Here is a 72,089-nt window from a genome sequence, read left to right on the forward strand (position 1 = left end):
CAGCAGAGTATCTTTCTCCTATGCGATTGGAGTTCCAACAAGCTCTCTGAAAGTGGTCGCTGCGTCCGCAGACGAAGCATGTGGGACCACAAGCGACACATGGGCTACCAATTTGTAGGGCTGTAATTTCTGCAGAGATTTGCCTGTACAGCGGCGGCTGCATTAATGTCGTCTGCGGTTGCGGTGTGCGCACTTGACGAGCTGAGGCGGTCGTGGCTCGAGATGCATGTGCCGATTTCGCGGTGTTGCTCTCGTCGACCGTCTGACTGGGCTATCCGCAGCTGCTGAATACGGTGGACTGTATTAGTGAAAGCTTCGCATAAGCGCAGGGTCTGCTCCCGAAGCAGTGCTGTCTCGGCAGCATGGTCGAACATCAGTTTGTGGTCCAGCAGTTTGAAGACAACAAACTGATGTTCGCAAGCTTCAGGCTCAATGATGGCTTCCACACGTATGCTCCATGAAGGAAGAAATAATGTGCAGTACTGCAAAAGAAGCGCAGGGGCTTTTTTATAAGGCGTGACTAATTGAAAGGCGTGACTAGCTCTAATTATTACGCGAGACCTTCTCTCGTTCAAAGGCGTGACATGGTCTACATATTGAAGGGCTGACTAGCTCCTCTTTCTTCTGATTGGGGGGAGGGGAGGACACTCGGCAGAGCCTACGTCTTTGCATGACGTAGGACAGAGATGTAGAATGTCTGGATTCGGAACGACGTTTGCCTAATACTGGCTTACCGGAGAGTTTTACGGCAGCAATAACTCTGGTAGCGACATCTTGTGACTCTTCGTCTAACCACAATGCCTTACAGACACGTTTGCGTGTTACCTTAGTTTTTTTTCCCCGAGAGATGAAAACAATACCATTTAAAAGGCCAACGCGTTCACGATAGCGGCGCTGCCGGAAATTTGCTCCAGCAGCTACGCTTAGCTCCTGCAGCAATTGCTCTGTGTTTGTCTGGTCGAGCCCTGTGTCATTAGGTGGCACCACCAACCAAGCCGCCCATGTTTACGGCACCGGTAATCCGGTAATCCGCCAGTGATAACAGACCCTTTCCGTGGATCAGTTTGCTCTAGAGGAACGAGATGGCGCTTTCGGCGACACACCGAACGTTGCGTGAGCGACAGCGCAGCGAATGCGAAACCATTACTGTTTATGCCCTCCTACAATGCAGTTAGTATACTAACTCTATACAGACGAACGCACCGATTTCTTGGCGTCATCATTGATAGAGACTTGTTTTGGAGCCCGCACGTCTCGTACATGGCAAAGCTTTTGGCCACCATTGTGGACATTCTTGCGTTTCTTGGCGGGAAGCCCCTAGGTGCAACAGTACCATCAATGTTGCAACTATATAAATCACTGCTTTTGGGCTTCCTGCAGTACAGCTTACCTGTGCTAGGTAAGCTGTACTAGGTACCTGTACTAGGTACCTGTTCTTGCAATACAGATATACGCAAACTCAAGAGTGTGCAAGCACAAGCACTCAGAACTTGTCTCGGTGTCCCAAAAGCTACGTCATCGATTGTGAGAGTGGCCATTGCCAGAGGCGCTCCTTTGACGGTCTACATTGATACAGATGTCCTGAGAGCACACATCCGACGCCTGATTCGGATTCCCTCACACCATCTTGCTTGCCAGCAAAGAGTCGACATTCAACTTTTGCCAAAAGTATTGCAAGACATTAGTCCTACTTGCCATCACAATTTACGCCTGGCAGACGATTATCGGACCCATTGTGGTGTCTGCAGTGCCACAAGTGCAACTGACAATTCCAGGCATCAGTAACAAAGCTGGAGCACCGTTGCAAGCTTTGAAGCAAGCAACTTTGAAACACACTCTCAACGTGTACAGGTTCCGGCAACATGTCTACACAGATCGTTCGGTAAAACAAAACAGCTGTGCTGCTGCACTCATCATCCCGACAAAATCTGAAGAAATCAAATTAAACACTTCATGTGTGACCACATCGACGGGTGCAGAACTTGCAGCACTCCATGCTGCACTTGATTTCATTAATCAGGAACCACCGCAACAATGGACAGTCTTTAGTGACCCAAAGCCAGCCCTTCAGCGCATACAAAGCCCAATGCGCCACGGACCCAATGAACAACTGGCCTCAGAAGTTCAACACATATATTGACACGTGTACTTGTCTTTATCGGGCGACACGTTTTGCCGCCTAAGAAATGTTATCGCACAGCGCGGGACGCGCCTGCATGTATCCGAGGTTTCTGGAAAGTTATCGATGCTTTTATCCGCTGTCTGTCGCCGCCGAACCTTGTGTTATCTGATTTCATCGCTTGACACGAATGGTGTAGAACTTTGTAGAAGGCATGCGGGTCCCAACGATTAGTCTGGAACATTCAATGACTGCTGTATAAAAGCCGACGCGCTTGACCCGCTGATCAGATTTTCGAAGATCGCCGAGCGTGTTCGCCGCTATCGTTGTGCTAAAGTGTAGCCTGTTTTGTGGGCACAGGTTCGCCCAATAAAAGTTCTTTTTGTCGTTCACAGTATTGCTACTGTGTTATTCAACGTCACCACCACGTGAAAATATAATCGCAGCCATGACAAAGGACACGACATATTCCAACGGCTTCCAGGAAATTATAACATCAGCAGGAATGACCACGCCGGCGAAGCCGCCTGATCTGCTCATGAAAGTAATTAAAGGGACCACTAAAGGTTACTTTGAAGTCAAGTTCAAGTGATAAAGCAATGCTCTAGAACGTCTAAGGCTCAATATAATCGCGAACAGAGCTTTAGTAACCGAGAAATTGAAGTAAATGCATGACACGATTTGAGACCCCCAGCGACATACCGGTACTAGCCCGATGACGAAGGCGCTCCTCATCATAATTTATGTCAGTAGTACTCAACTACTCGTGTTAAAAAGTTCATTTCATTAGGTTAGAAGACGGAAGAAAATGCTACTTGTCTACTTCTATTCGATTCTAAGAAAAAAGAACATTTTGACTTTACCGTTCAGTAGTATGGGTGGTAGAAAGGTTTCGTTTTCGCTCGATTCTGCTCTGCGTGCGCTTTGGAATTTCAGTTGTTTCGTTATCGCGTCGTGCTGCGCTGGTCCTGCTGGTTCGCGAAACTTGCATTTGGAACAAGAAAGCGAGAATACCATGTCCATGTGATGTCGTGGGATGTGCGAACGGTCTGCGGAACTTGGCCAAGGGCAGTCGCAGCGGCGAATCCAATGTTACTTATCACTCTGTGCCAACGAGTGAACCTCTCCGTTCGAAGTGGTTAAGTGCCGTACCTCTGCCACAGCGCGTTGGCAAAGAGCCAAAAATCGCATAGTGTGCTCGCTGCACTTTCGTCCAGAGGATTACGAGTTCAACGCCGACTTACTGAAGTCGTGTGGAGTGCCTTTCAAACCAATGCTTTCCCGTAGCGCTGTTCCGTCGGTCTTGCCTGCATTCGCCAAAGCGCAAGAACAACTGCATGTCGAAGACAGGTGAGTGCGGCATTTGGTTTTCACGCACCAAAAGCTACAAATGTGTGAATATGTACAGCCATGGCATATAGTTGCCGTTGTAGTAGTACGCAACGACGCCGGCAGCGCGAGCCCTTAGCAGCAGATCACGTTCATCAGTGCTTAAATCGCTGAAGTCGATCCCAGCATCGCGAGTCGATGTGTCGTTGTCAGGGTCGTCCATTGCAACGAGCGTCAAAGTTGGCGTCATAAAATAATCAGGTTATCGTCGCGCGCTTTCCCTTCCGCTAGCCACCATAGTTCCCCTTTCTCGCTGCTGTCGGCTCTGTCTTGGCTTTGTTTCTGGCCGCGCATCTGCGTTTGCGCAGAAAAGCCGTAGCGCCGTGTGCGGGCGCCGTTTGACTCACCGACGGCGCAACGTCACTATGAGGCCATGACGTCACCACTCCTCGATCGGAGGGCGGGTGATTTGAACTGCGCTAGGGGTACGCGGACCCGTCAAAACTCATTTTCTCTTAAAATAAGTCACTTCTTCGCATTAAACAAACGTTTCAAGGTTTCTCGGATGGTATTTCAACAGTCCACGTTGACTTAATATTAATCTTTAGTGCCCCTTTAACGTGTCTTGATTCCGCTTTCCCGAACAGACGCTGCGGGCGGGCTGCGATTGATGTCCCCTGAATGTACTTTGCCCCTGTGGGACTCGAACGTTTTTACCATGTGTCGTTTGCGTTCGTTGTCTCCGGAGATAGGGTTGCACCTACCGCCTGGGTTACCACGACGTGAGCAGGGCTAAGCGTTGCATTTACGAACTCTTATGCTTTCCTTATTGGGATGGCCAACAGCCCCACGTGCGACACATGCAAGAGCGATGAGACGCTCGGAGACATTGTCATGTGTCTGCCCGCGATATAGGGCCCAAAGAATAGGGATGTGCAGATTGCAGGGCAAATTGGACTATTAGAACTCCACTATCAGAACTCAATGCTTTAGGTGAGACAGAGAGAGAGACCAAGGACAGGAAAGGCAGGGAGGTCAACCAGACGAGCACCTGGTTTGCTACCCTACACTGTGTGTGGGGGAAAGGGGACTAGAAAGAGGAAAAAAAGGAGTAGTAAGCACTGAGTGCGTGTGGGAGGATGCACAGGACACTATAAACGGTCTCTTAAGCCGGCGCACTTCAGTATTATGCTAGTGCTAGTATTATACCAGTGACGGGTGTGGCCACGGTCCGAGTATCTTTCACTCGGAGAACGGTCTTGAGTCCAGTCGGTTTAAAGTTGCCCGCGGAGAGAGGCATTGTTCGTCGCAGCGAGGGCAGGTACACAATAGGTGCTCGATGGATTTTTCTCACCCACAGGAGTCGTACACCGGGCTCTCGGTCATTCCCATACCATAGAAGTAGGCGTTCGTGAACGCCACTCCTAACCACAAGGGGCACAGCAAGGTTGTTTCACCGCGGGAAAGGCTAGATGGCAATTGTAGCCGTATCGTGGGGTCCAGTTTATGCAATCGGCAATTGAAGGCACTGGAACTCTAGAGATCTTGCGACTTTTTCGTGCAAGTAGGCGAAGTTCCCTGGCAGCGTCCGACCTCCCAAAGGTGTTGGACGTGTCTGGGTGTCTTCGTGGGTAGACCGGGCAGCCTTCTCAGCAAGGTTGTTGGCGACGATGCAACAGTGAGCTGGAATCCATTGAAAGATAATGTTGCGTCTTCTTTCCGGAGCATGGTAGCGCACTTCTCTAATGCCAGATGTTATCTGATCATAAGTTCTGTGATGTAATGCAGACTTTACGCGGTGAAGAGCTGCCTTATAGATTCACAAAAATGCGACCTATTTCTCTGTCGGCTCTTGGGTGGCGTACGTCACAGTGGCATGGTGAGCTGCAAGTTCTGCCGACGTAGATGTAGCCATGTGTGACAACTTGAATCTAACTATAACCTGCTTAGCTGGAACGACGAACGCAGTTGAGCTGGTAGGTGAGGTCGAACCGTCGGTATATCTATGCATGCGGTCATTATACGTCTAATGCAGTACTAGGAGCGTCAGTTGCTTCAGAGTCGGCGATGGAGGATTGACCGCCTGTGTAATTCCGGAAAAAGCAAAATTCACTTGAGGCTGTCGCAGGCACCACAGGGGAGATGAAGGCTTCACCGCCGGTGTATAAGATGATGGTATGCACTCTTTATGAGCGATAATGACTCTTGAAAAGATCGCTTGAGGTCTCTCGGCTGGTAGGGAAGCCAGATAATGGTCGGGGATCCTTGACAGATGGCGAATGTGCGCTCTGAGAGAGTCGACAGCTAGATCTGTCTGGATCATATGGTCTCCCGCGATGGCAATTGTTGCCGCTGTTGAGGTGCACCGAGGCAGCGCTAAACACGAGCGTAGGCCTTGACGTTATATGCTTTTCAAAGCGCGAAAGTTCGTCTGGCATGTATTGGGCAAATGTGGTAGACTGTAACGTAGGAGTCCGAGAAACAGTACCCTGTACAGCTGCATCATAGAATGGAATCATGCACCCTAGTTTCTACAACATGGAAACTTGAAGATCTGAGAAATGGCAACTAACTTCTTCAGATAGACGCAGTGAGGGCTCCACGAGAAGTTGTGGTCAATGATGACACCGAGAAAGCGATGCGTCTTAACATAGGACACAGCTTGACCTTTGATTGAAACAGGATACAATGACATTTGTTTGCGCGTAAAGCCAACCAATGCACCCTTTTCAGTCGACACACTGACGCCTTCTTCTCGGAGATAAGACGCCGTTATGGTTGCCGCCCGCTGAAGCCTGACTCGTACCTGAGGCCCGCAGAGGCCCAGATGCAAATGTCGTTGGCGTACATTGAGACACGAACTGTTCGCGGTAAGTACTCCGCTAGTCCTACCAGGAGGAGGTTGAACCATATGGGGCCCGACACTCCACCCTGTGGCACACCACGGCAGATGTAATGTTCCGAAGTCTTCGGTGTGTATGAAAAATCACCTCTCAGTCAAATAGTCCCGAATCCATTGATACATCTGGCCACCAACTCCCACAGCCTCTAGTGAGTCCAATATGGCCTCATGGGTGACGTTGTCGTATGCTCCTTTGCTATCTAGAAAACGTGCCACTGATAGGCGCTTGAGGCTTCTTTAATTTTGGACCCATGTTGCTATGTCAATGACGTTGTCGATGGACGAGCGACGTCGACGAAAGCCCGTCATGGCATCCGGATAGATGTTTAGTCGTTTAGGTACCATTCGAAGCGAACAACAATAATTATTTCCATCACTTTGCCGACGCAGCTTGAAAGCGTAGTCGGATGATATGATGATAGATCAAGCGGAGGAGGAGGAGGAGGAGGAAGTAAACTTTATTGCTCTAGAAAGAGTAATTCAGCGGTCAGGCCGGATGTCTTCATCTTCTACTGGTTGATGACGATCTCCGGCCTGCACGGTTGGCGCCCCTATTCCAGGGCACCACTGAGCATGGCTGCTGGTCGGGCATGATCCACCAGCCCCCGTTGGAGGCTAGGGTCGCCGCTGGAGAGCACACTCTCCCACTGCTCCGCACTCGGATTTTCTATTTTGTGGAGTGCCTTATTCGTTTTGCACGCCCATGTGATGTGATAAAGTGTGGGTATTGCGCCACACCATGGGCATGTTCCCTGTATTGACTTGGGAACATTTTGCTTAATATATGCAAATTTGGGAAAGTTCCTGTCTGCATCTTTCGCCAGGAAACTGCCTGTTGTTGAGTGAGTGTATTGTGGGGCGGGGCATATCTGATCCTCGTCCCTCTATGGTAATTTTGTATGTCAGAGTACGTTGGGATCACTGTCATGAAGTCCTCAGGATCTCTGTTTGGGTCCGCTCGGTTTGCATGCTCGCGAGCGATCCTATCAACCCTTTGGTTGCCCTCAATCGCAGTGTGCCCCGGTACCCAAAAGACACACCCAAAAGAGGGTGTGTAATGCGTTTATTCTGTTGGCCAGCGCGGAGGAAGATTTGGAGCGCTTTTCGACCGATTCTGCCGTTAATGTAGTTTCGGCATGCTTCCTTGGAGCCTGTTAGAAATATAAGGGATCTATTTGTGCGGTAGCCCTCCGCAGCTGCTAGAGCAACAGCCATTTCTTCTCCCTCGCTTACCGTACAATCCCGTGCCGACGCGCAAGCGATTTCCGTATAGTCCGAGTCTATTACTGCCGCGACGACTCTGCGTTCTGTTTCCCTTCGTTCTCGAGGATATACCGCGGCTTCCGCGTATACCGTGTTCACCTTGGTTGCTAGGTAGTTTCCTACATATTTTGCCCTAGCGTTCCGCCTGGCTGTGGGTAAATTCGGGTTCTTGTTGCTTGGCAGGTACCCTACCTTGATGGTGCTGTGATACTACGGAGACTTTCCAGGTTTCAGAATGGGGATCAAGCGGCTGGATTTCCATTGTTTAGGAACGGCGCCGTTGTGCCAAGACTCGTTGTAGTACTCGAGCAGATCATCACGTGCGTCATGTCCAAGGTGGCATAGGGCAGCGTACGTGATGCCATCTAGTCCTGGTGACGAAGAACGCCTGCAGGTTGCCAACGCAGCGTCGAGCTCTTCGAGTGAAAATAGCACGTTCATTTCTGGTACACGTGCCTCGGGGATGTCATTCATTGCTGCGTCAGTAATGGTGACGATGGTCCCAGCAGCCTGAGCACAAAACTCTACAGCCACTCCAAGTTTGTGGGAATTTTGGGAATTCGATGCGCCCTTGCGTGGGCGCATTCCACTTGTTTTTGCTTTAGTTTTTGCCAACCCTACGCCTCCCTTCCTTCTCGCTCCGAACCAGTCGTCAGCGGTGGCGCTTCACTCACGATGGTTTGCACTGAGGGCGGGGCTAAGACGTCACGAGGCGGCCCCTGTCGGCCACTCTCGTGGCGGTAGCGTGTCTCTTCTTCCTTGGGACTGCGGCGGGTACGTACATGCTTGCTCTCGTCCGCCGACTCCCCTACAAGAAGGCGCTGCAGACCAACGCCCCAGCCAAGGTGACCCTGGTCCCTTCAGGGGTGCAGCGGACCCCAGAGAAGAAAACAGCAATGGAGGCGCCTCGGGAGGTAGGTCGGGCGGAGGGTCCCCCACAGCTCGCTCCGCCCCGTAAATCTCTCCCTACCCCTTCCCCTATTACCAATTCGTTATCAAATCCCGATCCTCTAATAGAAATAGCCCGCCTACGTCGTGACATGGAGGCGCGCTGTGAGCGCGCGCAAAAACAAATGGACGCGCTGGTGGCAGACATGAGCACTAGTATGCAGGCGGCTCTGGACAGGATATAACGCCAAATGGAGGCCCTTCAAATAGGGATTACGGAGCAAGTGAAATCTTGTATAGAGTGCACTTTCGCACGCATGCAAGTTCCTGGGATTAGCGGTAACAACGAAAGCACGCTTTCGACCAAGGTTCTCGGCCGCAACCTTCAAATGTGGGCACCCGGCGTCCGCATCCCTATGCACGACCGCCTGCTTCCTCTCTCGAGGATGATGGCGCCGCGTAACGCGGAGCAACTAGTGGTGTAGCAGTAGAATTGTAGGGGCTTCCGCCGAAAACGAGGTTCTCTACAGCAGTATATCACCACATCCACGAACCCTCCCGATGTCATCCTCTTACAGGAAGTCAATTGCACCCCTTCTTTATCCGGCTACAGCACGCTCTCGGGTGTCTCTCCTCTTGTGGGAGCCTTAGTTTCGAAACATGTTACATGTCGCACGCATACCACTAACATGGACATTCCTCACCAAATATTGGAAATAATTGTGCAAGGCAAACGCAGCGAGAGCCTGTTTATACTGAATGCATACAGTTCCCCCCGTTCGCGAACGCACTGTTTTAAGCACCTACTAACAGAATTTGGTAGGTTTGGACGGGTTTGTGTGGTGGCCGGCGACGTTAACGCCCCGCATACTGCATGGGGTTACGTTAAATCGCAGGCTAAAGGGACCCACTTATGGAATGCCATCTGTAACATGCGATACACACTGTTTACCGACCCAGAGCACCCCACTCGGATAGGCAACAGCGTATCTCGTGACACCTGCCCTGACCTTACCTTCGTGCGCAATACTGGCCCAGTCGTTGCGCACGGGCCTTTAGAGGAGCGCCTTGGTGGTGACCACTACATTGTGGCGACCACCTTGTCATTACGGGGCGCGCACAGGCCCGAGCGAAATGTGCGTATAACGGATTGGGCGAAATTCAGGGAACGTCGCCAGGACCCACCTGAGCACCAAGGGTACGAACGCAGGCTTGACTCTCTTGCACAAGATCTAGAGGCCACCACGAGCACACTGCGCACCACAACCGAGACACCAGACATATACCCGCATTTACTTCATCTTTGGAACGCCCGCAGAGGGTTGACACGACGATGGACACGACAACGCCTCAACCGCAAACTTAGGAAACGTATAGATCAAATTGCACGGGAATCTCAGGAGTATGCAGAGATCCTTACGCGGAATAACTGGCGAGGATTTTGCGATCACCTCTCAGGCACATTGAGCACAGCAAAAACGTGGTCGATTCTTCGCTCACTCACAGATCCCACCACGACAAAGGGAAAAACATTTCAACAGCTGCACATCTATAATGCACGAGTACAGGGACGATGTCTCGACACTCCTCAAAAAGCTAGAGAAGCATTTCATACCCACAGGCCCGCCGCCGCAGTACCCTGACTATCCTTACGTAGGCGAGGCGAACGAATTGCTCGATGCAGACATCACATCTGACGAAGTGCGGGTGGTCCTACAAGACCTACGCCGCAACACGGCACCGGGAACCGACCACATCCGATTCGCCACCCTTCGTAACCTCAGTGACGCGGATATTAACCACCTCACCCATATCTTCAATGATTGCTGGCGCAAGGGCATGCTTCCCCAAGCATGGCGACACGCCGACATCACACTGATCCCCAAACCGGGCAAGCCTGTTAACGTTGAAAACTCACAACCCATCTCCCTAACATCCTGCATTGGTAAGCTCGAGGAGCATGAACTCTTGCGGCGTCTGCAGCCCTTCCTCGAAGAAAAATAATTCTTTTCTAACTCTCAGTTCGGATATCGGGCTCATCTGTCTGCCAAAGATGTGCTTTTACAATTGTGGGAGGAAGTCATAGGACCTCCGTCGTCCGCCCAAATGAGAGCACTCATCGCCTTAGACCTAAAAGGGGCATTCGATAATGTTGAACATTACCTCATCCTTCGCAATGTTTCATTCACACTGTGGAATTCGTATGTACAACTATATCCGCGCATTTCTTCGAGATCGCACAGCCACCGTAGAAATGGGACCGCATCGATCCGGTACGATTCGCCTTGTAGGACGTGGGACACCCCAGGGCTCAGTTCTTTCCCCTACTATATTCAATATCGCGCTCGCAGGGCTCCCTCGGCTACTCGACCAGATCCCTGATGTCGCCCACCCTATTTATGCGGACGACATTACTATCAGGTCGACACGGGGTTCCGACGGAGCCATCCAGGACCGACTGCAGCAAGCAGTCGATACAGTTTCCGAGTACGCGAGAAAATGCGGCTTAAGATGTGCTCCGGAAAAGTCGGAGCTCATAATCATTCACCCCCGGAGCCGTTCCTCTACTCCCCCTATCACTGTGCACGTGGATGGCACACCGATACCACTGGTTAATCGTGCTCGTATCCTCGGCCTACACGTCCAAGCGGATGGCAGGTGAAACTACACTGTTTCACTTCTATCCAGACCCCCCCACAGATTGAGCAAATTCTGGCCATAATCCGGAGGGTCTCCAACAGGCGCTCAGGCCTTCGAGAAGAGGACCTGCTGCGCTTGGTGGAGGCATGCGTGATCAGCCGCCTTACATACCATCTCCCATTTCAGCGGTTGACCCAAGCGCAACAACTTCGCATAGACGCAATGATTCGCAAAGCGACGAAGCTAGCCCATGGCCTCCCGAATTATACTTCCACACGCCGTCTCCTTAACTTAGGGACACATAACACACTAGGCGAGCTGCTAGAGGCACATAGGGTCAGCGATCGCCAGCGCCTCCTACTCACTCCTACTGACCGCCATCTTCTCACACGGCTAGGATATACTGTCTGTGCCACCCCTTGAGTCTGAAACCCGTCCAACGATCTTGTCGTCAGCGATACGCCAAGCACTAAGTATTCATCCATTGCCACGTAATATGCACCCCGAGCATGACAAAGGGCGGCGCAAAGCCCGTATACGATACATTGGCCGCATGCTTGCAAACATCCCGGAAACACATACTTTACACACGGACACATCACGCACTCAAGAGGGCTATACCTCGGTAGTGTTGAATGGCACCGAATCCCTGAGAGACTATGCTGCAATGCGCGGAACAAATGCCGCTTGCGGAGAAATTCTCGGTGTTGCTCCTGCAATTCGACACGCCATCCGTGTTCCTGAGGAAGTGTATATATTGACGGACTCGCAAAAGGCATGCCAGGCGTTCCTATCAGGACATGGCATCCCGAGAGCGGCGCACCAAATTCTCAAACAGATCCCGCAAAATACACCAACCACATCTCCCCGCATCCACTTACTTTGGACCCCTGGTCATACCTCGCTGCCGGGTAACGAACGCGCACATGCGATTGCCCGAGAAATTTCCCTCCGGGCGACTCGGCGTGGTGAGGCGACTAGTTCAGAGTGGGGGGATCCCTTGCTCCGTTACAACGACATACTCCGTCATTATACACGCATTCGTCGCACCCACGCCGCACCACCGCCATCCTTCTCGCGGGAGGAAGCAGTGGCATTACGCCAGTTACAAACCACAACTTTTCCAAATCTTATCTCTCTCAATAAATTCTACCCACACTGTTATGCAGATCGTTGTCCTGGCTGTGGCAGCTCGCCCACAATCCTCCACGTCACGATTGAGTGCACTGCAAACCTCTTTCCTCCCTTGCCAACTCTCCTTTACCCTCTACGCAACAAAGAGCTATGGGACGATGCCCTCCGCGACGGACCTCCCGAGGTCCTCCGAGCTGTGATACAACGGGCTCGAAAAATCGCCGGAATCATCTTAGGGACCCTGGACTGAGGGTTCCTCCCACACTGCTCTCGCCATTTAAATATTATTAATAAAGATGTTTTACTTTCTTTGCGACTAGGACTGAGCTCACGCACGGTGCCTTTGCCCGTTCGGGGAGCGCGTACATCGTGTTGATCCTTTCCCGATGCTAAGCCGAAGAACGGATGCCTAGTGCTCCTGCGATGTCGTGCCACGTCGAGCCACACTCATCGGAGGCCCAAGCCGAAGCAGATTGGCCGAGCTTTTGCGAGTTGGCCCATTGGTTATCGCGAGAGCAAGTAACATAGCCGCCGGCACTTTTTCTAGCGGCGTGTCTTAGCTCGAGCCTGTGTTCTCGCAGCGACGTGCTATAGGTGCCTCTGAGTGTATTTTCCGCTCTTAGTGCGAGACTCTTTTGGTTCTCCGCCGCCCAGGGACCAGGCGTTTGTGCAGTGTCGGGTGCCACCGGATGCAATAAACGGTTTCCGTCAACTCAGGGCAGTACTGTTTTCTTGCGTGCGTCGCTCGGTAGCCCCTTGTGGCCTGAGCTTGTGCGCAGCGGCGTTAGAGGCAACGACTAGCGCGGCCCTGTGGCTCACTAAGGGTGAACCCGCGATGGTCGGTACTCCTGTGAGATCTGAAGACCTCACAAGTTCCGAGCGGAGTTAGTAGAGGGCCAGAGCAGCAAAGGGCTTCCTTTCATACAGAGATATCGAAGACCCCCTAACCGTTCTCCATATGTGCGAGAGCGATTTTCGGGGATCAAGTGACTGAAAGATAGTTTTCCGTCACTTTTCTTCCAATTTATCCATACGACGCTGGACTTTCTTTTGTATGCGTCGGGAAGCCCTCACATCCAAGAAGGACTTCGCGCGTCGATACCTTCTCTCCACCTGTCGGCGGGACGCACGCAGTCTCTCCAGTTCTATGTCCAAGTCTGTTCGCCTTGCTGACCTTGTAAGCGAGCAGATGGATATTTTCCATGCTCTAACGATTGCATCTTCGATAGCGTGTGAAAGGCCGTCCCGACATGCGTCATCCATATGCTTCTTAAACCTTTACCAATCGACTGTACGCAAGACACTACAGGGGCAGTGCTCAACTCCTATAATCTTTATGCATGTTAGAATATGGTCGCTTCTATGTGTTTCTATGTCGGTAAACCATTGAACGCTCGAGGCAAAGCTCCGTGACGCCAAAGTTCAAGCAGCAACTATAGGTCGTGCCTCGCAGAAATGTAGAGCTGCCGTCGTACGCGCAGCACATATCATATCACACCGCATGTGGACGAGACGAAACATTCGTAACCGGACAGTCTGAGTGGAGTTGATGTATTTGGTTGGCAAATGAAAAGTATGGCGAAGCTATAGGCAAATGCGCTCAATACTGTATGCCTACACTAAAGTTTAAAGCGTTAACGGTTATTGTAACCTCTAGTTTATGTGCACGCCTACTTATACCTTTAATAGAATTCATATTTGTAAAGGTTAATGCTTAACTTATAAATTAAAAGGGCAGAAATTTGTGAGAATATACACCTTTAATAAACTTTACCATGCTAAGAGTGTAAAAATGAATTGGCGAAAGTCTGCCATACGGTTTCTTAGACCTCTGACACTCCATTGAAAGATGATGCACCTTTAACTTCAGTGAGGAAGGGGACTATTGGTCGAGCCGTGGTCCTTGAACGATGATAGCAAGCGCTCGATTTAGTGCATTCAGTATTTGCAGAGCACATCGAGCTGCTAGTGTTTGCAGCTTGTTCAGTATGATGCGCATTGTATTAATTACGACTGGCAGCATTACAGCCACCTGCCTGCCGACAGTAGACGTCGGGCGTTATCCAGCAAAGTTTGCTGTGATTCTGTTGGTGAATGCTGTTTTGGTAGGGCCGGCCTAGATTCGGCAGGTGTGGTCTTCTCAGTGGCGTTGTTCTTCGTGGGCCTTTCCAGAGTGCCTGGCCTGGGCGGCAGAGGAGGAGGTGGTGTTGCAGGAAGTGGCATGCGCGTCGCAGAGGCAACAGCCTTCCTTGAGGAGCGTCGACGGCGCGCACGTCGCTTACTTTTATCGGCGGCTTCGCGATGAGACGAATGATCTCTCGCCATCTCTTTCAAGGTGGCCGTTTCCTTCTTAATATGTGGGCAATTATTTACCGAAGCTTCATGTGACTTGCCGCAGTTCGAAAACTTCATTACAGTCGCGCCACATTTATCGGCAGCGCGGAGCTCGGCGCAGCGGGGGAATGCTGCCTGATTTTCGCGGACACTGCTCACGTGTCCCAGTTCCGTGCTCGCGAAGAACATCCGCGCTGAAGGCTTTACTCGCGTTATTAAGGTTCCTGCGGTCGACGGGGCTTCACGATAGGCTTTAAGGACGCCGCCCCCTACCACTGTGTAGTGTTATGAAACATTGTTCCAGCGCACAAATGAACAAGGACGAGAAGAGAACAACACGAACGCCAACACGAACTAACGTTCGTGTTGTCCTTCTCTTCTCGTCCTTGTTCATTTGTGCGCTGGAACGATGTTTCATAATGCTAATCACAACCAACTAGCCCAGCTGTTCATACTTAGCACTCTGTAGTGTACGCGGTTTGTTCGTGCTCGTCCTCTTTCTCTATTTCTCCCCCTTCCACTGTCTCTTTTTATCTCCCTTAACCCTTAACCCTGTGCAGGGTAGCCAACTGGAACTACGTCTGGTTGACCTTCCGCGAAGGCCACTCTCAAGATCCTGACAGATTCACCGTCACGACGAGGCCACTGATTGGTGAAAGGGCTATTGTCAAGGGCTCCAGAGGAAAGACGCTGGAAACAGGTGCAGTTTGCCATGTGGCTGCTTCGTATTGTGCACCGTTCAAGACTACGGAGTTCGGAAAAAAGGTGGAGCGATGGTGGCCGGTCACTGTGAACGGCTCCACGTTTGTCATTGGCTAGTGGATTCCCTCGACTTGTGAAAGAGGAGAATAAGCGGGATAAAAAGCGGATCCGGAGTGCGGTGAGCGTGTCCTACGACGCGGAAGCGTGCTTCTGATCATGCTTGTACGATTACTCGTACTAGTACGTCACTTCGCAACTTGTAAAAATACAAATAAACCCTCTTGTCATTCTTTGGACATCGCCCCGGACCTCTCGATCGCCCGGCGCCTGATACATCAACAACCACGACGAAATAATGACCATTAGAACACCCGCATTCTCAGCAGCAACCAGCTCGAGCCTGAAATAGCAAGGCGCTTCCCTTCATGTTATTGTACAAATTATCCCTTCTAATTTCTTTCTTCGCAGTCCAGTAAACCTGTATGGTCTTTTGTTTCCATTCTTTGCGTCCAATTCACTGTCTTTGTCTCTGTTTGATCTGCGCACCTGGCGCTGCCACCTGCAGTAGTTGACTTGCGTCACCAATTCACCATGTACTGCCATCCGGAGCTGTGCGTGCTGCCGCAGCGCTGTTGTTTATACTGATCGGGCCCAGTTTCATAAGTTTGATAATGACATCATGTTTCTTGCAATGTGCAAGTGACACAATGCTTGCACATATTTAGACAGCTCCCAAATGAGTTGCCGCGTGAATTTTGGTCTGTTGTACCCCACGTCACCCGATGTGTAGGTATTGAGAACGTACTCAATTTGACTGTCGCTTTTAGTTCTCACCTATTCCATCACACTGCGCTAACGGAAATAAATTATTATTATTGTTTTAAGAACTATGTCTAACTAGCTAACGAATATGCGCAGCAAATTATTGAATACGAAAGAGACGTCCAAGTCTGTGTCCGTTTATTAGCATTTGTACGCTGTCCGTTGCAGCCACACTCTTCAGGGGATGTATTCTTTAAGTGTCCACCTGGTGGACTGTCTATTTCCGCCACCGCTGATTGGCTGGATTTGCACGCGCGAGAAGGAGACGGGCTGGGGGCACCGTCCTCCATCTCCTCCATCCAAAGGGATACAGCACAGAATGCAACCCCTAAAGCTGAGCGTTCCCTCACGGCGTCCCCTCCGTACTGGGGCAGGAGGTGGAGTCGGTGCTCGTCCACCCGACAGTGCGACCCTTGTTTTGTTGCTTGAGCCACTCGTACAGAGGCTGGAAGTACTCGAGCATGGGACCGGCGTCCATCTCGCTCGTGCGGCCCTTGGTCAGCATGGACAGCGCCTCGGGCCACGGCCGCGACTTGCCCAGGGACAGCACATCACTGAATTAACGGATGGGTTGATTGGGGGAGGGCGTGATGGGGGAGGTTGCGGGTAAGTTGGACGCGACAGCATTGGGCGTTTGCAGTGCAGAAAAGGAATCAATACGTAAAATACAAGCACAGTGTTGTACGTCTGTGTGCGTGTGCTCTTTACTCAGCTTAACCTGAAACGATGAGCCCCTTACCAGGCTCACTTAATTTACTATATATTAAGCATAAAAACAACCTTGAGACGTGGAAGAAATAAAGATAAGTGTATTGCCTGTACTTGTGAGGAAGAGAGAGAGATAGAGAGAGAGAGAGAGAAGTAAAACTAAAGCATCCGCATCGTTGACGTTGTTCTTATCTACCGTCTATGCAATCATGTTGAAAGCGTGTATATCGAAGAACCATATCATATATGGTATATGTAGTTTTTGCATTAAGCAAGAAGTAAAACACCTTCCGTGGTGGCTTGGTAGCTATGGCGTTGCACTGCTAAGCACAAGGTCGCTGGATCAAATGCCGGCCACGCCGAACGCACATAGATGGGGGCGAAATGCAAGAACGCCCTTGTGCCATGCATTGGGTGCACGTTAAAGATCCCGAGGTGGTCAAAATTTGCGGAGTACCTCACTAGCGTGCCTAGTAATCATATCGCAGTTTTGGCACGCGAAAGCCAAGAAGTAAAAAGAAGGGATAAAACACGTCACCCGTGATATACCGTACTTACCAAAGCTGCACTGATCGTTAACAATCGTAATACGAGATCAAAATGTTACGCCGATTTACAAGGAATAAAGAAAGAAATATAAATAACCTGAACAATTTTCCAGCCTCCTTCGAGCGATAAAAGTCGCAAGTGTGCAGTGGTCCGACATGCCCGGCTTCCTCGCACAGCGCTTTGTAAAACTGGAACTGCATGACCGCGGCCGTGAAGTATCTGCAAAAAAAAAAAAAGGAAACAGAGTAAGAAGGGTTAGCGTACTCCCCGGTCCAACTGACACACGGCCTTCGTTGTGTACCTGATGTAGGGCACGCTCCCAGAAATGTGGAACTTCGATGGAGGGTCGAAGTCTTCCGGTGTTCTTGCTACTCCGGGACAGATGCCTTGGTACTCCAGTCTGGTGGATTCAAGTCAAATGAATCACATGAGGAGTGCTCTGCCACCGAAAACATGAAATACCGGCGGCGTTTGGGACTGTGTTTGTCCAGCACTTAACATTTAAACACACACACACAGACTGTTATGAATATACAGTATATCCATAACTATATATTCAACTGAGATCCCTGCGTTGGTACGTCAATGCGATGTCGCGAATTTCAAAGTATATTTTCGTATATGGGTATATGGACAATAAATCTTTTTAAAACTCGCTATGTTCACTCCCGCGGGTCTTAGAATATAATGTATAGTCCATCTTTGTTGATAACATAAAAAAAAAAGAGAAACTAAGTTAAGCGTTAGTAAATTAACCACTCTTGTCACTAGATGAAGGTCAATTAGTCCCCGGCCTCCGAGATCGGGTGGTGAGCTCGCGACGCTGGATATCGGAGCCTATAATAGGTCATAAAAGACGCAAAGCAAAACAAAGGTGGCGACGCCTCCCTGAAGTTCCCGTACCAGTACGCCGTGACGTCATGGATTTTGACGCCATCTGCTCGGGCCTAGTTTTTTGGTCGCCAAATACCAGCGCGTAAAAAAAAACGGGGAGGGGGGGGGGGGGGGTGCGAGAATGCGAAAGAGACGTACACAGCACTGACTTCGAACTGATTTTTATTTTATAGGGACCAGTTGGAAGTCAGCGCTGTGTATGTCTCTCCTACGTTCGTGCCTCCTCATTTTCGCGGTGGTATTTGACGATCGTGAATAACCAACTAGCCCGAATTTAAGTTCTAGTTTTACCTTTTCGTCAGTGAGTATGGACTGCATAATATATTCTAGAAAAAGCCACAGACTGAGGTTAGCAAGATTCAAGAACTTCTAGCGTGGCACGACCAATGGACACAACGACCCAGTCACGAGAAAACACTTCGTAATCTCAGACGTCACACGACGTACCGGTGCTGGGGTTTCAGTACCTCCCCCACCTCGCACGCCCCCCCCCCCCAAAATAAAATAAAGAAAGAAAGAACGGAAACAACGCAATTTTGGTCTTCGTTTTTTGCTTATGTTAATAAGCCTTCTGCCGCGCAATTAACGAAAATAGAGCTTTGACAAAATTCCTCACCACTACCAACTGGTTTAGTGTAATATTTAGTGTCTCTTTAATATGCGGCGCTACTACCAATTGAGGAGTCGTTTTATTCAATAAAATGCACACCACAGGCGAATTTCCACCGTCGTCGTCGTCACCACCAGCTTCGTCGTGAGGCTCTTCATAAAGTCCAAGCGCGATAAAATCACGCCCCCTGTGGCATGTACTGTGAGTGCGAGAAAGCGTACAAGGGTGAGCCGAGGAGGAAAGAGGCTTGAGGCGGTTCGTAATGGCGCGTGCCGAATGATCGAGGTCACGTGATCAAGCGCGCGCTTGGGTGGGGAGCAGTGCAGGTGGGCGCTCGTCTCCTCCTCTAGCCCTGCCGTGGCTGCGCGTAGCTGTCCACGCGCATTATCTTGGAGCTGATCTGCGGCGGGCGCAAATGTGAAGCGATCTCAGATGCCTCGTCACTTCAACCGCGCTGTCTTCCCGCGCACCTATAGTTGTACACTCTAAAAACAGTTGCACCCTTTGGGGTGTATATTTGCCACACAACAATAATCGTCATCTGCCCCGTCCGCATTCCCTTTCTTTAACGCGGCGAGACACCAATTATCGTCATCTGTCTTGTCCGCATTTCCTTTCTTTAACGCTGCGAGCCCGGTACTTTCCAGTAACGAACGGCATGCGCGTTATCAGCATGACATAGCATTCCCGACAGGAAAGTAGTGGGCGCACCGTTTTCAAGAAAGGAAACGCATCAAGGCAGATGACGATTATCGTTGCCTGGCAGATATACACCCCAAAGGGTGCAAGCATATTTCCGAGTGTGTAGGTCTCCTGATCTGAAGCGTCGCAAACGCGTTTAGGCGAGAAGCCCGAAGCGTTCGCTTCCCAGGGCCGGTGCTCTTTATCACGCATGCATTGCAACGCGTCCTCGCGGTCATTGAGTGAAATCTCTCCACGTTTGTCTATGCGCGCGTGACACCGTGCTTGCTAATTTAATTAAGCAAATTTTTACAGCAGTTTATGAAGCCCATAAAATTAAGAACCTTACTTCGTGTAGTTTCATGTTTTGCTACCGCTATCGACGCTTCGTCTTTCAGGCGAAACTATGACTTTATCCTTCGATTTTCTTTCTTTTCCTTCTTTAACCGGGGAGCTAGATAGGTTGGCTGCCGCGGCATGCTTGAAATCGCACGGTTTAGTAATAACCAGAAAGCGTCTGTGTACAATTGCACTCACAGATGGTCCCACCAACCCTTGTTGTACTCTTCGGGCTTGTACTTTCCCTTGAACACTTTCCACCGCCAGAGGTCGTAAATGTACAAGGACGGAAGGGCAGCCACTTTATCCAGTGCGACCATGTACAGCTGGTTGATGTGCCTCTCTGCGTTCAAATACAAATTACCCAATTAAAGGCGAATGTGGTTGCAAATAAAAAATAGGAACATTCCCGTAACTGTCTCAAACACTTCTGCAATGACAGGGGTGAAAACATCAGGAAAAGACTAACGCACTTACAAAGAGAAAGAAAGAAACATACAAAGCGCGTTGTGATATCGTGGCATGAATCTTTCACAATACTCAGACTTGGTAGAGCACATCTCATATGTCATAATTATCAGATACGAGTACATCTCCAGCACAGAACTGCTACAATGCTTTCTTATTGACTTTATTGTCAGCCTCGTAGGCCACTGACTTCCTAAATTTCAATTTACGAACTAGATCCACCCGCACTGTAGTGGATGAATGGCTGTATAGCGTTCTGCTGCTGAACAAAAGGTCGTTGGTTCGAGTGCAGGTCGCGTCAGCCGCGCTTCAAAGGGGATGCAAGGCAAAAGAAAAAGCGGTCTCATACGTACTAAGAATCCCACATAGTCAAAGTTAACCTATAGCTCGCCAGTATGCCGTCTCTTGTATTTCTTGTGCTGCTTCGAATAATAAATCAATTATTGGTTCCGCCATACTTATACGTTCTCGAAGGTCTGTGTGCATTCGAGTCTGCAAGTGCAAATGATCATGAATACTTTTGTAGCGATAAAGAGAGGCGTTACTTTGACTATTAGTTTTGAGTAAGACACGCGGTCCATGGCTTCCTCGAAGTCTAAAGATGGTATAAAAGTCTGGCCACTAACGCAATAACATTAAACAGGTAATTCGTAATGTGAAGTATCTGCGTCACTGTAGACATGGCCACGCTTGAGTCCATGCTGATTTGCTGACTGTTTAAGTAAACATTTGTCTTTGTAAAAATGCTGCTTAAGTGTTTGAAACGAAAATGTTCCAACACTTTGCTAGCTGTGCACAACACGAACACAGGTCGATAATTAGTTCGTGCAAGCTTGTCGCCTGTTTTATGTATCGGAATAACTTTACCGATTTTCAAGTAAACAGAAATTTCCCCTTTAAACATTCGCAAAAGGAAACGAAATACTTACCACTTCGCCTATCTAAAGTATTCAGAATTAAATCGGGTCCCGACGATTTCTCGGTGTCTAAATTGAGTAGTGCTGAAAAAATACTTTTTTGTTTGATTAGCAGATGGGGAAGTTCATACTTAAGCACGTGGTGAACATATGTACTATTGTCGCTATTGCGTGAAAAAAACTAAGGTGGCCATCGTCCGGCGTCCTTATCACGACGTCCTTATCACGCATCTTCAATTTCTTGACCGATTCCAGCCAAAACTTTCTTGGATCACTGTAAAGGAAGTTGCGCACCTTAACGGTAAAAAAAAGGGGTATACCTAGAAGATTTTATTTTTGAGCGCAGATCTGATCACAGTGTCGCCAGGACGCTGTTATCTTTACAACTTTTGGACGATAGGCGTTTTGCGCGCTTTCGATGAAGCATTTCGCGCGTGATCTAAGGGTTTCGACGTCCTTCTGTGCCTGCCCAAGGCAATCGCGCGCCGTTCATTTGAAGTGCAGAGACAAAGCCGCGACGTCTGTAACATCCTTGCTACGCTGTGAAAAGTGGTCGTAATCGCGTTCTAGAAAATCTGATATGATCATATCGTGCGCATTGTTAAAATCGTGGTAAACGTTTGGCTTCGGATGTACAGTATTGCGCGGCAGATGGCTTTTATAAATGACAGAGAGATGGTCCGATATTCCAGGTACGATATCAACAGTGTAACCTGACTGACCAATGTTGTCAGACATGAAAACGAGGTCTACAATCGAGCCTGATCCCGCAGTCTGACGCGTCGGTGTATGTACTACCGGCTGCAGATCAAAAGCGTACGCGGTATCTAACAAGTAGCACACATTAAAGGGCCCCTCACTAGGCCACGTAGCAAATATTGGTTACACGCTGGAAGTAGTTTCGTGCCCTCTAAGGAGTGTTCTAATGCAACAATTGGTCAAATTAGTTAAATAATATCAGATGTAGAAATATTTAAAGTGCTACAAATCCATGAGTTCAGGATACGAGCGTCACCGCCAACAAAAACACTCTCCCCACGTGCCCCGCATAGCCTCCGCAAGCGCAATTCCTTCCCTGCGTTCTCCCATACCGGAGCCGGAGGATGGCGTGACGAATACGTCACGGACCCCGCCTTCTTGTTTTCTCTCTCGCGTTTTTCTGAGTGACGCACTTCCGGTGACGGTCTCGCGCGCGAGCTGTTGCGTTTGTCTCGTTTCGCGCAGCCGGCGATTTTGCGCGCTCTGCCCGAGAATACCTGATTAGCGGTATCAGTCAGTGCCATAATCACAAGCACCGAGGCAGGCGCGAGAGAATGAACGAGCACGATTGCGGTGCTGGAACATGTTGGAAATGCCATAGTTTCGTTCTCTGAGCGCGCGGCTGCACGACGTGTTAGCAAGTGGACGAAACGGAATTAGATCTTCCTTGCTACGGTACGAAGTAAAACAAAACACGCAGACATTCGGTTTGTATGTTATATTATTTCTCCAAACTTTAATTCGTCTACTGAAGCAACAGATTAAAGAAATAACTGGTGCTGCGTTGAATAATTTTCGAAGTCAGGTGTCCTGTCACAGCACTGTCATGCACGTAGGCGCGCTTGTCAGCTCAAATCGACCACACCTGGTGAGGGGCCCTTTAAGCCCCAATCTATATTAGGCATGTTGAAGTCGCCAGTGATGATGATGATGATGATGATAACAACAACAATAATAATAATAATAATAATAATAATAATAATAATAATAATAATAATAATAATAATAATAATAATAAAATTATATTGAACCCACTCCCTGTGGGAATCCATGTAAGCGAAGCTTACTGTGCTGTTTGCGTTGGTTGGTGACGATTACAGGAGATGTTGACGGCGAATGTTTACGTTCTTCAGTGTTCCGTGCAATACGAGAAGGGTGACGTGATGCTAAACGTTACCTTGCGGGCATCACTTGTGTTCGTCTGCGTAATGCAGAGAATACCAGACGTGTTTGCTTGATTGTGCGCCACTGTTGATGGCCTGCGAGAAGGTTAACACTGTCATTGCCTCACACGGCGCATCGCATCATGGCGGAAGTGTTAAACTTCATTTAAGCTATGGGACTTTATGTGATTTCATGCTTTGTGAGGAGCTCACGGATAATTACAGCAGTCGAGAGGCCATTGTGGCGACGCAATATAAAGGTCCAAACAGGTTTCTCATGTCGCCTTTCCTCTCTGTCGCGCTCCTGCCATGTATGTGCACGCAGTGAAGCACCCCCACCCACCCGCCGACGCGGCATGCCAGAAATCAGCAGCACTGGAAGAGTCGAAGGCAAAGGCAAAAAAAAAACTGTTTCTTTGACAGAATAAAGAAAGTCTTCCTCAAATACAACCATATACCAAGAAAGAAATTGGATACAAGCAGCAGCCCAAACGCGAAGTAAGAAATTTATATATGCCTGAGAAATACTTAATATCAGTATGCACGTAGCAATATATAATGCAACTGTTTTATTGCGCCCAACACACAAATCATGGTAGCGATCACAGGCGGAGACAGAGCGACGCCTATCCAACGGCATAATGCAGTGTGCTGTTCGTTACGTGTACTTACGCGTGGCAACAGCCCTGCCCTCTCGCTGCTGCTCAGCTGCATGACAGTGAAGCACTTACGTGTCACTTCCACGGCGATTATATGCAGCATAGTTAAATTATGTGCATTTTTTCCGGTTGCTATGATCGTAGAATAGTTAGTACATTTACCGTTATCGTCCGGGTCCTCCTCCAGTAGACCGATCGCGTGCAGATGCTTCGGGGTGGTGAAGGAGAGGGCTATGGTGTCTCCAACCGCCTCGTGAAAACCTGCAGGTGTATCGTGCACAACAGATGAAATATGCAATATTTAGCACAAAATTGCGACAGTACAGGCTCTTGAATATTCAGATAATCCAATGGAACCCCACTTTCAACTGCGATAAATGCGTTTACACGAGCAGCTGGCAACGCGGGCTTGTAGTTTGTAATGTTTTGACGCCATACTACACAGCGACATCTTGCTCGCTGACGCTCTCCTCAGACAAGTGTTTCAGCTTGATTGCCCATCGCGCGAAGGTGTTATGGTTTCACGAGAAATAGAAGCCGGCTTCTCCTGTGTTGCGCATTGCCTTTCTGCGCGAAGCATTCGCGCGCGCAAAAAAATAAATAAAGAGAGAAACAAGCGCCTGATTGTGCTTCACCGAGCGCGCGATGAGCTGGAGAACACGTTCCCGCTATTCCATGAATCTCAAGAGAACTGCCGCAATGCAGTGATTACATATCGCCTGAATTGCATGTCAAACATTATATCCCCGTGCAGTCGTAATTATAGTTTGAACATGAGCACTACTTTGTTCAACAAATGGTTTGCTAAATCAGTAGGTAAACTGATACGTCAGTTTGTGAACACATCACGTGTCGAAATTTGGCACTGACTTTCTCTCGTCGCCTGAAAATTGCTTGCCTTTTCCCGCCGGCGACCGTTTTCCATCAGATTGTCGTGGTTATCCAGTTATCGCTCGGCGCAGGGAGCGCCTGCATGCTGTATCCGAAGACTCCTGAACGTTGTCGTGGAGTAACAAGCATGTAGTGCCTTGTCTAATCAAGATGCGCGCGCGCGACGCCATATTACTGGTGTGGATTCTGTAATGAGCACCAGCGATTGCTATGCAAATGCGGTACCGTTGATACGTGCATAAGCAGCGGACAAACTTGACCCGCGTGTTCAGATTTCGACGACCTGCGACCGTAGTTGCCGCTATTGTTGTGCTTTGAGTGTTTCCGCGTCTTTCGGGCCACACGTTCGACCGATAAGAAACTAGGGCCCGAGTTCAGAAGGCGTTTTATTCATAAGCGCTCTTTGCCATTGGCCGGTCACCTTCAATGATATTTTGCCCAACATCAGGATTGCTTGCAGTATTCTCTTACGAAAAAAAAAATATTCTAGCGTAAGGGACATTTGTGAATACGGGCCTTGATTCTTGTATCCCATCTTTGGCAGTGTTTGCTTCCACAACGTGATGCTATATTTCCTAGATATCATTTTATAAAACTTTCCATACAGGACCTCTACAGATATTCTTGCATTCTATATATACAAACAACTTGCGTTGTAAGTACGCAAGCAGCCTGGACCCATAAATAAAACCCCAAGAAAAAGCCCTGTATTCACGCGCGCACACACACACAAAAAAAAACATTTTATGCTAGAAACGTTCGTAAGAGGAAGTCGTAGCCAATCCTGATGCTGCTCATAAAAGCAGTGAAGGCGGCCGGCCAGTAATGGCCAAGAGCCCTTACGAACGAAAGGCTTTGTGAACTCTGCCCAGATATCTTCAGCGAGGAGTGCGTCTGTGATCGCACAACTGGCTATCTCCATCAAAGTAGCAAATAACAAATGTCGGTAGCGTGTTTGGCGTCATTTATTATATGCCAGTGTGTGTGTGTGTGTGCGTGTGTGTGCGCGTGCGTGCGCGTGCGTGCGTGCGCGTGCGTGCGCGTGCGTGCGTGCGTGTGTGTGTGCGTGTGTGTGTGTGTGTGTGTGTGTGTGTGTGTGTGTGTGTGTGTGTGTGTGTGTGTGTGTGTGTGTGTGTGTGTGTGTGTGTGTGTGTGTGTGTGTGTGTGTGTGTGTGTGTGTGTGTGTGTGTGTGTGTGTGTGTGTGTGTTGTAACTTTACCTGGGTTGGCTCCTGTTCGGAAGAATATGGGCTGACGCGCGTACAGGAGATCGTACTCGATGTGACCCATCTCGTGGTGTACAACACGCAGATCGTCAGCCTTCACTTGCGTACACTGCTTGATCCTGAGCAAGGAACAGAACACACGAAGGGCGGTTATTGTGACGAAAGAGTCACGCGTGCTATTCGCGCAGCTTGGAAATTGTCTCGGGATCTTTGTTCCCGAGTTAGTCTCGTTGCAGCGGCGGGTATAATTGTTCACTTCGGTTTTACAAGCAAGTTCCTCGCTTAGAAAGTAATGTGCTTTCACCTGCATGTTCTTTCTCTGCTTTTTTTTAAGTTTGTACCAAGCGTTTGAAGTGAGAGAGCTATAGTTTTACTCCACGGATGATTTCCGTTACCGTTCCGTCGGGACACAAGACACAGCGGTTGGAGTGTAGAACATTATTTCAGTCTACGTAACCAACCGGTCATCAACGAGCGTATCAAAAGTATCAGCATTAGCCATGAAGGATAGCGTCAAAAGATCAAAAAGTGGAAAGGGAGTTGGGGGCGAGATTGTCAAATACGACCTTGGCTGAATCAATCATATTCAGACTTTTGCTAAAGGGAATCTGTTGACGCGGTTACAGAAACGTTCGGAAACGTTATATGCCGGTTTTCACGATGTGCTGAAAGAACATCATTTTTTACCAAGTTTATACTGAGATCAAATAAAGGATACGTCATGGACTATGTGTACAAAAATTTTTGAAGTGTGTGGGTTAATTATCGGGGCTGAATGAAAATTGCGAAAACCTCTTTTCCTGCCTACTAGAGGCATTATATAAAACGGTTATAATGTCTCCCCCGCTGCTGTGACGGAACCAAAGGTGGCGGCAACTGTATATTCGAGTAGTATAGGGACTACGGCAGACAATTAGAGAAAGTTTGCACTGTGCCGATTAATTGCAGCCTTTGCAGCAAACTATTCTCACAAGAGTTCCAGAGCTTTACAAGATTGCTTTACAAAAAAGCGTCGGGAGTTAGCCTAATCTGGTGAAAGAAGTCGACGTTCCGCAAACTTATCATTTCTAGAGAAAAGGTGGTGTGGACCATGTGCGCGAAAAGTTTTGAGAGCGCATCATTTGATTACGGGCTCAGTCAAAAACCTATCAAGCAATTGCTTCAACACGTCATTCGGCAGTTATAGACAATGTTTGCCACAGCCTTAGGATAGGTGTACGCGACACCAACATCACAATCAATAGGTTTACTTAGGGGACATGATAAGCTGGTGCATGAGGATAGATGAACTTTTTGGCTTAACTAATGGTTTCGTAAATAATTTAGTAATGAATCCTCGCTTCCTTCCTATCTTTATTGCGATGCCAATTACATATATGGACACTTCAAGCACATTTCTGCAGTTGGCGTCGCCGTCGCTGTGAGGTTCCGTATAAAGCCCAAGGGCCATAACATCGTTGCCGCGCACTTCGCGCTGTATGTGCGAGTGAGAGCGTGCGAGGGGAGGCAACAATCGCGGTTAAATCTCGCCCGCGCGAAAGGGACGGAAGCGGAGAGGAAGCGCGCCCTCTTCCGTGGCGCGAAGCATCCAATGTTGCGAAGCGCCGGGCGAATGGAAGGGAGGGGGGCGGAGTTTTACTCCGGCTGCAGCTGCGCATGTGGCGGCTGAGCGCGGTCGTGCGGCCGTACCTTGAGAGCGACCTGCGTTGGGGTTTGGAGTCTAGGTGCGTCGGCCGCTCGCAGATTTGTGCGTGCTGTGTGTTCCCGGCGCTCAATTTGCGTTGGAGTGATAGGCAGCACGAAGTTCACTTCGCTCGCTGCAGCTGACGCATTTCCTCACGCCAGCGTTTTGACGGCGAGCGTCGGCGGTCATAGAGTGTGGTGGGTTCATATTTGCTGTGCGCGCTGAAACCATGCTTGTAAATTTAGTAAGCAAGCGAATGTTTACAAGTTGATACAGCCGATAAAAACACTACTGTTACTTCGTATGGCTGTCTGCTAATTTACTATCGTAATCAATGCTTCGCCTTTCGGGCGAAACTGCGGCTTCTATGCATTATAAAAGGTTCCGATGGTAGGTAGCAGGTGATCAAATTAGCGTATAGCTTAATTACACTATTCGCGACAGTGTTACATTGTCGAAAACGTGGTGTAGTAAAAGAAGACAATAAAAACCATATTGACACGTATATACTTGTTTATCGGGTGACCGCGTTTCCTCGTCTAACAAATGTTATGGCGCAGTGCAGGACGCGCCTGCACATATCTGAAGTTTCCGGAATGTTATCGATGGTTTTATGAGCTCTCTGTTGTCACCGAACCTTTCCTAATCTGATTGCACGTATGCACGGCGCGAATGGTATAGAACTTTCTGGAACCCGGGTATCAGCGATTACTCTGGAACCTTGGATGACTGATTATAAAAAAACCGACGCGCTTGACCCGCTGATCAGATTTTCGACAATCGCCGACTCTGTTCATCGCTGTCGTTGCTCGATGAGTATAGCCTGTTCTAGAGGGCACAGGTTCGCCCAATAAAACGCTAGTTTCATCACTCGCAGTTTTGGCGCTTTCTTCACCATTGCTACTGCATCACAATATTTCACACGGAGTTACTAAACGCTCTTGCGTGAATAAGATGTTTCAGTTCTCTGTCCTCCTGCTTACACAACCGTGAACGAGACTGTAGGACTAATTTCAGGCGCGCTGTTACGCGCGGTCTGAGGAAGCTGCGCCTACCTGACGTCCCCAGTGCCGCAGAAGTCCCAGGCGGAAGCATGGCACACAACTTCTCGGTCCTTCGGTTTCACGAGGAGCGAGTTTGCCCAGAATGATTCCGGCATGGGCGGAAGTCCGAGGGAGGTGAAGAACTCTTCAGCGAGCTTGAACATCTCCATAACGGTCATATTCTGTAAATGCAATTACGGGGAATTCATGCGATGAAGCAGAAAGGAAGCCGGCGTATGAATACTTTACAGAGATGTGCACAAACTAGCCTAAGTGCACGTTTCGCTGCGGTAAACAAATACTGACGTGACAGTTACTACTATTCTTTTCTTTTTCGCGGTAAATAGGGGTCCTCGAACTTGAAACCCTGGAAATCATATAGGCAGACTCATGAGCACCCTAGATAGGAGGAGGAAGAGGAAGACTACGCTGTTCGTTCTGTTGTCACCTCAGCTCTGTAATTTTTGCATAGGTTTTGCTATTCATTAAGTAAGTTATTTATATACTTGGAAGACGGCCGCATCTTTAAGGCGGTACTGTCCCTATGGGAAGAGTACGGCTGCTCCGGCGCCGGCATCTTTAAAGGGACAGCGCCATCCGAAGGAAGCCAGCGTGACGGAGGCGGCCATGGCCTCGCAAGGTGTGCAGCTGCCAGACATCAGGGACGATAAGCAGTCCAGTGCGTCATCATCGCTCAGTGGAGACGACACAACTATCGTCGACCCTGACGAGGAAGTGGCTGATATGGCGGAAGTGGACAGCGACGGCTTCAAGGTAGTGTGTCATCGGAAGCAAAGAACGGTCGGAATCCCAGTGGTAGTTTTCCCAACAGAGAAAGGTGTTGATTTGAGAGAGCGGAACCCTATCAGGCTCTTCGAAGCCATTAAAGTACTGCTGGGATCTGCCCCGATTCGCAGCCGCTTCACAACGCAAGGTGCTCTTTATTTAGATATCGCAACGGAAGAAGAGTTAAAGCCCGGCTGCCCCAGTCCTACATGACGAACATATGTGTTATTAGGGGAGTACCAGTGTGGTATTCGGAAAGCGACCTTCTTGACTACTTGAAACCACAAGGTGTTCTGCACGTGAAACGTCTGATGCGCCGGGTGGAGACTCAAGAAAAAGAATGGGCAACGAAACCTACTAACTCTGTTGTGATAACGTTTGCTCCCAACACCGAGCGCCCCGAAAAAATTTACCTCGGTTTTACCAAGTATGCAGTCAAAGAATTCGTTGAACCTCCTCCCCGATGCTTTAGGTGCCAACGCTTTGGGCATGTAGCCAAAGTTTGCATCAAAGATCAACGTTGCAAACGATGCGGTGGCGCCCACGATTACAAAGCCTGCAAGGCAGATTTTGCTTGCGCTAATTGTTGTGGTGACCATCCAGTGAGTTTCGGTGGCTGCCCCTTCCCTGTAAGCGCCTTACACCACCGGGTGTCCTTCATTAGCGGCCCCAAACCACAACCTACTGAGAAGCGGATACCTGGAAGTGACGAGTTCCCGGCGTTAGATTCGGAACTTGAGTTCCCGGCAGTAGAGTCGGAAGCTCGTAGTGTGGTAACAAGCAACGTCAGTGAGCGACTTGAGCCTAGTAAGATGGCAAAGTCCTCTGTGGGTGAGTCGGTTGTTCGATCTGTTGCTGCAAAAAGTGTCCAAGTTTCTCAGCGACCAGATCACAGCCAGACTCGACAACATGGAGGACATTCCCTCGCCTCAAAAGAGATGAAGAAACCAGCTGCAGTGGCCAAGAGTGGATCCCAGTCCGCAACTTTTGTTGAAGTTGTGAGGCACTGCGTGCAGCAAAATAAGGAGCTCAAAAATCAGGACCTGTCCGACCTTCTGCGAGTTTTGTTTGAAGTCCTGCTTTCATATGTTCAAGCGATGCAGACTGGCACCCTGAAGAACTTTCTACAACTCATTCTTTCCTTTGAGTCCATGATTACCACCTTCGCAGCGACCTTTACCTTACAATATGGCTAGTCTTCTTCAACCTCGTCCAACTAAAAATCACCGAGTAGTGCCGTTTATTATGCAGTGGAACTGCGCTGGGATTATAATTCGATTAACAGAACTTAAATTATTTCTGAAAGATACGCGTGTTCCAGTATTGGCCCTCTCGGAGGCTGGCCTACCAAGAGGGAGATCTTTGACTGGATATGTCCCCCATAACAATTGCAGCATAAAGTCATTTCCCGCGGGAAGTGCCGCCCTTTACAAAGAAGAGAGATTCCTCATGTGGCTTTGAACCTCACCGATCTTTGCACCGATAGTATTGAGGTAGCGGCTGTGAGGATACGGCTTGGCTTCCGAACTCTTTCTGTTGCCTCCGTATACGTGTCTCCGCGGAAGAAGGTAGCAATGGACTTGTTTCTCCAGCAGCTTTGTGACCGTTGCCCAGCGCCCCGAATTATCTGCGGGGACTTCAACGCCCGTCACTCTGTCTGGGGTGACAGGAACACAGATTCCCGCGGACGCAAACTTGTAGAAGTTATCGACAGTTTGGGCCTGTGCGTGGCCAATGACGGGAGTCCCACTTTCTTCCGGCCTCCAGCCTCAGCCACATCTATAGACCTAACCTTGCATTCATCTGACGTCCGCGTGAAGTGGTCAACTGCACCTGACCGCATGGGAAGTGATCACTATCCAATTTTAGTGTTTACTGCCGACTTCCATATGCGCGGCTCTAAAATTAGCCATGTTGTTAATTGGGACAAATACAGGGAGCAACTTGCATGTGTTTCTGGTGATGTGATAGACAAGATGATTTCTGGTAAGATGGCTGCTACCACAGCGGTCAAGTTGCCTAATCATTATCCGACTCCGGATTTAAAACTCAGGAACCTTTGCGCAGCGCGCAGAAGGGCGGAGCGTCAACTGATGCGGAAGGAGGACGACAGATCCTTGAAGACGACCTTCAACAGGCTTAACTCTGCCATTCGACGCCATACGAACAAGCTCTGTAGGTCGCAGGGGGCGTCCTTCTACGCTAGCTTCACGGTTTTCTCACCGATGATGAGAATTTGGCGAGTCATTGGCAGTCTTGCTGGTGATTCTCGTCCTAGTAAACGTTTGGAAGCGCTTGCACTGCGCAAGCAGAAACCTCTCGTGTGCTTGGCAGAGGAATTTGCAGATGCGTTTGTAAGTACAAGTTCAGGAATTCATCCCTGCGCTGTGCCTGCAACGTCTACGTCTGTGATGGACGCCCCGTTTACACTTCGAGAGCTACAGACAGCACTCAGCAGCTTGCGGCGTCGATGTGCACCAGGTCATGACGGCATCACCAACCAGCTGATACAGAACCTACCTCTGGAACACCGGAAGATGCTACTAAGCTATCTCAGTCGAGTGTGGGCGACTGGCGACGTTCCTCCTTCATGAAAGGTGGCTTGTGTTGTCCCAGTGCTGAAGCCCAGCAAAGAAATGACAGACTTGATATCACTGACGTCGTGCGTGGCTAAGCTCATGGAGAAGCTCGCAAGTAAGCGTTTATCTTGGTGGCTCAAACATAGAAGGGCTCTGCCAACATGCATGACTGGATTCCGAACAGGTTTAAGAGCGCAAGATAGCGTCTTGGACTTGATAAGCCATATTGAACGTCATAGAGCTTTCGGCCTTTCAACACTAGTTATTTTCCTAGACGTATCAAAGGTTTATGATAGCGTCCTTGAGAGCTCAATACTAAATAGTTTGCAGGCCATGGGCGTACAGGGCTATCTTCTGCGATTCATTCACTCATTTATCAGTGATCGTAAAATTCAACTGCGGTTAGGAAGTACCATAAGCACCGAAAGAGAGTTATCGCGAGGTGTACCTCAGGGAAGTGTTCTTTCCCCAACGCTCTTTAACATTGTAATGGCTGGTCTTCCCGCTGAAGTGCAAAAACATTGCAGGCATGTCCATATGTCGATATACGCGGACGACATTTGTCTTTGGTTAACCAGATATCAACACAAGCGTTTAGCTCTGATAGCTCGACAGGCATTACTTTCAGTTCAAAATTACCTTCAAGGTGTTGGGTTGACTCTTTCGGTGGAAAAATTTGGCTTCATCATGCTTCTAGGTAGAGGAAGAAAGTATGCGCGGCTGAAGATAGACATTGATCAATCTTGCCTTCGACAATTGAAACACAAGCGCTTTTTGGGCGTCATTATTGACTACCGCCTACAGTGGCGACGAGCTGTGGACTCGGTTGTGACATCGATATCTTCGCGTCTCAATGTGATCCGTAGAGTTGCAAGTGAGCAATGGGGAAATCACCCATCTTCAATGATCAGGTTGCACGATGCACTAGTGACGAGTCGAATAATGTATCGGCTCCCTTTAATTTCCCCCTCGATATCACAGCTGGAACGACTTGAGGTTCTGCACAGAAAGGGCCTAAGAAGGGCTCTTGGCGTTCCGCAGACTGCTCCTAACAATGCAGTACTTTATGAATCTCTATCAAGACCTCTTAGCCTAGTCGCTTCACAAAGGTTATTGATGCAAATTGGCCGCCTTAAACAGACGGCAGCCGGCCGAGCCCTTCTACAGCGCCTTCGAAAGAGATCTGAGTCCCGAGCGTGCTTGGCACTAAATACTCTTGGTTATCTGGGTCTTGACGCTAGAGGTCGAACTAAGAGGTTGAAACCACCTTGGTCATTCGCGAGCCTCGATTGTTCGTTGACAATTCCTCACGTACGCGCTAAGCGGAGTTCTCTGGTGGCAACGCGTTCGCTGGTACTGGAACATCTTGAGACTGAATATGCACGTCATCTTCAAATCTTTACTGATGGCTCTGTGGACAAGGTCAAAGGATCTAGTGCAGCTGCTTTTTACATTCCCTTTTTGAAGTATGATTGGTCTGTTCGCTTCACTGCAGTCGTGTCCTCCACAACGCCTGAAAGCGTTGCAATTGAGGCAGCTCTAAAGAAACTACTGTTTTGTACGCCTCAACCTGTTGTCATTCTTGCAGATTCAAAATCTGCCATTCAAAGGTTAGAGCACGAGTTGCCTACTGATGCCTTATGTCCTAGCTCCCTACGCTCGGTGCACAATCTCCATATCAAAGGCTTCTCCATACGTTTCCAATGGGTGCCCTCGCACATAGGTATCATAGGCAACGAGATGGCGGACAGCCTCGCCCATAGCGCGCTGTCTGGGAATCCATTGAGAAGAGTGCCTCAAGAGGACAACAGACGCTTCAGAGAAGCGGTGTTGTGCCACTTCAGTTCTTCGTGGAGCTCACCTCACAAGCCATGTGTGATCAAGGGTCTCAAAAGAAACCAAGCCACCTTACTGCTCCGCATTCGCACGGGCTCTGCTCGTACCCCTGCGTGGATGTATAAGACTGGCCTGGCGTTATCCCCATTATGTTCAACGTGTGGTGTGTGCGGTGACATAGAACATTGCATAATTGGCTGTACTGTGTATAACGCGGAAAGGAGGGCGTTATTCGGATCCCTCAAGAAGACAGGAGTTCCTCACAGTTCTCTTCAGGACATTGTTTTCCTGTGCGGGAACCGGTTGTGTAGGAAGGAGGTCACTCGCCTTCTTTTAAATTACCTACAGGGCACGGATTTGGCCTCCACATGGTGAACTGAGGAGGGACTATTTGTATTTGTGAGGACTGTGTCTGATTATGTGATTTATTTATTTTAAGCGTCGCTACGGTGGAGCAATTACCAGCAGCAACTGCAAGGCTAATCCCACCAGTAGCCTACAACAACTCAACTCAACTCACCCTAGATAATTTACTATAGACACGGGTACTTATTTATCCCTTTCTTGGGGACTGTTTCATCCGCTAACAACTTAATGTTATGGTTCAGCGCAAGGTGCGCCTGCCTGATTTGAAACTTACTCGAATGTTATCGTTGATTCTATCTGTTGTGATGTGTTCTCGCCGATCTTTCTGTAATCAGATCGTATGCGCGACACGAATTGTTTAGTACTTTCTCGAAGGCACGCGCGCACCAGCCATTATTACTCTGGCAACTTCGATGACTCATGTATAAAAGCCGACGTGCTTGACCTGCAAATAAGACTTTCGACGACCTACGTACCACCTCGCTTGCCACTATCGTGGTGCTTGAGCGTGACGTGTTTGACTAGACAGAAGTTCACCCAATAAAGAGTTAAATTAGTAACTCACAGTTTCTACACTGCGTCCCTATTCACCGTCACTACAACGTGACATCTAGTGGAGATGCTTATGCGCTCATGTACTGGATGCCCCCGCAAAACCGTGATCCAAGCCCGAACCGCTAAGACAGAAACATCGTCGCCAAGGACTAGCAGGCTAGCCGCATGCCGCGAGGATTTCTACCGGGGCACGAACCTCTCTCCGAGGATAGAAATCAAGGCAAAGTCAACAACCACAGCGGCAGCCCCAGCGTCCTTCATTGTGCTCCAATAGGCCAGGGTACCACTGACCTTCCGCGGCTCATCGTTTGAAGACCCGGAATACTGGCTGGAGGCATGCGAAAGGGTCACTACATTCATAAACTGCGACTCAGACGACAAGCTGCGGCATGTATACTTCTCCTTGGAAGGCGCAACCAGGACGTGGTTCGAGAACCATGAGTCCGCCTTGAAACGTGGGACTTCTTCCGCAGCACCTCCTTGAACACTTTCACGAGCGTCGTCCGCCAAGAGAGGGCTGAACCTATGCTGGAATCTCGTGCGCAGCTCCCAAACACGAATATTTCGATCTACGCGGAAGAGATGACCGGCCTGTTCCGCCACTCCGACCAGAACATGTCTGAGGACAAGAAAGTTCGCTTCGTCTTGCGTCGTGTGAAGCAAGAGTTTTTCGGCGGATTGATTCGCAATCCGCCTAAGACCATCGCAGAATTTTTAACGGAAGCCACGGGCGTGGAGAAGACGCTGGAAATGCACACTCGGCAAATAACCACCTAGTGCTTTCGCCGAAGAGCGAAATCTAAGCACTAGACTTCGACGAGTTCCGGGAGACCATAAGAGCAATTGTAAGCGTTGTAAGCGAAGTACTGCGTAGGATGCAGTCGTTGCAATCGCAGGTACCTTCAATTGCTGACATCGTCCGAGAGGAGATCCAGCAGTCACTTGGAGTCACTGAATCGCTGCAGCCTCAGCAGGAAGGGATGACCTATGCTGTTTAGGCATCCGTCGCGTTCTCCCTCCGCACCCGCTCCAGGGCCCGGTAACACTGCAGTTCCGTCGTCCAGCAGCTCCGCCGCCAGCACGCGAACACGTCACCCATCGCTGCTACCCAGGGAAGACAGATGTATGGAGCACTCCAGAACACCGCCCACTCTGTTATCGCTAAAGAGAAGCGGGCCACATGCCCGGTGCCCATACCGCCGATGCCCATACCGCGAGATGAGGCTACAGGGGTTCGTCATGAACGCGCCGCATCCACAGCTGGGCGAACGACCTTGAGACATCGCCGACTACGTGGACGCAATTGAGTGGAGAGCGCGCAATGATCTTCCCAATCGTCATCACCCGGCCGCTACCTTTCGCCGCAGCCACGACCGTGCACACTACACAGTTCCAACCCGGGGACGGCCAGTTATCCCATATCCGTAAAAGTTAAAGCAGCAACCGATGGAGGTGTGGTTGCTGTTCGTCATAATGCAAAGATCCTCCGACGACGACGCTTCAAGAACTCTCGCGACCACGTAGCAACGACACGCCACTATCCCGACAAAGCCTCGAAGCCAAGACTACGCCACCTGCAGAAGACCTAACGACGAGACATAACAGGAACAGGAAAGTGTGAGGTAGCCGTGATGTTAAGCCCCGACTTTGCTCTAACGCAATACGAAGAACCTCCTACCTCGATCGATGTGTTTCTCGGCGGCCGCGCAGTCTCCACTCTTGTCGACACAGGAGCCAACTACTCCGCCCCGAGTGGATGTTTCCCCGCAAAGTTAAAGAAAGTTAAGACTGCATGGGAAGCCCCCCCCCCCCCCCATTCGCACATCTGGAAGAAACGTGTTAACGCCGACTGGAATCTGCACGGCAAGGATGTCAGTGCATAACCAGACTTAACATGTGACGTTTGTTATCTTGTCACCATTTTCACGGGAAGTAATCCTCGGCATGGACTTCCTAGACCAACACGGAACAGTCATCGACTTAAGATCCAAGTCGATAACACTGTCCTTGAACCAAGCGATACCACCTAATAGGAGTCTGAGTTGCCGTGCATTGAACGACTTCGAAGATCAAGCCACTATTCCACCTCGCACCAGCATGATGATTTCCGTCGGAACAGAAAACACGAGATGCATGGAAGGAATCGTTGAGTGTGACCAACAACAGATGCTCAGAATTCAGCGTCGCAAAGGGAATTGTACAATTGCGCGGAGCAAAGAACAGGCAATGGTGACAAATTCATTCTTGAATTCAAACACCTGAATAAGGGCACGAATATTGCATGCACGGAAGAAGTTACAGCCGCCAGCGATACGTTGGTCCTCTCGGACTCAGCCGAACCAACAACGATGGTCCATGTTACGAACCACCCTTCGATATTAATCCGGTACGAGTGCTACTTCTCGTCATCGTCAAGGATTCGAAAAACACCAGCTGCTAAGTATCGGATAATAACCGAAGAATGCGCTCGACCACTCCACCAGAACCCTTAACGAGTTTTGATGCGAGGACGTGAAGCTACAAGACAAGTCGGCAAAATGCTGCGGGACGACGTCATCCAGCGGTCGAAAAGTTCGTGGGCTTCCTCCGTAGTCTTTGTGGTGGAAAGGGAGGGAACAGGTGCGTTTCTGAGTCGATTACCGACGCCCGAGCAAAATCACAAAGAAGGACGTATACCCCGGCCATTCCACGGATAGGCGACGCGTTGGACCGGCTCAGCAATCTAAATTATTTTTCGTCGATGTACTCCAAAACGAGCTGCAGGAAAATCGAAGTCGATGAGAGGGACAGACAGAAGACCGCCTTTACGGCCTCTATGAATTCTAGGTCATGCCTTTTGGTCTTTTACCATGTGGTCTTTACCCAGCAGTTCCACCAGATTTCCCGTTGGACGGACGGACGGACGGACGGACGGACGGACGGACGGACGGACGGACGGACAGACAGACAGACAGACAGACAGACAGACAGACAGACAGACAGACAGACAGAAAGACAGACAGACAGACAGACAGACAGACAGACAGACAGACAGACAGACAGACAGACAGACAGACAGACAGACAGACAGACAGACAGACAGACAGACAGACAGACAGACAGACAGACAGACAGAGGAGCTTTAGTGAGGTCCTAAGAAGCGCCGCACTTAGAGCAGCACCGCGGGCTGCTCCCATGTGGGGACGGGGAGGCCTAGCCTCACCGCCGCATCCTGGGCTCTCTGGACAGCATGGAGTTGTGCGAGAAACTCGGAACTCTTGATGGCAGATCTGCCCGCAGTCCGGGCAGACAGACTCGAAGGTGTCCGGAGCCATAATGCGGAGGAAACCTAAACTGGTATATGACCAAGTCTGCAACATTATGAGTGTGATTGCGTGAGACATGGAGAGTTTACCGTGCGGAGGCGGAAAAGCCCACCTGCCCATTTGATAGTGCTTGGTGGCTTCGTTAAATGTGAATAAAATGTCCTTAAATTTTCCGTACCTATCGTGCAGACCTGCAACCTCTCCGGCGCGGAGGGTTAGACCGCGCGCCCGAGAGTGAGTAGTAGCACTGAGCTTTATGAGGGAATCTAGATTAGAATCGAGATGTGCCAGAAAGAAAGTACTGGTGTGCGGGGATATAATCTTACTGCCGAGAATTTTAGAGGCCTGGACGGAAATGGAGCCAGAAGCAAAGGCCCTAACTGCCGATCTAGTGTCTGTGTAGATTTGCGATCGTCCAGGAGGGCAAGAGCTATGGCCACCTGCTCTGCCTTCGAGGGAGTAGAATTTTTTAAAGATGCGGAATTGAGGACCGAAGCCTTGCGATCGATGACAACGGTAACGAACCTGGCCGAGCGGCCATACTGGGCGGCATCTACGAAGCAAATCGAGCGAGGTTCGTCCCTAACGTGTCTGAGAATCGTGACGGCCCTGGCCCTGCGCCTGCCGACGTTGTGCTGTGGATGAACGCTGCAAGGAAAAGGAGATGCCTGAATGCTGGCCCTTTGGGCCTCAGAGAGCTGATGTCGCCGCTCCGCAACGAGCGTGGTGTTGAGGCCGAGTATGGCCAAAATCTTTCTTCCGGCCGGCGTAGACAACAACCGAGCTACTAGGGCAGATTTCTCTGCATCGATGATCTCTTCCAGGGTGTTGTTAACACCTAGTTGTATGAGCCACTTGGTGCTGGCTTGCATGGGAATGCACGGCGAAGAACAAAATAGCGCTAACTTTTCTGGTTCTTGATGCGCCCGACTGCGCATCAAGAACCACCAAACGACGGACAGCCGACACTAGAACCTACAACGACGCTACGTGGAATACCAGCCCGGCGACTGCACTTGGGTTTGCACGGCAATGCGCTGACGAGAACTTGGTAAGAAACTTTTGCGACGCTGTTTCGGACACTACAAGATCATCCGACGTATTGGCGCACTTTCGCTATGAGGTCGTGCCAGACGGCATTACGCGATCACAGCTGCACCGGTCGCAACCGGAAGTATAGTCCATGCCACGCGGATTAAATTCTTCTGCCAGCTATAACGAACTCGCGGACTTTGTTTTTTTTTTCTTGCTAATTTTTTTTTACTGCGCGTATTTTAGTTTTTAGAGCGCAGCGCCTAGGCGCGCGTTCCTGCGGCGATCGTCGGAGTAGGCGTAACCGAGCGAACGAGCGAAGGATGAAAGCGAACGCGGAGCGCAGCGGTAGATAAAGGACAGTGAGGAAAGCGGAGGAGGAGGGTGCAGCTTCCCATGAGGCGGAGAGCGGAACAAAAGGGTAGGGCGAAAGCGTAAGAAAAGCGTAGGGGAGCACAAGACGGGCTTTGCGGCGACGATTGCTACGATATGGCGCCAAAGCAGCGCATGTCGTCTGTATGGAGACAAAGCGTGTTACTCACAGCGTTCTCTTCCTTATGTAAGCCGTGTACCTATATATAATCATGATGCAAAATGTTGACCCGCGAAATGAAAACACATATAGAGTCGCGCTAAAATTTCGCATTACGGATTATTATATTCGTCGTTTTTTTTCTGGGTACAAGTTCGCCCAATAAAGAATTAATTCCGTGATTCACAGTTTTCGATACTATGTTCTTCACTGTCACTGCAACGTGGCAATGCAATAGCTCTGCTATGAACCACTTTCAGTATCGTTTCCCAGGAGAGATGTATGGTGTCGGCACGTCACGGCGCAGTATAGGTGGTCACGTGGAAACAAGAAATCGCAACGTTTTGACACTCACTCCCGGGAGCTCGCTTGGTGGTCCCTTGTGCTGCAACATAGGGCAGCGCAATGATTGGCACATTGCAGACGACCGAGAAAGACGGAACGAGTGTGAAACGCCGTGATGGCATCCTCTCACGTGATCACCTTGTGCGTCATGACATCGCGACAGATACACCATTCCTGGAAAAGAAAACCGAAACTGGTTCATAAAGAAAGAAGAGCGGGGGAAGGTGCTATTGTAGTAAATTATCCGGGGCGCCCTGAGGCTTAGTATATCTTTTTTTCTAGTGTTTCGAGGGCCGAGACATTCATTTAACACAACGAACAGAAGAGTAGAAAATATCATGTAAACACTGCTTTGATTGTTATCAAGCGAGGATCACATTTCTTTTGGTCAACTTAGTAAGATTTCAAAACTTTTCTTCCTCTAAGCTGGCCCGAATATGGAGAAAATATCTTAAAATTCATGACGTCACACTTGCGTGGTAACGTTTCGAGTCTAGCGGGAAATTTAAAAACACAAAAATTGTGGCCTTGCATTTTTCCCCGTAGATATATCATCGCGAACCCAAACGTCGATGCGCTAACAGCTGTTACAGATTACTCCTTCTTTAGCATTTTTCAACATTATGCAGACACTTCAATAGTGAAACGCTGCTCCTTAAACATATGTGCGTTCAGCTTCGGCACCGCTTACCTTTTTTCTCATAGTGTCTGTTATGTTCACCGCCTTTTTGTCCGGGAAAGGCCGGGTGATTTCGTTGAGGGCGTGCCAGTGTTGGGAGTGGATGTGACCTGTATAGGTGTCGCGAAAAACAACAGGATGTGTCTGAAAGAGCTACTTCTTTCTGTACGGCAACATGCGACATCAACTCCACTGGTATTTATCCAGCGCAAAGGATGGACAAGTTTATATTCATATGAGCATGCTATCGTGGCGAAGGAGTGAGGAGAAAGCAGTGCAGTGTTTTTTGCAGACGACTGTTCTTGCATCTCCGTGAATGCATCCCATAGTACCGCGGAACACCGAAAGCAGACGTGCTCAGCGTAAAGCCCCTTAAACTTCGTAAAGTACTGCCACGCTTTGAAGAATGCCGCCTCCTCCTCGCGCCCTCTGGCCGAGGCCGATGCAACGTCGCTATTGGTCTAATATCATCACGTGGGCCCTCGCGCCGTGCATCAGCGCCATTATTGCTCGAGAAGCGTCTACGGAGTGGCGAGGAGCGCTTGTTGGCGCCGTTGCTACGCTCGAGCAGTGTAGGCGGAGCCACGATCGAGAAAGGAGCGTGAAAGAGAGGAGAAACGAGGAGGAGTGAAGGCGGAGGAGGAGAGCGTCACTACTTTACGAAGTTTAAGGGGCTTTAGCTCAGCGACGCTCGTGGCACCAACTTGCGACGCTGTCGTCAACTAAAGCGTGCAGAACTAGTATTGCGACGACCCCGTTCTACCTATTTGTTGACGCAAAATAGCTGGTTGCCATAATCGTTAGCGTATGAAATACTTCTTTTTTTTACTTTCTTCACATTTTGTGAGAACAATGACGCAACAAATGAGCGCATTATGGTTGAAGAAGATGTCACGAGATGGTACCACCAGCGCTGTTGCCGTCAATATCTTCGGCGTTCCTGAATTCTGTAAACTGCAATACTTTTTTTTCACTGACCAAAAAGAAATTCTTATGCAACCAGGTTTTTAGGAGGTGAGGTTGGTGATGGCTTCTCTCTTGAAATATAGTCTTAGCACCCGTGTGTGGATCGCAGCGACTTTGCATGTTACTGTTACGAAGAGACCACCATCTGTGGGTACCACAAGGAAAAAGAGAGTTGGGTGCTATCTTCGTTCACTTAAATCCCCATAAAATAAATTTGGCCAGAGATATACGTAGTTATGCCAATTTAACTGCATTATCGCTCATAATCCTTTTTTTGGAGTCGTGGCACATCCAAAACATGACCCGTAACATCAACCTGTCTTCGTAAAACATCCCGAGAATTTATGCACAGGTCACTGCACGCTTGTCGCCACCAGGAGCAAGCACGAAACGCTTGAAAAACACCGTTGCGCCCCTCGCAATGTGACGACTGACGAAGGAGCCGGACTGGCCTCAAAACGTCGGGTTCTTGATGAATCCTGTTTGAAGTTTTATTAACTTTGATTCGATACTGTTCAACTGACTGCAATCAGCGATAGTCACAGAGCAGTAAATGCAATGAATAGGCACAAATCGCGCAAAACATTTACGATGAGCTGCAAAAGAAAAAGAAAGAAGCGAAAGCGAAGAAAGAAAGCACTATGAAAAGTGAGCAGAAAACGAGTACTAACTTATGGAACGAACACTTTCAGGAACGGCAGAGAAGTATCGGTATGAATCTTGGGATCACGCAGTGAGTGTTGGAACATCAAGTGATAGCTGGAGCTTTTAGAGACAGGAGGACAGCTGCGCGGATTTGAAAGCAAATGCGTGTAGCACGTATTCTAGTTAAGATTAACCCGAAGAAGCTAAGCTAGGCGGCTCGTGTAATGCGAGGAAAGGTAACCAGTGGTCGAATGTAGAGTAACATAATGAAGAGCGCTGCCGTTGTGTGCTAATTTCTCTCTGCCACGATATATTTCGTACTTCGAACAAGCGGAAAGGAAGACTGCGCCTTTGTGGAAAACATACCGATAGTCGTCTTCGACTTGCGGGCAGACCACATCACGGACAGTGGAACGAACAAAGTAACGCTTGATTGACAGTAATAGGGACAAAGGTTCGGCAGAAAATGCAAATTCGAAATACGCTGGCGTGTTCTGTCTGTGCCTATCTGTTATTTTAACTAAGAAAGTAATACATGTTTTTTAATGTTTTTGTTACTGTTAAACGTGTCCACATGTAATCCTACGGAAAGCGCTCACAACTTGCAATATCTTCGAGTACAGCTTCAACTGCAGTAACAGCTGCAGGACAGTATACTAGAGATTACGCGATGTGATTAGATGAGTAAATTTGCAGGCGTATTACGAAGTCGGCTGACGTGCAATACTGGGCCAATTGGAAGTCGCTGGTAGCGGCCGCCATCCTACAGCGATTAATTGCGAAAAAATGATAATGACGATTCTGATTAGGATGATTCGGTAGAGCCCATGCATGGCGCACACGTGCGTAGTTTGAAATTAACTTCAATATAACGGTGCATAAAATTCGCAAGAGCTTTAACGATGACGCTGTTAGCTGTCTGCTGTCTCGAGTAGGTGCGTCACCGTGTACAGTGCGCATGCGCAAGCGACAGAAAACAGGGCTTACCGAGCAGGTGGGCAGGGATCGGACCGTCGTCCTTTACCTTGTCGCCGTACACGTCGACCAAGCGTGCCCTGACGTATGCGTGCAGTTCCTTGTACAGAGGCTCCAGCTGCTTCCACAGACGCGCCATGCTCTCCTCGAATCCTTCGGACTCGTACGTTTCCTGCCACATCTGGCTTGCGTCCTCGAATCCTGAGTCGAAGTCGGCACTGCCTGTATTAGCCTAGTTCAAGGGCGTGCGGTCTCGAATTTATTTTTTACAGCACGACCTCATGTGTCAGGAGCGTCTGGTCACCGCAATAAACTGTCGAGAAACGCACACAAACATGTCTCCATTAACTTTACCAGACTTTCCACGTTGCACAACGTCACAAATTTTGTGTCGGGCTGACCGAAAGAGAAGAACGCAAGCGTACGCTAAATTCATTTCATGTGAAAAGTCACGAGCAAGTTGGTTCTGTACTGTTGCGCGATTAGAAAGCCGCCCGTATTTACGCATATCTTGATGCCAATTCTCTGGCTGTAGTCACGTGTAATGAACGCTCCCGAACTGGGTAAACACATGAATTAACGATTCCTCGATATGACCGACTGCCTCGGAACAAAATTTCAATGAATGGGCACAATACCACAGCTGTGTTAAAGTTCAATATGTGCTATAAGAAAGTCCTCTCCGTTCCTTACTGTTGTCTTCTTTCTCAATCGTCAATTCTCTCAGTTCTTTGCATATTGCTATGAGAAATGCCGAGCACGTCGGACTGCACAATCTAGAAAACGCAGACGTGCTTATTATAACCAGGGAATCGGCAAAGCACAGAATGGAATAGAACAATACTGACTTACCGTCGTTCACGTGACTGACTTCGTAAATGCACGGAACTATGCAAATGCACTCACCGTTAAGCCTGGCCGCCTTGTTCTCCAGCTCGACGTAACGGAGGTACTTCTCCTTGACCGGCTTGCCCGACACTCTGCGCCACTCGTTCCAGACGTGCAGCAACTCGTCGTAGTTTCTAGAGTCCTCCAACGTGTCCTTTATCACTGGTTTCAAAAGTTAGTCACGTGAGTCAGTCACCATGAGTGAGGAGATAACTGGTCACGCGCGGTAAGCGTATCTGTATATATATATATAAGGTATCCCAATAGTACAATGCCTAAAATATGAGTAGTAGCTCAGCACTGAGTGCCCTATCGAAAAAAGAAAGGTATGCCCCATTTACCATAAGCCCACATAAACTTATGAGGATCCCACTTAAAAACTATATACAAAAGCCCGTATCTTCCCATATATCGACTGAGGCATGTTCCATATAATTACAGAAGGGTGCGAAAATTGAGCTTTTGACTTCGGAATAGCGCAAAACCGCAAGACAAGAATATACAACAAAGCACACACACTAACAAGGTTTATTTAAAAGAAGATGTATACAGCGTACAGTTAAAATCCAATACAGTTCGACACCAAATAGCCAACGCAACAGCACAAGCACACAGCAAAGTCACCGTGGCAGACGACCTTCTAGACGACTGTCTAGATCAGGTGGACTATACGATGGCACTTTGACGAAGGTGCCGCCATAGAGAAAGAAATGGTGGGGCCCCTCCTAAATCACGTATACACGTATGTGCTTCGACGATTACGCGCTTGCTTTGCACATGCGTCACCGAAGGATTTGTCACATATCCAAGACTAGAGTACAAACGCTGATACAAGTTAACTGGAGCCCGCAAGCAGTATAGTGCTTTAGCGTAACTCTAAACTTAAAGTTAATAACCCGGCCAGTCGCCACAGGCCTTGAAGCTACAGTGAGCGCAGCTGACGCATTCCCGGGGTGCCAACTGCAGTGACGGACGTAGCGTGGCGTTCAGGCTTTGGTATAACGGCGGCATCGAGCACCGGGTGGTGACTTCACAAGTGGTTCTAGCTCTTACAGTGACCTTCTTATACATATTGAGAACATTCGGGGATAAATCACGATTGAAAATATTCACACGACGAGCCGGAGCCGGGGATGAAACAGTTCCGGGCCTCTGTTATATAGCAAGTTCTTGTTTGGCGAAACTGAACGTGTAATTCAAGTAACGTTCTTAGTGTAGCGTTTGCGCAAGGAACACGGACAGGTACGTAAAACCAAGTAAAAATTCATCTCTGAAACGTTGCTGTCTTACGCACTCCGATAGGGTGTGCGATTAATATTATTATTTTCTTTCTTTTTGCTTGCACAGAACGAGACGGCAAGCAGTACTGCATCTTCGTTGAGTAACGCTATACAGCTTCTCTATAAAGACCATCACATGACGTCACAAAGCACCATACGGTTGTCCTATAAACAGCTTAAACAGCGCTACTGACGATGAGCAGGGAATTTCGTAAGTGCACATCGTTACACCATGCCGGCAGTAGAATGATGTATCATGGCACTCCACTGCCGCCCCCCTCTCTTCCTTCGTCTAGAGTGTGAGCGTCTACTGGTTCCATAAATATTTTTGGAATCAATCAACGAATTAATTTACGCATGCTTCCAACGATCTGCGTTTTTATTATATACGGCGCGTTATTATACTCAAAGTTTTTGGAACATTTTCCAATAAAAGGTGTGCTACGCTTTATTGCTTTAGAGTAATGCTAGTAATGAGAGTAAGATAATTTTGACAGCACGCCGCCCCACAGAGGGGTTTTCCAACAACATTGAAATCAGTTGCTAGGCTGGTTATTTTGTATACGAAAGGCTAGGGACGTCACCCCCACGTCGCAAGCTGCCGTCGCCGAGGCAGCTTGCGCAAGAGTAATATTTACCGGGAAACGTATGTGAGGAGCGCTACGCGCTTCTCATTGTTATCAGAAGCGCCTTATTATCGATTACGTGGTTCGGATTATTGTTTCGCGTTTGTTATTTATAGAAACGTATGGCTGTTCTGTAAGTTGTACGCGTGATTACAAAGAAATGTATGCACCGTTCACTTCCCTTTGCTGACTGCTTGAAACCCCTGACTTATGGGGGTGTGAGTCAGTGCTCCTCGCCCTGCACTGCCGCTGAGATCGGGCCACATCTTTGCTGTCGGACGCGGACACGAAAAAATTCCGACCAACTGGAGGCTAACAGCTCCGCTGTAAAATAGAATTCCTGCTTACCTGGGTCCAGGGGTACATTACATTCGGCGGGCGATGTACAATGCCGTTTAAATGGACATATCTTGGCCGACGCATGATTTTGACTCATATCGGCGATTAGTTGTACGAGCTGGAAAACAAAAGCAAAAATGAATTCATAATGCGAATTAATCGTCAATTCCAAAACTGACTTGCTGGCGCTACCGACGTCAGAGAAATTCCTGCCGAAATCAAAATCCCGCGGCACGCAGAAAACGCTCTCCTTAGGAAACTTCAGAACAGATTTGAATACAATTCATTGTATTTGGAAGAACATTTCTAACAGCAGTGACAATGCAGAGTATATTTTGCCCTTAAGTTTCTAAGTGCTCGACAAAAAATCGATAAATTGTGCGAGTTATACAGAGTTGGAAAATTGATAACGACTGGATTTAATATATGTATATATATATATATATATATATATATCACGTTTTCAGCTTCAATTGCGCAGTACGAACATGTAACTAAATATGAGGGGGAATTGAAAATTTAACAAGATTATGTTAATAGTCCAACATGAAACTACTACTTTGGCTGTATACGTGAATTTTCCAATGTTCTTGTTGATCTATTATTTGTGCGGTGTAGGTTTACATGTATCAGTTTCCTCCATCGGAACTTTATCAGGATGATCGAATTACCAATAAAAAACACTAAACTATCAAAAAACACACGCCTCCGTTGTAAAAATCCATGGCATAACTGAGAGATGGCATGCTAACCGTCTTTTTTGCGTTCCTCCTTGCCGGTCAAGTTCCCGCTTGTGCAAAAATTCACCTATTTTCTATAACCTGTCAGTCTTGTTCCAATGAGTCTTTCACTTTAGTAACACTAGATCGATGTTGAAGCCGGCGTAGACACCCGCCATAGGAGAGGTGCCATTCTTCATAGCTGCCCAACCGAAGAGGAAATGAAAAACTGTCGCACACGATCGCGGACTCGCAATTAACGTTTAATGATAAACAGCATGTCTAAGCATACAGTTGCTCTGCACAAGTACCTCCTAGCGACGAAAATCCGGTGCGCTGCTCCACATTTTCGGAATTCAACACACGCATTCTCGAAAGCCAGAAGGAGCAGTAAATAAGTACTTAATATGCAGGGTGTCTTTCTTTAGATCATACAGTTTTTCTAATAAAAAAAAGCAATGAGCGCTGCGAATGTGGCGCTTTTGCAGGCGAGTTCCTATGCTAGGCGGACATACCTTGCCGCTAATAAGGTGAGCTTTAGAAGACCCCTTAACAAAACTTCATTAACTTTTTTTATTAGTGCCTTGGTTGTCTAAATAACAAATTTGGAAGCAGTCACATTTTAATGCACACCCACTTCTTTTTAAATGTTGAAGATCGCGCCTAATTCGTGATATATCCATCACAGAATTTCAAAGCTCAATTGAGGCAATATCGACACCGAGGGCGTTCCGCTGTGCGTCAGACAGCAACACTCCGTGAAAAAGTGCGGGGCGTCGTTTGGATGATAGCACACCGCGGCAAATCCTGACCCGACGCCCAGCCGCGCAAATGCTTGCGAGGCAAAGCGTGCCGTATTCCAGTAGCTGCCGCGAATGGCCGAGGCGTTCGGTTTTTTTAACTTCCTGGGGCTTGACATCACGGGGCATTCCAGTCTGACATGATAGAGGGACCGCCTTTTCTGCGCTCCCGTGGCGCTCGATTTCGATATTGCCTGGATATCGGACGTTGAAATTGGATGATAAATATATCGTATTAGGTGCGACTTTCAAGTTTTTTTTTTAATGACGGTGCAGTAACATGTCACTGCATTCAAATTCACCATTTAAACATGCCCTTAGATCACTAAGAAATTTTTCAACCATTTCACTTAATCTCCGCCTCACCTAGGAGCTCTTCTGCAAAAACTCCACTTTTCGCTGCACTTATAGACTTTGTATATAAAAAAATCTGTATGGTCTAAAATAATACCCTGTAAAGCATTCCAGACAAAGCAATCCAGGGAACGCATGCATTATGCAAAAGAATTTGCATACGTGCGTGGCCCGTGTGGGTAAAACCCGTATGACTCACCAATGTTCATTGAACTCTAATCAGTGTTATTTGCTGTTTTGTCAGCTCCCCCTCGAAGTTAGGAGGCGCTTGTGTGGCACACTTCGCACTTATCCAACGCACTTTTTCAATAAACATTAGTAAGGGAGCCTTCGCCTGCGTGTTTTTCTCATTCATTCTTTGGGCTCGTCTTCAGTTGTGTCAGTCTTAAAGAATGAATGAGTATCAACTCGCCGAACTTTCCATTCTGCCGAAAAAAATGTCATACCTCCCGTTTTTCGTCGTCTGGAAGTATCGCGCTGCCCAGCACAGAGGTTCGCTTGAACACCGTGCGGGTTTGTTCATCCCTGAAGGTAGTCCACTTGAACTTGGTTATGTTCCTCCACACTTCCTTGTTAAGAAGACTCATCTCAAGACTCGCTTCAACCTGAAAAAACGAAACAAGAAAGAGAGGAGGGTATGAAGGGTCGATGAAACACGAGACAACATCTTGCGCTTGTTATCTTTCTCAAAGAGACATCTCCAGTGGTAACGAAGTGACAGCTTTAAAGATGTCAGGCACCAGGATAGCTCCGAGCGTAGTTTATTTTGTTGCGTGCAATTATGCACACGTGCCACGGGGACAGCAGCACGGACGGACGGACGGACGGACGGACGGACGGACGGACGGACGGACGGACAGACAGACAGACAGACAGACAGACAGACAGACAGACAGACAGACAGACAGACAGATAGATAGATAGATAGATAGATAGATAGATAGATAGATAGATAGATAGATAGATGTAGGCGTCTACAGAGCTTTCAGGGCGTGCTTGACGTCCGGATACTATGTAGGAAGCTATGTTGATGAATCAACTATATTACAAAGTTACGAATTCGGTTGCATCGGTTGAACTGTAGTTCCTGTGTTTAAAAACATCCTTCGTCGTACGTCTTCAATCTGAACGCAAAAGGAAGAAACGTTGAATGTCTGGAACATAAATGAAGTGCTTCCTATATTATTGGTCCGATACCTGTGGCACGAGCAACACTGCTAGCATAACAATAATTACTTCCAAGGATAGATCACAGCGGGTGACTGCAAAGTATTGCAAGAGGTTATGTATCAGTGAGTAGACGCGCCAACAACGCAGGTATCAGTGAAGGTTCCGATCTAGGGCTAGATTATATCTTTGTATTTATGCTTTTAAAGCCGCCAACGACACATGGAGTTAACATAATTTCGTTAACAGTGCCTGAACAAAAAAAGCCACAGCCTGGATCCAGCGTTCCAACATCGGCACTCCTCGTCTTCAAGATTTAAAGAAGACACGCCCTTTAGTCGAAATGCCCCCCCTGGTTGTTGGTCAATTCAACACTCAATCTTCGTTTGAACCCTTTGTGACAACTGACACAAACAATACCCAAGAAAACGCCATTTAGTGCAGGGATAAATTTAGTGCACTATAAGTGGCCAATTCTGATGACTTGCATTAATCTTAACTACAGATTTTCGCCTAAATATCCAAGCCAAATTCGTAGGGCTTTTTCGTTCGTAACAGCTGTTTCTCATATTGGCCGACGGGCTTGATGATATGTTGGCTGCCTCTATTGGCTGGTATTTGTTTTTGAATGAATGAATGAATGAATGAATGAATGAATGAATGAATGAATGAATGAATGAATGAATGAATGAATGAATGAATTCTCCGGTTTCACTTGCCGAAACCACGACCTGATTATATGGCAGTGGTCGACTCCCGATTGATTTTGACCAGCAGTGATTCTTTAACGTGCACCTAATGTACGGTGCACGGACGTTACTGCATTGCGCTTCTATGGGATTGCGGCCGCCATTACCGGCCTCGAACCCGCAACCTCGTGCTTAGCAGCGCTGCGCCATAGCCACTTAGCCACCACTGTGGTTGGGTATACCTTACAATGAAGCTGTATGTGGCTAGCCTATTCATCCGTCCGTCCGTCCGTCCGTCCGTCCGTCCGTCCGTCCGTCCGTCCGTGCATCCTTCTATCCCGTATATCCCGAAAACTCCTAGGGCGCAACCCCATGCGCACGAGCGAAAGAAAAGAAGAATAGGAAGAGACGCGCGCGAATGGCTGCGCCAGTAGTGACGTCGTTGCTCTCCGTCGCAGCCGAGCGCGCGCGCCACAGTTTCTCTCCGGCTCCGAAAAGCGTAGGCCACGCGTCGTACGTGCCCTTGAGGAGCAGGAAGCCTTCGATCAGCAACGCCGCGAGCAGAACCGGGAACGACCTCGTCTATGCCGTGCCGGTGCTGCAGCCCGGGCACAAGAACAGGCTCGCGCAGCCGAGCGCAAGCAGCAACTGCGTACCGAGGATCCGGCAGCCTACCAAGCCGTCGTTTAATGAAACGTCGGGATTAACCCAGTGATAAACACCGGAGCCGCACGTTTCAGCTTCGCTGGTTAACTACCTGTACGGAGTACTTGGGCGGTGATTTTTTTTTTTCTAACGAACTGATCTGGCGTAAAGAACGGCTTTGTGAATGCGCCCCGAGGTTTATCCTAGCATTTCTTCATACATATTGTTGGAGAACATGGTTAACACTGGTTCCCGCCCCGCGCGTCCTTTTATCACGTGCTTTCGATTTCTTCGCTTCCGTACACAAAACTAGGAGAACTAAAGTGACGGAGGTCCACAAGAAAGACAAGGACCATATGATAAAAAAGGCTTTCGGTGGCAAGCACGAACCTCTAGTATGCTCTCCTCGAGTCACTCCACTCATGACATGCTCGTCCAACTATTCTCAGCTCATCACAATAACTGTGAGTGGCCAGTAAGGTTATGCACACACAAACACACACACACTGGGCTCTCAGCGTGTGCGTGCGCATGTGTTCATGCGTGTGCTTTGTGTGTGCGTTTGTTTGTGTTGAACTCTCAGCGGACATTCCAACCAGAAATTTCACTTTGATATTTCGTCGCAACCTCTAAGCCCCTTCCGCCAACACCGACCTGCATTTCGGCATGGATTCTGTAACGTCACCAAGTGCGGGGGGGGGGGGGGGGGGGGAGGGCATCTCGCGCGCAACTTGCAGTGAGGGTATTCGTGTCCACCGCTGTGTACGACTGCTCCAGAAGAGAACGTAATCGGTGAGAAAGCGCGTGAGTCGTACGTGTTGCTTTCTGGAGGGAAGCGTTCGACAACTCCGAAGCCTGGCGGTTCTTGTCCCCCGTTGAGCTTCCATGCCTTACGTTTCGTGGGCTAGTTCGGACATTTGAAGAACGACGTCGACCCGACTCTCTGTGTACGCTCTGGCACACAAAGGCACAGCAAGAGCGTCGCGTCGTTGCATTATGTCAGCAACTGTGTCAGCACAAACAAGAGAACGCTTGCGGAAAAAATTTCAGGTTGGCCTCCGAGATGCGTGGGCGCAAACTTAACTGCACGTACACCGCGTACGTCGAATCCGCAGAACTCGTCTCCATTTCGACATACGTCAGTGATGCCATACGGTTCAGCCACTACTACCCCCCTCCCTCCCCCCCAAGAAAAAAGAAAACTACAAATTTTCGAATGCGTTAGATAGGATAAAATTTTTCAAACTTCCTGTGGGACACGAACGGTTTAACGTGCAATGAATAACTCAAGCTCGAAAACTTGCTGTCATGTAACTGTCGTACCAGCATGTTGTGCAATAATGGCAGTCATGCACTATAGTGCATGACTGCCATATGCGTGCTTTTGATGTTTCAGTTATTTTGGGTGTAAAGATAAGATATATCGAAGTAATGCAATCTGCTCTTGTAATCTCATCTTGTAGGTAATAGACTGCTCCAGGCGCCGGGTTATGCGCATTACAAAACGACGTTTGGCATGGCAGCTCTAGATGAATTAATTGTTGGGTTAGTTGGTCTCGCATTGCTGGAGAGGAAAAGTAGCGCAACGGAAGGACAACGCCCACAGAAAGGGAAGACAAACTAAGGTGCTCATCAGGCAAGTCATCTTAAGTTACCTGCCAATTACTCCTGCAAAATTTGTTTCGATCAATGGTAACTGGCATCCTCAACAAAACCAATCGAAACGTCAAAATCAGTACAGGGCCAATATAATAATGTTTAAGGTACATAAGGCAGGAAGTTGCCTTTAAGCGGTGAACGTGTCGAACTCTGTAAAAGCCACCCCGTTTAAAGTGGAAAGATCTTCGCTTACGGATTTGTTCTTGTTGTACTCCGTTAGGTTGACCGAGTGGTTCCAGCGTGCGTAGGAGACCTTGAGGCAGGCCTCGGTCAGCAATCCTTCTACGTCCTTCAGGTAGGCCTTGGCCTGGTCTTCATCTTCCAGCGTCCCTTCGACGGGTACCCTGGCGGCGCGGGTCACGTGGGCCCCGAGAAGGCAGGAGGAGAGCGCCACCAGGAGTAGCCCGAAGGCCGCGGACGTGCCTTTGTTGGCGGCCATGATGCAGCCTCGTCCGCGGCGCTGTCACGGTGGCTACTGCGACGACGACGACGACACTGACGCCGGCGCAGCGGCTGATTTTGGCTTTTTAAACAGCGCGCTCGTATAGTGAGTTTGTTTCTACCAGGGCAAACCGGTTTCCGGGTTCGACAGCCTCACCTGTGTGGCGCGGCTTGGACGCTGCGTCGCGACAGCCGTCGCCGCGGCCAGATCCGGAACAGGTCACGGGCCACCAGAGACCTGGAAACCAGTGCATTATCGGGCAAACGCCCGCTCTTGCTCTGCTTTTCTTTTTTTTTTTTTGGCTCTTTCAAACACGACGGATATCGCTCACGGGGTGGGGCGACTTTTTCGTTTCGCGCCCTGCTTGGGTGAAATTTTGAACGCAGGCTCGATCGGGCGGGACCGGCAATTTTTGTCTTCCTCTTCGTTCAACTAAATCTACATAAGCCGGCAGTCCCTAAACAAAAAAATAAACGCCGACTGTGCAATTGTACCTCATTCAAAAAAGAAGGAAGTGCTGTTGCGTCGTGCTTTAGTTTCGAATATTTGAAATCTTTAGCTTCGAGTATCTTGGGTGGATGTCTCATTTTCCCTTTATTAATCTTAAACAGCCCATAAAAAATTGAAGAATAGCTAAGAAATTGCGTAGAGTTCTATATTACGAGGCAATGCACACGTTTTGAACCTGACTTCGCGCTCGAACTGCTTTACGTTTCATTTTCAAATTACACTTCTTCAAGGTACACTAGTTCATAGTACACTACTCGAAGAATTCAGTGAAGTTGTGCATAAAGAAGCTTCTGTAACCATGCGCGCTTCCAGAATGTGACTCGGCACTTGAGAACCACTTCATTTTTCGAGTAAAGCACTGTAATTAACCTTGCAGTAAATATAAGCAGAAATTAAGTACGCCTCCTGACTTTTGTTCCCAAATATTCACCTGCTATCGCGCAAATAAGCCTGAAGATTATCAACACGGCAATCCTCTATAGACTAAGAAGCGTAGTGCACCTCGACGACATTAATTATAACTGCTTCCTGTAACCTATAGGAGCCACTGCGAATCCTTGAGAGAGTTTATCTTACTTTGCCTATCGTTCAGGTCCCCCAAGCACTTGCATCTATTTTATTTATTTATTTGTGCAAACTGCAGCCCCATTAGGGGGCTATTGCAGGAGTGGGTAAAAACAGTGGTGAACAACAAATAAAGTGAAATCAACAATGGCTCTCACAACATTTGTACCACAGTCCAAGAAACGGAAGTTTGTTTTCATCGATTCTTAAAAACACCGAAACAGGGAAAGGCATACAGATAAAGTATAAACTAAACCTAATTTAAGTAGTTGTACATACTGGTTTTCATAGAGAGCACTTTCGAATTCTCTTATCGGGAGTGAACGAAGGCAGCCAGCTAAGGAATTCCATACTTCTATAGTGCGGGGAAGGAAGCTGTGCTTGAAAGTATTTGCACGGGCACAGAAAGGGTTAAGATTAGTTTCGTGGAAGTTCCGCGTGGAAGAAGGCTTGGTGAAAGATACACAAGCTGTGTTCAAAGTATGATAGCACTTGTTAATTATGTTGTGCAAAAATGTCAATGATTACACATCACGTCGTACTGAAAGTATTGTTATTTTCAGCGTTGGGAGGGCAGACGAGGGTGAAAAATAGCGGTCGTACCGGTCAAAAATGAAACGGACGGCTTTTTTCTGAACCGCTTCTAGTTTGATTATGCTATTTTGGTTATGGGGTGACCAGACTGTGGCGGCATAATCGATAACGGGGCGAACAAGAACGGGGGAACAAATCGATGCGCACAAATTCGAATTGCAGATGCTTCTTCGTTTGCAAGATCTAAATAGAATTAACGATCTCTTGTGCAGACCTTTTATTTTTTTTCTTTTCGCGATTCCGCCGCGAGGCATTGACCGCACATACAAGGACGCTCGCCCTGCGTTTAGCTTTCCGTATAGTGGCTCACCGAATTCTTCGCAACGTCCAAAGCCGAAGCGCAGCACCCTTGGTCTGTTCTCGCCACTCCTGTGGCTGTCGTGCCTGTAAGCGAAAACACCTTCCGTCGGCAGCTGTTTACCGCCAGCCGCAGCGGAAGAAGAATTGCAATCGCTAACCCCCTTGCGCGTGACCGAGGAATTGTTGAACGAATGCCAGTGGACGTGACTCGTTAACACAATTGATCGTTCGAAGTGTCGCGCACCAAGATGTCTCAGGATGGCGACAATTAATGCTCGTTGACATTCTGATGTCTTCCTTTCGGAAACTCGAATAACAAAGCTAGCAATCGCGGAATGCTGCAGTGACTTTTGGTGGTATATATTTTTTTTTTTTTGGCGGCCAAAATATTGCGCGACAGCATGAATTCAGCCCATCTGTGTTTTAAGATGTCGAAGCCGAACAGTGCATGCATGTACAGTTTGCGAAGCATAATTTCAGATGTAGGTTTATTAGCGAGTTCCGCCATTATATGGCTTGATCATTACGCTTACACTTGATAGAAAGACTGATTTAGGGACCTTTTCTTTACATGGTCCCACTTCATCCGTAAGTTCAGTGTTCTCCACATGTATCGCTGTTGAGAAGTTATACTAAGTATAGGCGCGAAAACGACCTGCTGTCCGTCTTGGATAAATTCGGAATGTGTCGCGAAATCATGTATGAAGGTTCGAAAGACGCTAACTGTTGAAATGCAACGTCAATCACAATTATGTGCCCTGTCGTTGTTATTAATTTGCGCGAGATTCGGAGACCCTTGCAGTAGTTCAATGGGGGCGAACGGGGGGGGGGGGGGACTATCTTATTTGCAAAGAACGGATATTCTCGAAAAATATCGGAGGCGCTGAGAACTTAGCACTGAATTTCATTGGTGTGAAGCACTGACTGTAACGCTTATACCGTAAACAAAAAAATCTGGAACCATTTTAAAGAGTGGCGCTAATTGCTTCGATATAGAATTCTTATGATCAAACCGGTAATCGCATTTGCCTCAAATCTCGGCACGCTATTCAAACTTGTGCTTTGAAACTTTTCCACAGAACGAGCACCGACACAGATATCGGTAGCTCACTTATAATTTTACTAAGAAAATGCACTTTTCGTCGTGATGTACTCACGTTGAATTGTTCTAAGCACGAGCCGTAATTTAGGACACGAAAGTCTGGCTTGCAACTTTTAATAATACATGTCAGTGCTGAGCGTTCATCCTGCCTCCGAGTGGAGTTTGCCGAGACAATTCCGACAAGTATAACTCACCTGTAGCGCCGCACTGGGAAACCATGCGCTTCTCGCTTCGTACGCCGAATGCGGCCGGGTGTTGATCCAAGGCCGGCCGGAATGGAAATGCCGGCGGGCGGGCACATCTTCGCGAGCTGACTTCCATTCGACTCCGCGGAGGTAAATAACGTCTGTCCTCGAATGAATTTCGTGCTCGTAGGCTGCGTGAGCACCGCACACCACGACAGCAAAGGCTGATCGTAAACTCTCCCGCGTCAGACTCACGATATGTGCGACCAGCTGTCGTGTCTTGTTTTTTGTATCGGTCGCGGCGTCTTTGCTTTGAACACCGTGACTGTGTGCCTCTGTTACGCGACATATATATTTACCTTTGATGACACCCGCTTCGGCTTCGTCTATTGTCGATTGGTCTTGGCCAAAGTCGCGAGCAGAAGGCTCGAGTCCCTATAACGATGATGCGCTCACGGAAGTGCACAGTGCACGACATCGGTAACTATGGTCGTGTGTTGACCCAGAGGCTTTTTTGTGCACCGTCGACAAACAAACTGATCTCAGTGGACCCCGAGGCAAAGCGGTGTGTCTGGCATTCAACCGCTTAAGTTGTGCTGCGTCCCCGCATGGCGCCATCACAATAATGGCTTCCAATTCCTCTTTTATGGTCGTGTTATGTGGTAGCTCTAGCAAACACACCGCTTGCTCCTCTCAAAGAAAGAAAAAAAGGAAGAATTGAAGAAATTAGAATGAATGAATGAATGAATGAATGAATGAATGAATGAATGAATGAATGAATGAATGAATGAATGAATGAATGAATGAGCTTTCAAACAAAAATGTGGATGACGCTTAAGTTTCGCCGTTAAGAGTGGAACGCGATACAATTCAAAGATCCCTGACTGCTTCTCACACTTCCCGGCAACTTGAGCGTATGTAACCGTAATGTTTACCGCGAAACGCTGGCCGCGAACGCTATGCACGAAGGCGGGCTTTCTGGTAGAAACGCGGCCTTTTGCGTGGGGCGTGGTGCGACGGAGGTGAGCGCCAGCTCGAAGTATTGCAAAGAATCGGGCGCGTCGCTCCGTGGCCTCCAAGATACTCGCGCACCGGCGCGCGCAAATGGCAGACGCCGTGGCCGGTATTTGTGTGGTAGAAACGCTGGAAAACGGGTTTCTTTGAGTTTTCGCGTAACAGAATTAAGTTTTCTCCTATAGTCAAATTACAGTCCTACGCTATCATGTGTGTAGGTTGTGTGTAAGTCGTACTTTACGATTTTTCTATGTATTTTAGCTTGAAAAATTCAGTTAGTTCAGTAACTTATTTGCGTCACATGGAGGGCCTGGGTATGCGTGGCCTAGCCGTAACGATGTCCGAAGCTGTACGGCGACGCCGGATTTTCTGCGACATGGGGCCCTTAACGCTGCCAAGTCCTCTTCCCATCTGACAACGGTACCACGTTAAAATATCCGACCTTATAACTGTGAGCCACACACCTTTGATAAAGCAGAGCCGATGTTTCGCTTCACCTCCATAAAAAGACATTTTCGCAAATTCTTGCGGCAATATCGGAGCACACTTTTGTAACAGTGTAGAGAACTTGATGGTTTTGTTCCGAATGTAACTTCCAACAATTCCTATATAGGCGCAAATTAATATAAGAATCATTACCTTAAATGAATCAAAGTAGTGATAGAAGATTTCAGATGACGGAGGTTGATGTACTTCTGTCACTGTTTAACAGTAAATATAGAAAAAAGGCGGCAGATCTCAGCGATTTCTTCGGCTCTGAATTCATTTACTGCGACAGCAGCATTCCTGCTTCATTGATTCATTCATTCATACTTCATTCGTTCCTGCGACAGCAGTTGCGTGCTTCTTACTCAAATAATTGGGGTGACTCACTAGGGGGAACTGGACAAGAACGTGCTGTATTATGGTGCAAATGTGGTGGTGTATTATGGTGTAAATGTATTATGGTGCATGTAGTAGTAGAGTGACCTAGTAAGAGTAAATGTAATTCGATCTGTTATGATGCGGTTGTGAAATGTCAAGATCACAACTGCAGCGGCTTAAACCAACCCCCATAATTTGTTCAATTTTGGCTTCCCGAAGTTTCAGACTTACAAGTACGGCATGTTTACGACTTGCTTCGCGCTGTTTATACCTAACCATGCCAGTTTCAAGGATTTCTTTTTCCAGAGAAAAATATTGCTGTTTATTATCTGATTTAGCAGACTATGCCTTGCAGTAGGCAGTAGTATAGAGCAGCACGTCTACTGCTGACTGAGATCATTTCACAAGGAAGAGGAGGCGAAGTAAAAAAAGGAAGGTAAGATAGTGAGCTCAGCTCAACCAGAAGCACATCCGGCTCGCTACCTATACAGATGAAGGGGTTTAAGGGAAGAAAACAAAGCAGAGGGAGGGAAGAAGGTATCACACGTGCGGTAGTCCATAACTTATGGTGTCTAGGGTCTCACAGGAGTACCGACCACCGCAGGTTCGAGCTTAGCGAGCCACAGGGCCGCGTCAGCCGTCAGCCTCTAGCGCCGCTGCGCGCGAGCTCAGGCCACAAGGGGCTACCGAGCGACGCACGCAAAAACACAGTATTGCTATAAGTTGACGGAAACCGTTTATTCTCTCCAACGGCACCCGACACTGCACAAACGCCCGGTCCCGGGACGGCGGGGAACCAAGGGCGAAAAATACAGTCAGGGGCGCCTGTAGCACGTCGCTGCGAGAGCACAGGCTCAAGCTGGGACACGCCGCTAGGAAAAGTCCCGGCGGTTATGCTACTTGCTCTCGCGATAACCAATGGGCCAACTCGCGAGAGCTCGGGCAATCTCCTTCGGCTTGGGCCTCCAATGAGTGCGGCTCGGCGTGGTACGACCTCGCGCGAGCACTAGGCACCCGTTCTTCGGCTTAGCGTCGGGATAGGAACAACACGAGGTACGCGCTCCCCGCACGGGCAAAGGCGCCGTGCGTGAGCTCAGTCCCAGTCACAAAGGTGTCGGCGGACGAGAGGAAGCATGTACGTACCGGGCGCTGTCCCAAGGAGAAACGTCAAGGCAGTAGCCACCAGGGGCCGCTCCGTGACGTCACTAGCTGCGCCCTCACCGCGAACCACCGCGAGTGGAGCGCCACTGCCAAAACTGGTTCGGAGCGAGAACGACATGGCTTAAGGATTGCAGAACATGGTGAAATGCGCCCGCGCAATGGCGCGTCGAATTCCCCAAATCCCCACAAACTTCACGGCTATAATCGGGCACTGTGGCCAGTCGACTTCATGAAACGTAGCAGTGCCTGCGTCGCTTGATAAGCCTGGGAAGCGTGGGGGCATGGTCCGAGAATCTTAGTCTTTGAAAATGATCTGCTATCTAATCGGTTTAGCACCCTCCGAACAACGTCGCGTTCGATCTCACATTGATTCCAAAAACAACATGTGCTCGATCGTCTCTTCACTGTTGCACGAGTCACAAATCGGTGCGTCGGACATTCCAATAAGAAATGAGTAGGCTTCCGTAAAAGCCACCCCTAACAAGAGACGGCACTGTAAAGTTGCATCACGGCGGGAGAAGTTCGATGAAATCTGCAGCTTCAGTGTAGAATCCAGCCGGTGGAGACGGCAGTTAGAGAAAACCGGGGTGTTCCACAAAGTTTCAGTCTTGGTTTGTCCTTGATATGGGTATATGAAGTGTCAGGGTATCTTTATGGGCTGACCGGACAGCATCATCAGCAAGGTCAGCAAGGAGATGTCATGTCCGTTTATAAGGGCTTGATGGCGAACCTCTCTGGTCTCAAACACCAGTTGTTCATGGGTCTTGCGTCGTAAGGCTGACTGCAGACTCTGAAGGGCTGCCTTGGAGTCACAAAAAAAACGGCCCACTTTCGAGGTTTGGCCTGTGCGATCCAATTAACAGCTGCCCGTAGAGCAGCAAGTTCTGTTGCCGTGGAGGTCGTTAAATGGGGCACCTTGAACTTAATTGTGACTTGTGAGGCCGGGATGATAACAGCGCCTGTGATCTGGTGGCTGAGACATATCCATCGGTGTAAATGCGCGTTCTTTGTTCATATGCCTCTTTCAGCCATGGCAGTGTGAACTGGCGTAGAGCCACTATTTTCTTTTCTCTCTTTTTCTCTTTCAAAAATATCTATTTGGCACTCTGTCTTTTTCCCTTATTTTTCATTCGGCTTTCCTTTTCCACGTGCGATGCATTAGTGGTGCAGGTCGAGACGTCTCTCCTTTGTGCCTCTCTCACATTCTGTTGAATGACGGGTCTTCTTGGTAATTCCCGGAATCGTAAGGCGTACCTGTGGTGGTCGTAGGCACCACAGGGGTAACAGTAGTCTTGTTGCTTCTGTAAAGGTCGACGGAAGGTAGGATTTATGTGTCGCAACAACTTTGGAAAATGTGTCTTGAGGTCTTTTTGCTGGGAAAACAGCAATATAGTGATTGGGTACGCGACACTGATGTAGATTGTGTGCTCTAAGATTGTCAATCCTTATATATGTTGGAACCAAGTAGTCTCTAGGAATCATGATTGTTGCGTGAGTCGAGGCGCATCGTGGTAGTCTAAGGCATGTCCGCAGATCCTGGCCTTGCAGGCTTTCGAGTGTACGGATGTTTGTTTTACACGTGGTTTTGCGGGTTTCTGCTTACTGATCCGACCGGAAGCGGAATGTTCACATCGGCGGATACCTTTCATCCAGTCGTCCAGGCGCGTCATGGGCACCTCGGGCTGGTATAACTGGATGCATTGATTTGCTTAATATACAGGTTGTTTCAGAAGACGCTTTCAAATATTTAAAGGTTGCCTGTGGCAGATAGCTCTATTCTAGTTCCCGAGGTGGTCTAACTCGAAACGGTGGATACTACTTGCACAACAAATCGAAATGCAAAATCGACTAATTAGCAAACAAAATAATGCCTACACCTGCCGTAGAAGCATGGAACTACATAGAACACGCAGACACGAAGACCCCTAGGGAGCGATGGGAGGCACTGCTGTCCAGCTCGGCCCTCGACGACCAGCTCAAGCTGAAACAAAGAGCTGAGAAGACGGCAAGAGCCAGCGGAGCCCTGGACTAAGGGCCCCGACCATTAGCGGTTTTTCTGGTTATTCGTTTAATAAAGTTTATCTATCTATCTATCTATCTATCTATCTATCTATCTATCTATCTATCTATCTATCTATCTATCTATCTATCAGTGGCACAGCAAGCCCTCACACGTCCCCTGCAATTCAATCCAGATGGCGCCAAGCGCACATCAGGGTATCGTGATCTCGGTTGTCAACACACCCAGTCAAGCAACGATCAGCCGTAACTTTTGCGAGCGATGTCTCGGAGACGCCTCTCGTTGGACGACTGTCGCACAACTGCTGGTCCCGAGCGCACACTTCGGGGGCGAAGCACGCGGCCTGCCTCACCCAACCACGCAGCTGTACGGGAAGACGCCGTCAATCGCCGATAGGAAAAGCAGGCCTTGGCACGGGAAGGACCTCATTTGGCCGCGCACGGCAGGCACACTTGCCACTGACATCCTTTCAGCGAAAGCGCGCCATGTGTCACGAGTTGCTACGCTCCGAGTGGTGTTTGCGATATTGCACGTAGATGTATTACGTTCGTTATATGTGTGTTTTCTTTGTTGAACCCCAAGCGCCCTTCCCGAAGGACAGAGGGAGAGGAGATGGATGCGAGCGTGAATTCGCGGCATGCAATTAAGGGGCGCGGAATTGCAAGCACGAAGTCGACTCGAAAAACGAAGGATATTGATGTTTTAATTGATGTTATAGGTTGATGTTCTGTGCGTTGTAATACCTTCTAGCAAAGACGTGTTATCTCTAGTCATGCGCTTACTTTGTGGACCGTCTCGAAACGTTCAGCTTCGAACATTCGAGTGCTACCGGTGCAGTCGTTGTGACCAATGCCTCGGTGCATTGATTAAAGTGTGCGCCCATTAGCTTGTTCTTGATACGTTGGCAATAGAGTTGGCATACGTTGCGTGTGAGTTGGGTTAGATGTATGTAGATAAGGTGCGAGAAACTTGCTATGCCAGGACGCGGCGCGCTACTTCTTTCGTCAATGCGCCACGAGCAGTTTTCACTCTTGCCGACGATTCGGGGCTGAAGTTCTTTCTTTGGAGGTTAGCGATGTAACGCTGGCGGATGCATGAATTTTTATCCGCGAGGAAAGCCGTGCAACGCGAAGGGCGGACAACACAGACAGTCCTTACGTAGCAGCGGTCTGTAGACTTGTTCACACAGATTCATCATGTTCCTTAGAGGGACAATAAAGGCAAATAGTAAATGAACGTGGACTGTTTACATACCATTCCAGAAACATCGCAATGCTTGTTTCGTGCCAAGAAAAGATTTAGTTTGAGAGAAAATTGCATCTGAATGGTCCGAATGCCTTTTTTCGAAATTCAAATCTCCCGCCATCCAACCGGGGGAGTGGTGACGTTGCATACGCCATCACCACCCTCTGCTGCCGTCGGTGAGTAAAACAGCGCCCGACGGCGGCACCGCGCTAAGAAAGAGTGGTGGATTCGCCGCTGCAGCTGCTTTTTGGTCAGTTAACTGGCGTGGACCATTCGCGCATCCCTCGACATATCCCACAGAAGTTGTACACTCTAAATAAAGTTCGCAGCCTTTGGGGTGTATATCTGCCACGCAACGATAATCGTCATCTGCCTTGATTCGTTTCCTTTCTTGAAAACGCCGCGCCCGCTACTTTCCTGTCGGGAATGCTATGTCATGCTGATAACGCACATGCCGTTCGTTACTGGAAAGTACCGGGCTCGCAGCGTTAAAGAGAGGAAGCGCATCAAGGCAGATGGTGATTATCGTTGTGTGGCAGATATACACCCCAAGGGGTGCAAACTTTTTTTAGAGTGTAATTCTCTGCTACTTGCAGTTTGTACGAGTTTTTCGAGCCAGCAAAACCAGCGCACCGCTACACTCTTAAGCAATATTGCACCCTTTGGGTCGTATCTTGCCACACCACGATAATGGTCGTCTGTCTTGTCCGCATTTCCTTTCTGTAACGCTGCGAGCTCGGTACTTTCAAGTCACGAACGGCATGCGTGTTATGAGCATGACAGAGCATTCTCGACAGGAAAGTAGCGAACGCAGCGTTTTCAAGAAAGGAAACGCAAGCAAGACAGACGACGATTACACTCCAAAAAAACTTTACACCCTTTGGGGTGCATATCTGCCGCACAACGATAATCGTCATCTGTCTTGCCCGCGTTTCTTTAACGCTGCGAGCCCGGTACTTCCCAGTCACGAACGGCATGCGCGTTATGGACAAGAACGGCACCGAGAGCGGCGCTGCTGCGCCGGCGTTGAGAGTGCCGCATGCGAAGCAAAATTCTAATAGCGGGTGGTACCCCTCTCCCATCTCTCGTTCGCACCGCTTTGATTGCCTCCTGCAATGCGCGTGTTTGGGCACGTTTCGTGCCGCGCGCGGTGTGTGCCTACGTGTGTGCGCGTGGACATTTCATTCGAAGGGCGATTTACAGTCTGTTTCACATTTAGGGAAACTCGGAGCGCATTGCATCGCGATGCGGCGAGCGCTTGAGTCAGGCGGCGGCAGCAGCTCGCGCAGCTGCTCGAGGGGCGGGATCTTGAACGGCGTCGTCTGCTACGGCGGCGCGCGCTGGCCGCATTGTCGGGAAGCGTTCTACTGTCAGTTGCAGGGCGCCGATCTCATGGTTACTGCGTGAAATGAGCCGGTATTCTTTACTAAGCGTTGTGCGACGCCCACTGATACGCCTCGAAGGTAAGTTCATCGCTGAAAGGTGCAGGGCAGTCATAGACGACGTACTGATTCCATACATTCTTGACGGCCCGTTTCTGGAAGGCGACTGTATATTCTAACGCGATAGGTTGCCGATCCACACTGCTCCTGTTGTGCAAGAACTGCCGGAAGAGCGCGCAGTCACTCTCTTGGAGTGGCCGCCTCAATCCCCGCTCCCACATCATTTAAAATGTCTGGGGCTCGTTGAAAGTATCACTGGCGCAACATCCCCTCTATCAGTCGCCCCCGAGGATAGGCTTCGATCCACCATTGTCAGCGACTGAGACGTGTTGCGAATGAAGACATCCCTGATCAAGTCATTCTACACTTCACTGCCTTCCAGGATGAGCGCTGTCATCGCTGCCGCTGGGGACATGACGAGATACTAACTGAAGTTCCGAGCATGACGTGTCCGATTCACCGCCGGCGGGCAGGGTCTGCCTGGTGTAGTGAATGATTGTCGAGAAAAATCACTTCCGGCTCATTGTCTTAACCTAAAACATTTCTTTAATCGTATCCGTTTGTTTCATCGTGTTCGACCCCCATAGTTATCATTGTTGAGTGCTTTGTTTTGCTTTCGAGTCAAACAAAGACTGAGCACGTTCCGCGCACATCTTGGTGCGTCTTGTCACTGCTTATTACGGTAGCACACACAGTGAAGAAATATACGTGCACGCGCTCAGTACCCCGGCCTTTCGAAAGAACAAACCAAGCATGCTGTCAAAAGAAGTTTGTGGAACTCCATTATCGCCAATGCCTTCATTGCCTCGGAGTTTGGCTTCGCACAAAGTTTAGTAAAGAATATAAGCTCAGCTCCCGCAGTACCGATGAAATCGGTGCACTGCCCCTGACAGTAAGTAGCACGCTTCCCGACAATGCGGCCAGCGCGCGCCGCCGTAGCAGACGACGCAGATCACGACTCCGCCCCTCGAGCGCCTGCGCCTGCTCGAGCTGCTGCCACCGCACGACTCCATTGCTTGCCGCATCGCGATGCAATACGTTCCGAGTTTTCCCCTAAGTGTGAAACAGACTGTACACGCTTCTATTTACCTTTAAGAAGATCGATACGATTGACGATTATTTTTATGGCTGCAAAAGGGCAGCGTCTGTTTAACCGTGTAAGTGACGCTGCGCAGGTAATTGTAAACGACATCGTATGTGCCGCTGGAAAAATCGTACATACGATGCGGCACATACGAGCTAAAGTTATTTTTGCAGTGTCTCACAATGTTTGCTACAAATCCGTGTTGTCTCTGATGGCGACAACGGACTTCCATCGACACTGTGCGGAAATAAAAAAATATATCGCTGCATAGCACAAGTACGACATGCGTACACAACTTTAACTAGTACGTCCCCTACAATATGGAATAGAGGCAGCAATGTAGACAGCTTGGCCATTTTTTAACAGTGCCCAAGAGACGGAAGTTGAAAGTATTAGTAATCATTCCTGCTTCAGCAATGCCGTCGCGACCAAGACGCGGGCGTGTATCGTCCAGTAAGTCGATCGAGCGATGCAGTGGTGAAGCGGGAATGAACTCCGGTCATGTTCAATGCATCGTGCATGTATTCAATTTCTCGGCACGCGTGAACTTCGGCCACTGCTAGCGCATACAACAGAAGTGGTTTCCATTTTTTGGCAGCGCACACACAAACGAAACACGAGAAAGAAGACAAGACAAGCGCTCGTCGAACAACTCAAAGTTTTTATATGAATAAAAGAATTATGTACCGAGTAATTTTTAAATTCATGTGGGTTACATATAAAAACCGTCATACACTCAGGAGTGATTAATGAACGCGCTCGCTTCGTTTGCCAGTTGTTTACTTCACTCGGCGCACCGCAGTAATCCATGTCTGTCGTCTGCTTTTTTCGTACCATTTTCCTGTGAATCGGCAGAATTTCACTGGTGGCATCAACCCTTTCGTGTTTACTTTGCTGTCGTGACAGTAAACAACGCGATAATAATTTCCGGTCATCCGAAGAGGCGCCGTCGCAAACAAGAGACGTTTCGCGCGCAGCGCGAACTGAACGCGGGCAAGACCGCTAACGGAAGCGGCGGCGGAAACCTACACCCGTTGGAGATGAAATCGTTCCGCCAGGGGAGAAACGAGCGCTGGCGTCTAGGATGAAACTTGGCGTGCGGTCGTCCATCAGTGTGGCGCAGCAGTCTCGACAGGAAAGTAGCGAGCGTCGAGTTTTCAAGAAAGGAAACGCAAGCAAGGCAGATGACGATTATCGTTGTGGGACAAATATACACCCCACAGGGTGCAACTGTTTTAAGAGTGTACTGGGAAGTACCGGGCTCGCAGCGTTAAATAAAGAAAATGCTTAGAACGAGCGTGATAAAATGTCACTACGAGAGTTATTGCTGCCGTAAACCTCTCCGGTAAGCCAGCATTACGCAAACTACGTCATCGAAAGACGTGGCCTCTGCCGACCGTCCTCCCCTACCCCCAATGAGAAGAAAGAGGAGCTAGTCAGTCCTTCGAAGTATAGAGCTAGTCACGTGTGTTAATTAGACCTAGTCACGCCTTCGAATGAGAGCTAGTCAGACGTATTAATTAGAGCTAGTCACGAATGAGAGCTAGTCACGCGTATTAATTATAGCTAGTCACGCCCTTGAATTAAAGCTAGTCACGCCTCATAAAAAAGCCCCTGTGTTTCTCCTGCACTACTCGATATTATTTCTTCGTTCATGGAACATACGCAAGCCACCATTGAACCTGTAGCTTGCGCAGCGCGACGTTTTGCTGGGCGCCGAGCGCAGCAGCTTTATACCCTTACACAACGCTACTCGTTGCTTTGTATTCAAAACAAACTAATGCAGCATGCTTCTGTATTTAACAGACAAAAGTACGGCAAGAGATAATCATAGGAAAATTTGGCCGAAATTCGAGATCAGTCAGTCAGTGAGTCAAGAACTTTATTGAAGTCCTGAGGAGTTTCAAGCCGTTGGAGATCCCACGCGGGGAACTCCTCCGGCAGAAACCGTAGGCGACGCCCAAGTCGGAACGGGAACGTGGTGACACTCCGCCAGTTCTTGGGCCCTCTGGGCGGCCTTGAGTTGGAGTTTGAGGTCCGGGCTTTTGAGGGCTTCTTCCCATTCGGGCTCAATGGAGAGAGGGCCCTTTGGTAACGCGGTACATTGCCATAGCATGTGCGAGAGTGAGCAATAAAGTTCTGGGCAGTCTGGGCAATTTGCCGGGATTTCTGAGTTATAGTGACTTAGTAGGCCTCGTGACGGATACGAGTCCGTTTGTAGCATTTGAAACGCGGTCGCCTGCGCGCGTTCGAGTTTGGCGTGTGGGAGCGGGAATTTGGTTCTGCCTTTCCGAAAGTGGGAGGTGATTTCTTGGTAAGTGAGCAGCGGGTCATTAAACTGAATGTCCAGCCCCTCGGAGGCCATGAGACCGTCGCGGCGGGCAAGTTCTCGCGCACGGTCGTGGGCCGTTTCATTGAGGTTAGCTTTTTGCGGGTGAATGTCTTTCCCCATGTGAGCGGGGAACCAGGAGAGGCACCGTTTGCTCTCTTTTGAGCTCGCTAGTAGTATACGCGCTGCTTCTTTAGATACGTTGCCGCATTCGTAGGCCCGAATTGCGGCACGCGAGTCCGTGAAGACATAAGTAAATGTGGGGTCTGCCATGGCGATGGCTACGGCTATTTGTTCTGCTTTATCGCTGGATCTCGTTGTAACCGATGCGGATGATCGTAGCGTTCCGTTGCCGTCCACGACCGCTATTGCGAAAGTGGATGTGCTGCCGTACTGGGCCGCGTCCACAAATGCGGTGTTTTCACGATCCCCGTCGATGCGGTCGAGAATCGCGCGGGCGCGGGCCCGGCGCATACCCACGTTGTGTTGTGGGTGGACGTTTCTGGGAAACGGCGAGACTTTGTATTTGTCTCTAATTTCGCTCGGTAGGGTAACCGCGTGCTCGAGATAGGGAGAAGGGGAGACATTGGCTTCATTTAGGATTAGCCTACCGGCTTTGGACGAGGATAGGCGGAGTATTTGCGCCATAGTCTGAGCCTCGATCACTTCGTCGATGCTGTTGTGCGTGCCTAGCTGGTCAACCTTTGCTGTACTTGCTCTTGCTCGAGGAGCACAATGCACGAGACTGACGCAGTGGCCGCGTCGCGGTAAAAGCTTGTCGTCCCTGCGAGGAGGGAGCCTAACCGACTCTGCAGGCATTTTCACTAAAGTTATTCTCTCTCTCTCTTTGTGGAATTGCCAAGACCTGTTTGATGCTCTTGCGCATGAGTGTGTTTAGCTTCGTCTTTTCTATTTTCGTCCAGTTGTGGGCAGAGGCGACGTAATTAATGTGACTCATAAGTGACGCGTGGTATACGCGCAGAAGTTTATCTTCGCAGAGACCCTTCCTGCGCCCCGAGACTCTGTGGATGAGTCTTATCATGTTTTCGGTTTTGGCGGTTAAGTGTTTGATCGTGTGTCCGTGGCATCCGGTGTATTCGATTAGGAGCCCAAGAATGCGTATGTGGTTGACTCGCGGAATCTGTTGTCCGTCTCTTGTGTGTAGTGCGAGCGGAAGTTCGTCTAGAGGTGTTAGGTAACGGACTCCTTGGCAAGACTTGCGAAATAGTAATAGTTACTATTTCTTTGAGGATAGTTTCATTCCTGTGTTTAATAGGTACTCTTCCGTGGCATCTAGGGCAGACTGTAATGCCTGCTCCATGTCTCCCAGTGAGCCTCCCGGGCTCCAGATGGTAATGTCATCTGCGTATAGAGCGCAGTTTACGTTTGGGATCTGTCGTAGTTTGTCTGCGAGTCCCTTCATCACTATATTAAATAGTAATGGAAAGATGACTGAGCCTTGTGGTGTTCCGACGGAGCCCAGCGTGTAGGGGTCCGACTAAAGTTGCGAGACTCGCAGTCGGGCTTCTCTGTCTTTTAGGAAGGAGCGTACGTACTCCTGAAATTTCTGGCCGAGGCCGAGGCCTGCCACAATTCGAGATCACTGTTTTCTTTTAATTCCAGGCCGAAAACAGCCCTACTTCCCACGTTCTGAGATTTTTCGAATTCTGCCACCAAAATTGCAAAAAGAATAATAATAATGATACGCAAGGGATAGTTAATACACATCTCCGCGTAGCAACCTATGCCCAGAAAGAATTCTGAGAAACTCGCAATCGCGAGACATACTCAAAAAGTTTCTAAAAAAATGTCTGCTTTCTGGCCTGTTCAAAAGTTGTGTATCATTTTAAAAAGTGAATACTTTTATTTGCGAACCTCGCCGGCTTTCGTGACTGCGGTTGCGGCCTGGCTGTTCTCTTGCCGAATAGGCCAACCAATCACAGCGGAGTATACGTGCACCGCAGGCGCCGCTAGCTTCCTTGCACCACCACTAGATGGCGCTTGCCTCCGCGCATCCGCTGCAGCGGTGACGCCGGCCGCGCAGAGAAATAAAAAAAAGCAGAAAGCTAGCCTTCGCGCATCCTCAGCTCCACATTAGTGAAGAAGTAAACCCTTCCTCTTGCCGACACAATGGATTCGAATTGCACTACGTACGTATGCGCATGCTGCCTCTGAAACCATGATGCGTTCAAGGCGCCCGTCGTACTCGGTTGTAGTCAGCAACTCCGCTTAACAAAAAGGATCGGTATAATTTGTTAGAGCCCGCGATTGTGTGTATGTGTGTGTGTCTGCCTGTGCGTGTACTCATGTTCCGACTCCTTATGCGCTCAAACAAAGCTTCGCCCTAAATTAGATTCCAACTACTTGGATCTGCTGCATATTTCTTTGTATGTGTTGTGGGTTTGTGCAAACTATCGAATGTATTTTATGTATATTAACAAAGTTGTGTGAACAAGTTATAAAAACTATGAAAACACAAAAATGTTTACTTTTCTTTTACATTGCGTAAGTCCGAGCATCGTTTCATTCCCTAAGCCGCATTTGTTGTTGTTATATTGAGTTTTAAGTGCCAGAACCACGATATGAGAGAGAGAGAGAAAGAGAGATTCATTGATATACAGAAAGGAAGAGAGGTCTGCATCAGCTATCACTTGCTCTGGCCTGCTGCTCTACACAGGGGGAAACGGACGGGGAAGAAAAGGGCTGGTGAGTGATGATGATGATCATATGAAGAAGGGTTGTGTAATACAAGTTCGCAGCGTTGTGGCATCTCTGAGGCCATGCGTCCAGCCCAGTGGCTTGGAGAAGGGCTATAACGGCACTTGTTATCAGGGCTGCGCTGTTGGCACTAGGCCAAGGACCTAAAAGAAACTCGTCTGATCGCCGCCTCTTATCGACGTCTGCAATGAAAGAGACTAGTTGCTATCTTTCTTGCGCGTACGCGGGATAAACGCAACATATATGATCAAGTGTTTCTGACAGTATTCACAGTTCGGGCTGGTATCACTGCAACCTATCAGATGTATATAACGGCCGTTGAATGCGACACCGAGGCGAATCCCGTTAACCATGCTTGTTTGGCTTCTTTTGAGCTTGTGAGGCATACGAAATTTCGTTTCTTGGTCCCATTTATGTGCTCGCTTTTGTCCTCGATCTCGTTGGATCCAGTGTTCCAAAGCACGGTTGCGTAGTACGCAACGAAGTATGGCGTTCGTGTCTGTTCGCGAGAACTAAATGCGTACTTCAGAAGCATTATTTAAAGCAGTTTTCGTTTCAGCGTGCGCCTGTTCGTTCCCTATCACGCCACAGTGTGAAGGTACCCCTTGAAAGGTGACATTGTGGCCATTTCTATTTGCGTGGTCGAGATGCTCTGTAATGTCTATAGCCATTGAATAATACGGGCCCCGTCTAAGGGCACAGTCAAGCGTTTGAAGAGCTGTCTTGAAATCGCAGAATATCGTCCATGCGTGAGGAGGCTCCTCGGAGATAAATCGAAGTGCCTCTGTTACGTTTCGCCTACGACGCGCGGTTTAGCCGGCGCGGATGCAACGGACGCCGGGGCTTCGTTCAAAGCGGCAGACATTTTGGCCCGTTCGGCGCCGCCGCTACGCCTCCCCGCCAAGCGCGTCCAGGCATGTTCCAATGCCACGTGTCTTCGTGTGCGTGTGTGTGTGTATGTGCATGTTGGTGCCCACGCTTGTCGAAGCGCGGCAGCCGGGGAGAGGAGCTCCCCCAACTGTGAAGCGAGGAGGTCTGACCGGCGCCGGCCCGGCGGATGCGTCACCTACTCATCCCAACGTGCCCGAGCGGCACCGGCCCGGCGGCTGCGCCACCTTCTCATCCCAACGTGCCAGACCGGCGCCGGCCCGGCGGATGCGTCACCTACTCATCCCAACGTGCCCGAGCGGCACCGGCCCGGCGGCTGCGCCACCTTCTCATCCCAACGTGCCAGACCGGCGCCGGCCCGGCGGATGCGTCACCTACTCATCCCAACGTGCCCGAGCGGCGCCGGCCCGACGGCTGCGTCACCTTCTCATCCCAACGTGCCCGAGCGGCGCCGGCCCGACGGCTGCGCCACCTTCTCATCCCAACGTGCCCGAGCGGCGCCGGCCCGGCGGCTGCGCCACCTTCTCATCCCAACGTGCCCGAGCGGCGCCGGCCCGGCGGCTGCGCCACCTTCTCATCCCAACGTGCCCGAGCGGCGCCGGCCCGGCGGCTGCGCCACCTTCTCATCCCAACGTGCCCGAGCGGCGCCGGCCCGGCGGCTGCGCCACCTTCTCATCCCAACGTGCTCGAGCGGCACAGTCACGTGCGCGTCTTTAGGGGCGTTCCTTCTTGCCCTCAACTGCGAGAGTATAAAAGCAGCTGCCCCCGGACGCCAAGAGAGGCTCCGATTTCTTCTGTTGAGTAACGTGCACTCCCGTCTCTCTACTTCGGTCGACCTGACCGCCCGCTCTTATGCTATGCTAGAATAAACAAGTTGTTCTGTTACCTGTCGACTCATGCTTTGCCGGGACCTTCGAATGCTTCCAGTTGTGCCCCAGGCCGCCAGGCCAACGCTACCCTTGGGGCTTGCGACCCAGGTGCAACAACGGGCGTCAGCGCTGAGGTCCCAACACCTCCCAGATAGCAACAAGTTCTGCGGCAGTTGATGCTGACATATGGTCTAGTTCCAACCGCCGAGCGATGGTCCTATGTAGGATGGCGAAGGCTGCAGTGGAGGCATATGGCGTGACAGAGCCA

At 49.1% G+C, this 72,089-nt stretch overlaps 1 protein-coding gene across 1 annotated transcript; it reads right to left on the bottom strand.

The window, feature by feature from the left end:
- Window positions 1-16,254: 16,254 nt before the first annotated feature.
- Window positions 16,255-56,303, bottom strand: LOC142583282 (angiotensin-converting enzyme-like). Its single transcript, XM_075693687.1, has 15 exons — window positions 56,197-56,303; window positions 54,911-54,984; window positions 52,684-53,169; window positions 48,777-48,935; window positions 46,467-46,575; window positions 44,231-44,374; window positions 43,337-43,525; window positions 40,751-40,848; window positions 28,736-28,905; window positions 25,991-26,115; window positions 24,043-24,141; window positions 20,113-20,257; window positions 17,692-17,790; window positions 17,487-17,609; window positions 16,255-16,687 (listed from the first exon to the last, which is right to left on the bottom strand). Exons 3-15 carry the CDS (start codon window positions 52,927-52,929, stop codon window positions 16,480-16,482), a joined length of 1,914 nt encoding a protein of 637 aa, XP_075549802.1. The 5' UTR covers window positions 52,930-53,169; window positions 54,911-54,984; window positions 56,197-56,303; the 3' UTR covers window positions 16,255-16,479.
- Window positions 56,304-72,089: the final 15,786 nt, after the last annotated feature.

The sequence above is a fragment of the Dermacentor variabilis genome, chromosome 5 (assembly GCF_050947875.1).
Source record: "Dermacentor variabilis isolate Ectoservices chromosome 5, ASM5094787v1, whole genome shotgun sequence".
In the NCBI taxonomy this organism is placed as follows: Eukaryota; Metazoa; Arthropoda; class Arachnida; order Ixodida; family Ixodidae; genus Dermacentor; species Dermacentor variabilis.

Bases quoted from the DNA above. Each gene is read 5' to 3' on its own strand.
- LOC142583282 (XM_075693687.1), bottom strand. From the start codon at position 52,929: ATGGCCGCCAACAAAGGCACGTCCGCGGCCTTCGGGCTACTCCTGGTG. The intron at 40,849-43,336 runs GTAAGCCCTGTT...ACACCTATACAG, and splicing joins GATCCCTGCCCACCTGCTCG to GTCACATCCACTCCCAACAC. The intron at 24,142-25,990 runs GTAAAGTTACAA...ATACACCTGCAG, and splicing joins CCGAACAGGAGCCAACCCAG to GTTTTCACGAGGCGGTTGGA.